This window comes from Artemia sp. Qi Xiang Cuo, chromosome 1 (assembly GCF_049724085.1).
Source record: "Artemia sp. Qi Xiang Cuo chromosome 1, ASM4972408v1, whole genome shotgun sequence".
NCBI lineage: Eukaryota > Metazoa > Arthropoda > Branchiopoda > Anostraca > Artemiidae > Artemia > Artemia sp. Qi Xiang Cuo.
In genome coordinates this window covers 33737683-33809771 of record NC_142794.1, presented here as the reverse complement: position 1 = coordinate 33809771, position 72089 = coordinate 33737683, and the positions used below count along the sequence as shown (strand labels likewise).

The 72089-nt window shown below is 35.3% G+C and overlaps 3 protein-coding genes across 3 annotated transcripts in view; 2 read left to right on the top strand and 1 right to left on the bottom strand.

Moving 5' to 3' along the window:
- The window catches only part of LOC148956222 (uncharacterized), a 49156-nt gene extending 37918 nt beyond the window's left edge, over nucleotides 1-11238 (top strand). Inside the window, exons 3-4 of the mRNA XM_089099500.1 lie at nucleotides 1930-2095; nucleotides 7490-11238. Coding sequence (XP_088955626.1) covers nucleotides 1930-2095; nucleotides 7490-11163 — 3840 coding nt within the window. The 3' untranslated portion in view covers nucleotides 11164-11238. The remainder of the gene's footprint in view (nucleotides 1-1929; nucleotides 2096-7489) is intronic.
- A 2123-nt stretch (nucleotides 11239-13361) lies between these two features.
- On the top strand, nucleotides 13362-29405 carry LOC148956221 (uncharacterized). Its single transcript, XM_089094543.1, has 2 exons — nucleotides 13362-13506; nucleotides 28628-29405. Exons 1-2 carry the CDS (start codon nucleotides 13501-13503, stop codon nucleotides 29321-29323), a joined length of 702 nt encoding a protein of 233 aa, XP_088950669.1. The 5' UTR covers nucleotides 13362-13500; the 3' UTR covers nucleotides 29324-29405.
- Nucleotides 29406-37295: 7890 nt separating this feature from the next.
- LOC148956220 (uncharacterized) lies at nucleotides 37296-65740 on the bottom strand. Its single transcript, XM_089094532.1, has 6 exons — nucleotides 65645-65740; nucleotides 61559-61646; nucleotides 58835-58986; nucleotides 49791-49927; nucleotides 40824-40938; nucleotides 37296-38013 (listed from the first exon to the last, which is right to left on the bottom strand). The coding sequence occupies exons 1-6, from the start codon at nucleotides 65715-65717 to the stop codon at nucleotides 37451-37453; spliced, it is 1128 nt and encodes a 375-aa protein (XP_088950658.1). The 5' UTR covers nucleotides 65718-65740; the 3' UTR covers nucleotides 37296-37450.
- Nucleotides 65741-72089: the final 6349 nt, after the last annotated feature.

Genomic DNA, 72089 nt, shown 5'->3' with positions numbered 1-72089 from the left:
ATATCGTTAGAGAGCTCATTGGAATGGATATTAAAAGTTCTAGTTTTCCATTCAAGTGACCGAAAAATTTGAGAGCCAGTTGGCCTCCTCCCACGCTATTTTTTTCCCAAAGTCACCCAATCAAAATTTTGAGATAGCCATTTTGTTCAGCATGGTCGAAAATATGATAAATATGTCTTTTAGGATGACTTAGTCCCCCGAAGTTCCCAGAGGGAGGGCTAAAAGTTATGAACTTTACCCAATGTTAACATATAGTATTGGTTTTTGGGAAGTATACAGAAGTTTTCTGGTGTTTTTTTTTGGGTTTGGGGGGGGTAAGGGTGGGTGGGGGGTTATGTTGGAGGATCTGTTCATGAAGGAAGTTTTCATGGGGGAAGGGAAATCGCCATGAAGGGGGCGCCGGACTTGCCAGCATTATTTATTGGTTATTGGGAAGTATACAACCATTTTCAGGACGGATTTTTTCTGGAGGGGGGGCTCGAGGAGGGGTTACTCTGGAGAATAGTTCCGTGGAGGATGTTTCTTTGGGGTAAGGGACAGTTCTATGAAGGGGGCGCCGGATTTCCAAGCATTATTTAAGAAACGATCAGAAATTAAATAAAAAAAAACAAGTTTTTTCAACTGAAATGTAAGAAGGAATATTAGAACTTAAAACGAACAGAAATTATAACGTATGTGAGGGGATTCTCCCCCAAGTCAGTACCTCGCTCTTTACGCTACAGTTTTTTTTTAGTGCTTTCAAAAGAGCTATCTATTCTAATTAAACGGCCTTTGTGATTCAGGGGTTTTTGAATAAAATTTTTTTTTAACTTTTAACGTAAAGAGCGTGGTATTGACTAAGGGGAGAACCCCCTCATATAAGTAATAACATATACGTAATAAAAAAAACAATAAAAAAACAAGCGATACGGCTCAATAGTAATCGAAACTTTTAAAAACGAAATTTTGATGTCAATAAATGTATCAAAAGAATGTGTTTATAATGCTGATCCTAAATATATAAATTTTATTAAGTTTAGTATTACTCATCAAAGGCTACGAGCCTGAGAAAATTTTCTCGATTTTTTAAAGAGGGGGGAAACATCCCCTGCAAGTTAAAGAATTTTAATGAAAATCACAATGTCATATTTAGAGTCTAATAAAAAACTAGAACATATTTTTAAATATCATATCTTCAAATATATGCAACTTTTTATTTTTTGCCAGAAGAAAAATATACGAATATAGAAGTTAGTTACGTGAGTTAATTTGTAAAGACATCCATTTAGCAAAAGAAAAGTAAAATTTTTATACAAATAAAAGCTGCATTAACTAAAAAACGATCAGAAATTAAATAAAAAAAACAAGTTTTTTCAACTGAAAGTAAGGAGCGACATTAAAACTTAAAACGAACAGAAATTATTCCGTATATGAAAGGGGCTGTCCCCTCCCCAACGCCTCGCTTTTAACGCTAAAGTTTGACTCTGTCTCACAACTTTATTTTTTAAAACAATAAAAAACTTTAGCGTAAAGAGCGAGGCGTTGAGGAGGGGACAGCCCCTTTCATATACGGAATAATTTCTGTTCGTTTTAAGTTTTAATGTCGCTCCTTACTTTCAGTTTAAAAAACTTGTTTTTTTTATTTAATAAAAGAAAGAAACAGAACTAATTAAATGACGAGAGGAAAAATTTTGAGTAAGTGGAAACCTAAAAATTCGTCAAATACTTCGGCCGAGACTTTCACACAGCCGTCCTTATTGCAAAAAGAAAGAAGTATAAATGGAATAAAACTTACGACACGGAGAAAAAATAACAAAGAAAGACAGCACACAAATAAACATTTCTTTTTTATTTTGTCCTGTCAGATTTGCTTTATTTGGTAATAGGAAATTCGTTTGGATGTATTTGTATTAGTTTCAACAAAAATGTACAGATATGTTTTAATTTCAGAATGGCATCTGTGAGTTTCCTGACGTAGCTGAGCGGCCAGATTGTTCGCCAGAAGAGATTCTGAGATTTAGGTGTCCAACAGCCGTCACAGAAAAGCTTCTTCCCAAAGAGGATGACTGCCGCTTCTTTTTCCGCTGTCTCCCCAACGGTCATCCACGTCTTGCAGGTAATATATTGATAAGAGCTGTGTATTTAAATAGAGGAGGAGACACTGATGATGTGTATATTTTGGATGGATTATTCTGGGCCAGTTAAGTTAAGTTTTTGAGGAGGGTTTAGTTGCAGCTGAATATGATTATAAATATTGTAATTTTGTTGGGTGCTGTTTGGAGGTTTGGTAGTTTTCGGGTCCGGTATGTTCAACTTTAATTATGATTTTTTTTTACTCTCTTTTTTATCTTGTTTTTTTTTTGGTTTATTGATTTATTAGGAGGGTTTTCTTCCGCACAAGCTTGCTTCAGGGAATCGATTATGTATACTTTATTTTTTAAATAAACCCAGTGTTACTGATAAACGGAAAATAGAAGTTTTTTTTTCTATTTCTATTGCAATTTCTTTGGCTTCTCCTTTAATCCCCGTTTTTTTCTGTATTTGCCTCCTCCCCCTCCCGAAATAAATTTCTGAATATCTGCTCGTTGGTTTGTCAGGGAGGCACAATCAAGCATACAAACTTTATGTACTACAAACTCAATTACCAACCTTCCCCCTTCTCTTATCTGCGGGTGTCTATGAATACTGTAAATCATATTGACGGTGTATAGGAGGCTTTTAAAATTATGTGTCCCATTTGTGACTTTTCACCATCCGTAAACATGGCCGTCTGGATTGATTCATCAATCCTTTGCTTTAATAGGAGAAATCTTTATTATGCAAATAAGCTAATTCTACTTTTGAAACAAAATGTCATATTCAGAAACAATAAATGTAGTAAGCCATTCTAAGTGCGTATCTATAAAAAATCTAAGCTCTCCAGACTAAACACTTAAGCCAAATAACAAAACTATGGATTGTAAATTTACAGTTAGAATACATAAACACCTAGAATGTGTGGAGCTTTACCATATATTAAATAAAAAAAACAAGTTTTTTTTAACTGAAAGTAAGGACCGACGTTAAAACTTAAATTAAACAGAAATTATTTCGTATATGAAAGGTGCTGTCCCCTCCTCAACGCCTCGCTCTTTAGGCTAAAGTTTTTTATTTTAAAAAAATTAGAGTTGTGAGAAGGTCAAACTTTAGCGTAAAGAGCAAGGCTTTGAGGAGGGGACAGCCCTTTCATATACGGAATAATTTCTGTTCGTTTTAAGTTTTAACGTCGCTCCTTATTTTCAGTTAAAAATACTTGTTTTTTTATTTAACTTTTGAACGTTTTTGAATTAATGCAGCTTTTGATTTTGGCTCATCATACATAAATAATTAAAATAAAATTTTCATATTAATTTTACTTTTACTTGGTTAAATGGCTTTCTCGAAAGTTGTTTAATTTTATTTACGAACGTTTTAATTAGTAATAAATATACGTAACTTACGAATTAACTTACGTAACGAACTTCTATATTAATGTATTTTTAATACGTATAATAGGGGGTTCGCCCCCTAATCAATACCTTGCTCTTTACGCGAAAGTTCAAATTTTGTTCCAATTCTTTAAAAATGACCCCTTAATCACACAGGCCGTTAAGTAGAATAAATAGCTCTTATGAAAGTGCTAAAAAATCTTTGCTTAAAGAACGAGGTATTGACTAGGGGGTGAACCCTGTCATTTATGTAATATTTTCTGTTCGTTTTAAGTTTTGATGTTGCTCCTTATTTTCAGTTGAAAAACTTGTTGTTTTTTTTTATATTTAATTTCTGATCTTTTTTTTTAAATAATGCTGGGAAATCCGACGCCCCCTTCATAGCAATGTCCCTTCATGGAAATATCCTCCCACATAACCCCCGGCCCACGCCCCCCACTACCATAAAAAAATACCCCCTGAAAACGACTGTATACTTCCCAATAACCAATACTATATGTTAACATTGGGTAAAGTTCATAACTTTCAGCCCTCTCCCCGGGGACTTCGGGGGATTAAGTCATCCTAAAGGACATAGTTATCATATTTTCGACCATGCTGAACAAAATGGCTCTCTCAAAATTTTGATCGGGTGACTTCGGAAAAAAATGAGCGTGGGAGGGGCCTAGTTGCCCTCCATTTTTTTGGTCACTTAAAAAAGGCACTAGAACTTTTAATTTCCGTTCTAATGAGCCCTCTCACGATATTTTAGGACCACTGGGTCGATACGGTCACCCCTGGGGAAAAAAACAAAAGAAACAAATAAACACTTATCCGTGATCTTTCTTCTGGCAAAAAAAAAAAAATGCAAAATTCCACATTTTTGTAGACAGAAGCTTGAAACCTCTATATTAGGGTTCTCTGATGCGCTGAATCTGATGGTGTGATTTTCATTAATGTTCTATTAGTTTTAGGGGGTCTTTCCCCCTTTCTTCGAAAATCAGCCAAATTTTCTTAGGCGCGTAACTTTTGATGGGTAGAACTAGACTTGATGAAAGTTATATATTTGAAATCAACATTAAAATCTGATTCCTTTGATGTATCTACTGGTATCGAAATCCCGTTTTCTAGAGTTTCAGTTTCTATTGAGCCGGGTCGCTCCTTACTTACAGTTTGTTACCACGAACCGGCGCCCCCTTCATAAGAATGTCCCTTCCTCCACAGATACATCCTCCATGGAAAGATCCTCCCCCATAACCCTCTGCTCCGACCCCCCCCCCCCACCAGAAAAAAATCCCTCCTGAAACGTCTGTATACTTTCCATTTACCAATACTATACATAAACAATGGGCAAAGTTCATAACTTACAGCCCTTCCCCCAGGAACTCTGGGGGATCAAGTCATCCTCTAAGACATTTTATTAGATTTTCGACAATGCTGAACAAAATGGCTATCTCAAAATTTTGATTGGATGACTTCAGGAAAAAAATTAGCGTGGGAGGGGGCCAAGTTGCCCTCCAATATTTTTGGTCAATTGAAAAGGGCACTAGAACTTTTACTTTCCGTTCAGATGAATCCTCTCACGATATTCTAGGACTAAGGGATCGATACGATCACCCATGGGAAAAAAAAAAAAAAAAAAAAAAAAATAAACACGCATCCGTGATATTTATTGTGGAAAAAAATAAAAAATTCCACATTTTTGTAGAAAGCTATGAGCTTGAAACTTATATAGTATAGTTTTTTGATACTCTGAATCTGATGATGTAAATTTTATTGAAGTTCCACTGATTATAGAAATTATTTTCGCCTTTTTTCGAACACATGGCAACTTTTTTCAGGTGCGAAACTTTTGGCAAGCAAAACAAAACTTGAAAATACGTATATACTTGAAATCAAAATAAAAATCCGATTCTTTTGTAGCATCTAATAGCATCAAAATTACGGTTTTTAGAGTTTTGGTTACTATTGAGCCGGGTCGCTCCTTACTTACAGTTCGTTACCGCGAACTGTTTGATTAAATAAAAAAATTCTTTTCAACTGAAAGTAATGAGCAACATTAAAACTTAAAACAAACAAAAATTATTATGTAGCCTATATGAGGGGGTTGCCCTCCCCTCAATACCTCGCACTTTACGATAAAGTTATATTTTTTGTTCCAGTTATTGAAGTCCTTACTCCTGAATCATAAAGGCCGTTTAATTAGAATAGTAAACTCTTCTAAAAGTTCTAAAAAAAGTTTAGAGAAAAGAGTTAGGTATTGATCGCTCGTATAATACGTATACGAGCAACCCCCTCGTATACGTATTAATTTCAGTTCGTTTTGAGTTTTAATATTGCTCCTTACTTTCAGTTGAAACATTTTTTTTTTAAATTTAATTTCTGGTAGTTTTTTAAATATTGCCGGTAAATCCAGCTCCCCCTCCATGGAAAGTTCTCTTCCCCCGTGAAAATTCCTCCATGGCGAGATCCTGCCGCGAAATCCCTCCCCTACACCAGAAAAATCTCCCTTGAAAAACTTCTGTATACTTCCTAATAACCAATATTATATATAAGCAATGGACAAACTTCATTGTTTGCAGCCCTTCCCCCGTGGAGTATGGAGGTTCAAGTCATCTACAAATACATAGTTATTACATTTTTCGACTATGCTGAAAAAAAAGGCTATCTGAAAATTTGAATCGGGTGAATTTGGGGAAAAATGAGCATGAGAGGGGGCTAACTGCCCTCCAATATTTTTGTCACTTAAAAAGGGCACTAGAACTTTTGGTTTTCGATCAAATGAGCTCTCTCCTGATCTCCTACAATCACTAGTTCAATACAATCACCCCTGAAAAAAAATAAAATAAAGTAAACACGCATCCGTGATCTTTCTTCCGGCAAAACATTTTCTAAACGAACAACATCAAGTTAGATTGTGGAAACGTTAACGCCTTTCCGGAAGAATATAGTCTATTTTTCAATATCAATCTCTTTGCTTGAAAAATCTCTCTTTGCTCTCTACTGCTCCTCCCTTGGTCCTTATTTTAGGGTGGTCATAGGAGGTCTAATGGCACAACACAAATTTTGGATATTTCAAAAGCTAGTATCTATTAAATTTGTATACCAGATTTTGTATCAAAGGCTAATGTTTTCATTTTTAGAAGGTGTAATCAGAGCCAAAAATCTATAAAAATTACTATCCTTCTGAGTGGCTTATCATGTGGCTTATTTCTTAATGGAAAGTGAGTCTAGATCCACAGCGACTAATTTGTTTCAATTTTAGAATAATTTGTTTGAGTTGAAAAGTACTGAAAGATTCCAATTACGAATATCTAATTGCAACAAAGAAAAAGGCTTATCCTAAAGCAGCTTAATTATGAATGGAAAGGCAGTGTTGTCTAGGAAATTATTTAGAAATTGTCAAATTATAAGAAATCGGTGAAATTCTATGTTTATCGGGCAGTGTGTTTGTTATTTTTAAAACGTCAACAAAAAACGCAATACTGAATATCACAATACTAATCGAGTTCACAAGAACGAAAATAAACATTCCCCAATTAATACTAACCTACAGTACAATGTCTTCTGACATGTTGCAAATGATGGTGTGATTTTGATCAAAATTATACCCCTTATTGTTGGTAGTAGGAGGGGTCTTTGTTCTTTCTAGGTTATGTAAATTTTCTTAGGTAAATTATTCTAGGTACGTTACCCCAAAGATAGGCATTTCTAATCACCATAAATTGAAGATCTTTTTGTTCCGTTTTTTTTTTACTCCAGCATTTTTAGTTTGGTTATTATGGATGAAGTGAAACCCCCACCTATCCTCCCTCTCCCTATTTGCAGGTACGGATTCAAATTGCCCAAAAATTACAAAATATTGAAAAGGAATATTGTTTGATTCCATTGCCTGGAAGCAAGAATTCTTTGGAAATAAGTTACTCCAAGTATTTTCCTATGATATTTTAAACAGTTATCTTCCACTGTTTTCAAATACTCATCTCAACCTATAAAGCAGATGACCTATTCTAATGTGTATTTTTAGTATTTATTTAAGAATCTTAGTGAACCTTCTTTTTCAGGTTGTGAACAGGGTCTTGTTTTTAACAGAGAATCACTCCGCTGTGACCTGCCTAAATTTGTTAAGGGCTGTGAAAACTACTACACTCCACTGCGGATATCTCAACAGGAACATAGTTACCTATTACATAGTTCTGAAGCCAACTCGTCCCAGAAAAAACTCGATGAAAGGACAAGCAAAGGTACTGATAATCCAATACAAGCAATTATTCCCCTGAAAACGGGCAACACAGCAAAACAGAACGCATCAAACATTGCCAATACAACAAAAATTCCAGCTCATATCAGACATGAGGATTTTTCTCGACCAGAAAAACCTAAAACAAACAATGAGCCTTTGTATAAAGATACTAATGAAGGTAAGGAAATCGAGTTGGGAACATTGAATTTACTGACCAAGAAGAAGAAATTTCATTTGACAGATTTAAAACATGGTTCTAAAGAGCACAATTTTGAACCCATTAAAACGCTTAATAGTAAGGTCTACGACGAACAACACTACGTTACGTATCAGAACGTGTCAACAGTCAATAGCCAAGAAAAGTTTGCTACAAAAACTACTTCAGACACTATATATCCCTTTACTGATCTAGACACCATTTCGTTAAAGATGAAAGCCCTTACAAATAGTAACCAGTCAAAGTCAGAATCCATCGAACTTGAAGAAGCCGTTACGAGTGAACTACTAACTGATAATCCCTCTGATTCACTTGACTCTACCCCAACCTTAGATAGTCGTCCTGGAAATCATTTTAGCTCCAGAACACCACCTGCAGCACTTCCCCTCTTAAACATATTTGGAAAGCTAGAAGAAGTTGTTACGAGCAAAATTGTAACTGATAATCCCCGTGATTTATTTGACTCTGCCCCAACATCAGATAGTCATTCTGGAAATAGTTTTAGCTCCAGAACACCACCTGCAGCACTTCAAAATTTAAATTTATTTAGAAAACGTCCCCCAACACAGCATCAGGAAAGAACTACAGGAGGATCATCAACGAGCAGTCATAGAAGTATTGGTGGAATTTCAGGCCCTATAGAAACTGAGAAACGGGGAGAACAAAAGGTCAACAACGAACTAATAAGTATGAAAAACAAACCAGACCATAGAGATGGAGTTAAAGGAGATGGTTTATCTGGACTTCTTGGCGATATAACTTTAGGGTCAATTGAAGTGGGAAAATATAATGACATGAAGGAAATTGTAAAGTTGAAGAATGGAGAAAGTGATTTCAGTGATGAGCTTCCTGCTATCACGAAACAAGAGTTTTTAGTAAAAGGTAGCATTGATAATACTCCTTCTATATTAAATGGTGGTCAAACAATCCCAAAAGATGATATTCCCAAAAGACTGACTAAGCCAGTTAAAAAGAGCAATTCAGTCAATTTTGAACAACTACAGAATGAAAAAAATGATTTAAAAGATAAATTGTCTGTCTCTATTCCAGAAGATGGACCTATCAATGATAACAAGGATCTTACCGATACTCAACCAATCATTCTGAAATTATTTACCAAAACTAATGAAGCCTTTGAGACTGATGATGTAAAAGCCGAAGTTATGGATACTTCACCTGCTACTGATAGTAAGATAATGAGCGACGCAAAGAATGAAGTGCATATAACTGATGATGCAAAAGTCAAAGTTATATATACTCCATTTACTACTGGTAGTAAGATGATGTATGATGCAAAGAATGAAGAGCATATAACAGATGATGTTGAAGATCTGACTGATGTAAAAGCCGAAGTTATAGATACTTCAGTGGTGATTGACAGTAAGATAATGAGTGATGCAAAAAATGAAGAGCATATAACAGATGATGTTGAAGATCTGACTGATGATGTAAAAGCCGAAGTTATGGATACTTCATCTGCAATGGGTAGTAAGATAGTGAGTGATGCAAAGAATGAAGAGCATATAACGGATGATGATGAAGATCTTTCTCTGACGGAGAAAATTGACGGTAATAAAAAAAGAATTAATGATGAAGGTGAAACAAATACAGTAGAAAAAGAAATCTCCGTTAATAAGAGTATATTAATGAATGTATTTGGGGCTAAAGATGATGATCAAAAGGAAATGCTTTTTATGGTAGAAGAAAAAGGAATGAAAGCTGATTCTGAAGTCACTAAATCAGAAGTTAAAGTTTTAATAGAAGATAGCCAAAGCAAGGAAAATGTTAAAAAAGATAACCTGACATCAACTTACAATGAAACAGATGAAACTGTTCAGGAGGAAGAACTTATTAAGAAGTTTCATGTGCCATCTTTGCCAGAAATGGCTATTAAGAGTGACACAATTCTGATCAAGAATATTGACGAAATAGAAGGCAGGATAGCTCCCATTGAAAGTGTCGTTAGTAATAAAGCAGAAAATTTTAGTGAAAATAGTCTTGAAGAATTTTCTTTGAGAGAACAAATTGAAAAAGATTCGATAAGCGATAAAAATCAAGAAATTTTGGTCGAAAATTTGGAGACCGATCCAAATAAAAACACAGAAAACGTCCCTGCTAATTTCGGAGCTAGGGACAATGCGCTGAATTCAGAACAAGGAATTGGTCTTTCAGAGGTTGAAAAAGCAAATAGGAAACATAATGACAATTCATCTAACATTTGGAATGAAACTACTAACGTGTCAATACCAGATATACTTCCCGATAAAAGAAATAGTAATGAAACGGCAGTAGCTGAAGAAAATTTTAATACGAAAACTGTTGAGAGTACTCCTTTGGAAATCGAATCTTCGGATATTTTTGAAAAAAGTGACAAGCCGAGCATCAGGAAATTTAAGCCAAAAATTGATCTAAAAGCGTTTATTTCTTCAAGAAGAGGAGGTTTATCACAAGACACAAAATTAGATCAAACAAAAAGTTTTGCCATGCCTGCACGTATTTCTGGAGGCCTAGAAGTGCATCACCCTTCAGCTGTGTCAGCGTTGAATGGTAGGAATAAATCAACAGCTCATAACGAAAAAAGTACTGAAGAGGGATCCTCACCTTCAGATGAAGCACTTGTCATGGCAGAACAAATCGACAATGAGAAAGACATGGGAAATGATAGAAAGGCTGAAATTTCATCTGAAAATTTGAAAAGTAACCCCTTAGAAAGCTCAGATGACAAACTCACTATAATTGAGACTAATAGCGATATATTGACTGAAAAAGAAACTACTGCTATTCCAGTCATTTTGTCGGGAGACAAAAATAATAACGAACCCTCGGTCGATGAAGAAAATATAGAAGATTTACCTTTGCAACCCGGATCCAAAAATAATGACTTCAAAGAGATTGACAAACCAGGGTTGCATAAATTCCAGCCAAAAACTGACATTGAAGCCTTTATAGCCTCAAGGAGAGGAGGTTTCTTGCAAAATAAAGATTCGAATCAGCCGGGACAATTTCCATCACGCAACTCTGACAGCTCAGGCGACCGTCGATCCTCAATTGCTATTACTTTGAATACTCGAAATAAGTTGAAACTTAATAATGAGAAGAGTATAGGACATATTTCATCAGTCTTAGAAGAAGAACCTATAATCGCTGGAAAGTTGCCACAGACAGTGGAAACCCTTCCATCTACAAACAAGTTTGATGGCCTCAGATTCTCTCTTGAAAATAGACGCCGTCCCTTTTCATCGTTTAAAATGCCATCGAGGCGAGTTACTGCAAATTAATCCCGGAGAAGAATTTTAATTTATCCGAATTTGTATAGAGATTAGTTTTTGTAAATTAAAAATGTTACACAGCTGTATTTTTCCAAAATAATAATATCCTAGAGAAACCTAACCCTAGCGCCATGGTTATGATAATATAAACAAACTAAAAAATAAGCAATATTAAACGGTGTAAACGAAATTAGCATCGAATTCGAAAAGACACGAAAAATAATCAGGAAAAATCGGAAATATAGCATTGAAATGATCGATTGAAAATGTTGGCATTAAAGAAAAAACAAGATTATTTCTTGTTCTACGGAAAGACTATCTGCATGTAAGAGTTTTATCCATTTGAACAAACTCTATTAGAAGGTAAATGTTCTAAACAGAATAAAAACTTCTTCGTTTAAGTTGCTATGGCTTCCAGAACAGTAATGGGTTGTATTAGTACAGATCAAGGACCAAGGCCATATTAAGGGAGGGGTTACGAGTTTTGACTTCCTCCCCCCCCCTGATATCCCTGTCCGCCTCGTAAAAAAGTAACAAAATTGCATATGACCAAATTTTTTGATGTGTTTTGTATTTTTTTTATTTGTAAAACCTCTCCCGAAAAAAATAACCGAAAAAAATAACAATCCCCCCCCCCTGAAAAAATCCTGGTTATGCCTTTGTCAGGGACTAATAACTTCTTCTCGCTTAAGCCCGTTTAGAACGGGACAATAAGGATATACCGGGACCTCCAGTTCGATGGAGGTTTTTCGCATGCCTCGACCCATATTGGTTACTAAATGGTTTTCTGCACTTAGCGATGCTCTTCTATCAACGAGAGTTGACGTCCTGCACATGCAATTTCAAGTCTATTACCTCCGACTCATTACAGTTTTATACCGGAAAATATTATGCAACAATCCCCATAAAAACAATATAGCTACGAAGAGGTTATTCATTCCAAAATAAGCGCTCAAAGCCCAAGAAAATTATCTATTAATCAAAATCCAGCGCAAGGGTATGCCGTTTATTAAGATTTAATTTCCTCACGGGGCGCCACTTCTAAAGGTTCATAGGGAAATACTAAAATTTAGAAATTTGGACAAGCACGGCCTTAGACTCCCCTTACACGTTTGAGCCTGCATTATCTATAGAAGATAAGGGTAAAAAATCACAAGGGCAGACATCAGAAAAAAGGACAGGTAGGGGCAAAAGATTATGGGATGGGACTTCTTCCTATAACTCTGTTTATTTCGACCTACCGTTATGTTAATACCATGTCTATGTTTGCTCTTTAATAGATAATGTCATGCGGTTTTGTTATATTCAAGTAGTACAATCAATTTTTACCATAAATCTATTTAAAATCACATTTAAAAAGTAATTATTAGGCCTCACGGTTAATTAAATATTTTGAAGATTATAAAACCGTATAATGGATGCTGGGTGATGCCAATTTTTTCAAATTTGAGGTAATTTTTTTAGTGTGATTTAGGCAGTGCGTTGGATCACGGAATTAGGGGGAGATATGTTTTTTTCAAATCAATGGGGGGGGGGAGTAAATTGTCCATGAAAATGCAAAAAAAACTTTTTCAATGAAAATACTAAAACTGGTTATTCTCAGAATGTAGGAAGAGGGGGGGGGGGTTAAATTAATCATTTAAGGTGTAATTTTTAATATGACAAAATTTCAGATTTATCTGAAAAGCACAAAAATAAGCCAATTTTATGTCTTACGAAATTATGAAGTAGTAGGGAATTGTACGCATGGAAACCATATTGCTTTCGTACGAAATTTTCTGAATTTCTTGTTAAAATTTTCCTCTCTTATAGACTCTGCATAACATAATCCCCATTTCATGGCACCCTCCTTGACGTCGTATTTGTAATCTAGGCTAAATAATCGTGTTGTCGCCGACAAGTATAAAAAATAATTACATTTTTACTTGAGCAAAAGAGCAACATAACCCACACTTCAAGTCTATCAGGAAATTACAGAAGCAAGACAATATCATGTCCTACAAAAACTTAGTGGAGTTGCCCCCCCCCCTAAAAAAAAGAATCTGTATGAAATTGGGCTTTTGACGTCAAGTGTTACAAACGGTTTAGTTTTTACCGGAGTAAAAGAACAAAAAATCCGTATATATTCATCCCTTTAACTGTGCTTTCTATTATCAGTCATATCTATAATCTTTTTATTTCTTTTCTTTTACTTGAATGGTAGGTTATGCCTTACATGAATAATTTCACAGTCGCTGTCATGAGTTTCATTTCAGTTCAGTTCAACTTCTTTCCTCGCCAAAAATTGAATTAGATTGACTCATTCAAAACAGTTTGATTTTGGTCGGCTATAAGTTAAGGTCAAAAATGAAAGTAAGTCCTAAGCTATTTTTGATTTTATTATTTTTTTTATTTCTTATTTGAGGTCGTATAGTTGTTTTCCAGTTGCAATTGCTAAGCTAGTTTACTATTGGGAACGGAAAGAAGGATGTTGCTTGTTTTTAGTGGATCACAAATACACTCTTTGGCGAGAACCGGGATCATGGGTGGGGATCACAATGATTTATAATTGAATAACACCCCCCCCCTCCCAAGCCATGAGGTATCTCTTTCAGAAGCCTGGAAAGGCCTTCGTTTCTAATTGGTACTAGCAATAAAATATACCACCTACCCTCAGTGTTAATAAAAGCCAAAGAGCCTCCTACAAACTAGGCAGACCTGCTAACCAGGGAAGTAAGATAGATGGGGTATTTTCCCCTATACTCCCCCTCCCGTTGATTTTTAGAAAACCTTTTTAGGGAGCTTTCATTGGAAATGCCTTTTTCGATATTTTCATTGGGAAAACTGAAACAAAAACAGCAAAATTGCCCCTCCCATAGGTTTTGAAGAATAGATTTCCCTCTTCCTCACTACTTTTTTGTGCATTGATGCCACTGGTCCTAATCTCCTAGAATTTGGGCCATCATTAAGTCAAACGTTTTATGTCGGTCAAACAAAAATGGGGTAAATTATAGAAGAAATAGATGATTAGCCTACATCTAATTTTAATGTACAAATGCCGCAATAGAAAAAAACGGTCTGAAATTTCAGAATATTTTTAAGCTCGAGTTATGGAAGATATTCTTAATTGTATATTAGAACGTAATCAATTAAATTAGTATTTGTTAGGGTGGGAAGACGAATTTCCTTTTTCTTTTTTTTTCTTTGTTTTTTTTTTTAACGGGGGAACTTTCCAAGAGGAGGGAAGTTTTCACTGCGTGAACTTGTCAAAGGAAATTATACACTAGAGTATTTGCCAGAATTCCTAAACAATTTTTTTTTATATTTCTTGCTTTCTCTTTTCCGTCTCCATCTTACGCGTGGAATTGTTAAGAGTAATTTGCCTGGGTAAATTTTCACCGGGATTGAATTGCCTAGAGGATATATCCGTGGGGGAGGGTATTTCTTTGTGGAAGTAGGGCCAGATTTCCTTGGATTATTTTAAAAAGAATCAGAAATTAAATTTAAAAAAGCAAGTTTTTTCAACTAAAAGTAAGGAGCAACATTAATACTTAAAACGAACAGAAATTATTACGTATATGAAGGAGGTTGCCTCCTCCCCAACACTTCGCTCTTTAAGCTAAAGCTTGAATTTTGTCTCAATTCTTTAAGAACTACTTCTGAAACACTATGTTCGTTTAATTGGAACAATAAGAAGCTTTTTTTCAAACGTACTAAAAAACTTTAGCGTAAAGAGCGAGGCGTTGAGGCAACCCCCTTCATATACGTAATAATTTCTGTTTGTTTTAATTTGAAATGTTGCGCCTTACTTTCAGTTGAAAATTGTTTTTTTTTATTTAATCAAACAGTTCGTGGTAACGAACTGTAAGTAAGGAGCGACCCTGCTCAATAGTAACCGAAACTCTAAGAAACAGAATTTTGATACCCATAGATACATCAATAGAATTAGATTTTTATGCTGATTTTAAATATATAAGTTTCATTAAGTTTGGTTTTATCCATCAAAAGTTATGAGCCTGAGAAAATTTGCCATATTTTCGAAAAAAAGAGGAACACCCCGAAAAAGTCATAGAACCTTAGTGAAAATCGCACCATCGGATTCAGCGTATCAGAGAACCCTACTGCGGAAGTTTCAAGCTCCTGTCTGCAAAACTGTGGAATTTTGTATTTTTTGTCAGAAGAAAGATCACGGATGCGTGTTTATTATTTATTTTTTTTTTTTTATTTCCCCAGGGGTGATCGTATCGATCCAGTTGTCCTAGAATATCGTAAGAGGTCTCATTTGAACGGAAATTAAAGGTTCTAGTGCCCCTTTTAAGTGACCAAAAAAGTTGGAGGACAACTTGGCCGCCTCCCACGCTCATTTTTTCCCCAAAGTCACCCGATAAAAATTTTGAGATAGCCATTTTGTTCAGCATATTCAAAAATCTAATAAATATGTCTTTGAAGATGACTTAATCTCCCGCAATCCCCTATGGAAGGTCTGCAAGTTATGAACTTTGCCCATTGTTTACATATAGTATTAGTTATTGGGAAGTATAAAGACGTTTCAGGAGGCATTTTTTTTCTAATGGGGGAGGGGGGGGGGGTGTCGGAGGAGGGGGTTACGGGGGAGGATGTTTGAATGGAGGATGTTTCCTTGGGGGAAGGGACATTTCTATGAAGGAGGCGCCGGATTTGCCAGCATTATTTTAAAAACGATCAGAAATTAAATAAAAAAAACTAGTTTTTTCAACTGAAAGTAAAGAGCAACATTAAAACTTAAAACAAACAGAAATTATTACGTATATGAGGGGTTCGCATCCTAGTCAATACCTCGCCCTTTTCGCTAAAGTTTATTTTAGTAGTTTCAAAAGAGCTATCTATTTTAATTAACCGGCCTTTGTGATTCAGGGGTCTGTGATTCGAACTTGAGCGTAAAAAGCAAGGTATCGACTAGGGTGCAAACTCCCCAATACACGTAATAAAATATACAAATATTGAAGTTCGTTACGTAAGTTAATTCGTAAGTTACGTCAGAACAAAATTTCGAGAAAGCAATTTAGCTAAAAAAGTAAAATTAATATGCAAATTTCGTTTTAATTATTCATGTACGGTGAGCCAAAATCAAAGCTACATTAATTCAAAAACGTTTAGAAATTGAACTTTTTAGGAAATAGAGAAAAATATTTGTAGAACTTTGCTTTTTAAATGGTGCATAAATGTTGTTAAATCATCATTGTTAATAATTTGTATTAATACTATTATTCAATCGTGGCTAAATATAATCTTAATACGCCCATCCTAAGAATAAAAGGAGAATCCCAAGAAACCCTGGTTTGTGGTCACGAGCTTTATAAAAATTCATATACAATCAGAGATACCTTTCTTTTGGTCATTAACATTGTTTTGATGTTTATCTTGATACTTCTTCTAAGACGCTTCTCATTTTATTTTAACTTTTCGATTATTGTCAAAATGGGATGTTTTTATTAAAGATTGAGCTTGAATTAGTATTTGTCTTCCTACATTAGCGCAAAAGCCGTATCTCAAGAAAAAGCAAGCAAGCTGAGGACGGGGGCAGGGGTCTGATATTTTTTCCCCCCAAACCCTAAAATTGTTTTTATATTTTCCTCATAAATTTTTATATTCTTAATATAATTCGCTTAACTTTGGTATTTTTTGAAGTTATCCCTCCCGTTATTTTGCCCCATCCCCTAAACTAAATCCCTGCGTGTATTAAAACAAAAAACACATCACCATTTTAATATCATTTTGCCGAGGCAAATATTGCATTTTCTTGAGATTAAATAAAAAATAAAAGTTTTTTTTTCTTACCGAAAGTAAGGAGCGACATTAAAACTTAAAACGAACAGAAATTATTCCGTGTATGAAAGGGGCTGCCGCCTGATCAACGGCCCACTCTTTATGCTAAAGTTTGACTCTTTCTCACAACTCTGCTTTATAAAACAATAAAAAAAAACTTTAACATAAAGAGTGGGGCGTTGAGCAGGGGACAGCCCCTTTCACATACGGAATAATTTCTGTTGGATTTAAGTTTTAATGTCACTTTTTACTTTCAGTTAAAAAAAAAAAACTTGTTTTTGTTTGTTTAATTTCCGAACGTTTTTGAATTAATTCAAGTTGTGGATTTGGCTCACCGTACGTGAATAATTAAACGAGATTTGCATATTAATTTTACTTTTTTTAAAACTAATAATAACCTTATAATACCCTAAGTTTAATTTCTGTTACAGTTGTTTAAGAATGACTCCTGAATCTCAAAGGCTGTTTAATTAGAATAATAACCTCTTTTAAAAGTTAAAAAAGAAACTTTAGCGTAAGAGCGAGCTATTGAGGAGAGGCAACTCATCTCATATACGAAATTCTTTCTTTTCCTGTTAAGTTTTGATGTTGCTTCTTCCTTTCAGTTGTAAAAAGCTCGTTTTTTATTTAATTACTGATCGATTTTTAAATAATGTACGAAAATGCAGCTCTCACTCCATGGAAATTTCCCTTCCCCCACGAGACATTATCTCCATTGAAAGATTCTCCCATGTAACTTAAATTAGAGACATTTGCAGGACTAACTTTGTAAGGCATAGTAACAAATTGGCCAAAGACGTCGAAACTATTTTATGAAAATGAAAGTCACAAGTTGAGCAATTCTCAAATCATTGAAATCAATGTAAGAAAATATCTTTAAAATATATACGTAATAATTTATGTTCGTTCTAAGTCTTAATGTTATTCCTTACTTTCAGTTGGAAAAAAAAACTTGTTTTTTTCTTTAATAACAACCACAAGCCGAACACATACAATATCTTTGGTTTATTATCACATAAAAACCATAGTTATGAAGCTTCTTAAGGTAAAATTAAATGCTAAGATTGGCCGGAAAATAACACAAAAAAATTATTACTTATATCGGCCATTATTTAAAAAAATTCAAACTTTAGCGTAAAGAGCGAGGTATTGAAGAGAGGGCGAACTTCCTTATAAAGATAATATGAGGGGGTTCGCGCCCTCGTCAATACCTCGCTCTGAACGGTAAAGTTAAAATTTTTTTCCAATTCTTTAAGAATGACCCTGAATCACAAAGGCCGTTTAATAAGAATATTTAGCTCTTTTTAAATTGCTAAAAATACTTTAGCGTAAAAAGCGAAGTATTGAAGAGGTAACGAAGCCCCTCATATACGTAATAATTTCTGTTCGTTTTAAGTTTTGATGTTAAAATGGAAATTTATGAAAAGTTCGTCCATGGCAAGATCTTCCCACATAACCAAACCCCGAACCCCCCCCCACCCACCAGAAAAAAAATCCCCTGAAAACGTCTGTATACTTACCAATAACCAATACTATATATAAATAATGGGCAAAGTTCATAACTTGCAGCCTTCCCCTGGGGACTGTGGGAGAGTAAGTCTTCCTCAAAGACATAGTTACATATTAGATGCTTAGACTACGCTGGACAAAATAGCTATCTCAAAATTTTGATCCGGTGACTTTGGAAAAAATTGAGCGTGGGAGGGGCCTCTTTGCCCTCTATTTTTTTTGGTTATTTAAAAAGGGCACTAGAACTTTTAATTTCCGTTCGAATGAGCCCTCTCACGAAATTCTAGGACCACTGGGTAGATACGATGACCCCTGAGGGAAAAAAAACAATGAACACATCCGTGATCTTTCTTCTTGCGAAAAATACAAAATTCCACATTTCTGCAGATGGGAGCTTAAAACCTCTACAGTAGGATTCTCTGATACGCTGAATCTGATGGTGTGATTTTCATTAAGGTTATATGACTTTTAGGGGATGTTTCCCCCTTTTTTAAAAATAAGACAAATTTTCTCAGGCTCGTAACTTTTGATGGGTGGGACTAAACTTAATGAAACTTATATATTTGAAATCAGCATAAAAATTCAATTCTTTTGATGTATCAAAGAATTGTACCAGTTTTGCCAGTTCCAGAAAACGTACCAGTTCCCATCTAAGATAAAAAAAAGCACAGGAAAACAGAGATAAAATGAGATACCTCTTATTTGCTTAGAAGGGTAGGATAAACGGGTAATCTTCTCAGAAAAATGATGTAAACTGCGGTTTAGCCTGTTTTAGTAAGAATTCAGTTTTTGGTAAGAAGGCAAAAATGCTTGTTTTATTTTTATACATTTTTTTCGTAATGGAGGAAACCTGGTTTATCAAACAGTTCGTGGTAATGAACTTTAAGTAAGGAGCTACCCGGCTCAATAGTAACCGAAACTCTAGAAAATAGAATTTGATACCAATAGATACATCAAAAGAATAGAGTTTTTGTGCTGATTTTAAATATACAAGTTTCATCAGATCAAAAGTTACGAGCCTGAAAAAATTTGCCTTATTTTCTAGAAAAGAGGAAAACAGCCCCTAAAAGTGATAGAATTTCAATGAAAATCCCACAATCAGATTCAGCTTATTAGAAAACCCTACTGTAGAGGTTTCAGGCTCCTATCTGCAAAAATGTGGAATTTTGTATTTTTTTGCCAGAAGAAAGATCACGGATGCGTGTTTATTTGTTTTTTTTCCCCAGGGGTGATCGTATCGATCCAGTGGTCTTAGAATATCGCGAGAGGGCTCATTCGAACGGAAATTAAAAGTTCTAGTGCCCTTTTAGAGTGACCATAAAAATTGGAGGGCAACAAGGCCCCCCACGTTTATTTTTTTCCCAAAGTTACCCGATCAAAATTTTGAGATAGCTATTTTATTCAGCATAGTCGGAAATGTAATAAATATGTCTCTGAAGATGACTTAATCCCCCACAGTCCTCGGGGGAAGGGCTACAAGCTAAGAACTTTGCCCACTGCTTATATATAGCATTGATTATAGGAAAGTATACAGACGTTTTCAGGAGGGATTTTTTATGGTGAGGGAGGGGGGGGGGGTTGGGGAGAGGTGGTTACATGGGAGGATTTTTCCATGGAGGGTGTTTACATGGATGAAGGTACATTTCTATGAAGGGGGTGCCAGATTTCCCAGCATTATTTAAAAAACGATCAGAAAGTAAATAGAAAAACAATTTTTTTCAACTGAAAGTAAGGAGCAATATGAAACCTTAAAACGAAGAAAAATTATTACGTATATGAGGTGGTTTTCCCCCTTAGCAATACCTCGCTCTTTACGCTAAAGTTTTTTTTAGTACTTTCAAAAGAGGTATCTATTCTAATTAAACGGCCTTTGTGATTCAGGGGTCATTCTTAAAGAATTGGAACAAACTTCGAACTTTAGCGTAAAGAGTGAGGTATTGACTAGGGACCAAACCCCCTCATATACGTAATAATTTCTGTTCGTTTTAAGTTTTAATGTTGCTCCTTACTTTCAGTCGAAAAAACTTGTTTTTCTATTTAATAAAATAATCAATGCATCAAAAGGTCAAATTTTCTTCCGAAGTTGTCGTTGTCGTGAAATTCTTTATTTAAATCAATAATACAACATATTAAGTGACCGACCCAAAAACCAGTGCTCGCCACTGCTCTAAAAAAAACTGAATTAACATAGCTTGAAAAAAGAAAAGAAAAAAGACATACGTCCTTACTGCAGTCCAGGCCCGAAACGTAGCCATAAATGTATCAGAATATCAAACTAATTAACCCCCATGGAACCTTATGTATCTAAAATCCATAATTTGAGCGAAGTATTTCCCTAACACTGTCATTAATTTGGAAACCCTAGAGTATATATCATTTCTCTACATGAAGACCCACACAAATAAATAAATAAAATAATAATCATGCCCCCTCCCCCCTAAAAGAAATGTGCTACTCTTCTTTATTTACCACTTCATTAGCATATTTGTCAACCTGCAGAATTGTCTTTTTTTTTTAAATTCGTCTGCAGGATCCCCGGGAACTCAAAGGTGTCACCTTAACAAATCTAGGGGTCGAATCATGCCTCCCAACTGGTGACAGCGGGGGGAGTTTTCGGACCCAAAGCCCTTGGGGCGAATGAAATATATTGATGCCTCGTGGGTGGAAGTAGGTTAATATATCATCATCTTGAGCAGCAGGGTGTGAAAAAAACTACACGATTTGCAACATCAAAAAAAAACAACTTAACCATTAGCGCTATATTTTGGACAATTTGACAGATACGTAAAAAACTAAAAGAAATTTTATTTCTTTCAAACTTTCAGAGTCATCTTCTAATCATAACTTTTTCTAAAACAAAAGACTAATTTTTTAGTGTTATTTGAAATTGCTATGGTAAGAAATAGGCTTTTTAGTCTCTTAGTATTTTGAATCTTTAGCTCCGAGTAAGCTATTGCTATTTTATCCTTTTCTCTAAACCGATACTAATCAAATAGTTCGTGGCAACAAACTGTAAGTAAGGAGCGACTCGGCTCAATAGTTACCAAAACTCTAAAAAACGGAATTTTGATACCTATAGACATATCAAAAGAATCGGATTTTTATGTTGATTTCAAATATATAAATTCCATTAAGTTTAGTCTTACTTATCAAAGGTTATGAGCCTAAGAAAAGTTTCCTGATTTTCAAAAAAAGAGGGAAACAGCCCCTAAAAGTACAGTGATGTCAATGAAAATTACACCATCAGATTCAGCGTATCACAGAACCCAACTGTAGACCATCAGAACCCTACTTGAAACCATCAGATTTCAAGCTCCTATCTGCAAAAATGTGGAAATCTATATTTTTTTGCCAGAAGAAAGCTCACGGATGCGTGTTAATTTGTTTGTTATTATTTTCTTTTATCCTAGGGGGGATCGTATCGACCCAGTGGTCCTAGATTATCAGGAGAGGGCTCATTCGAACGGACATTACAAGTTCTAGTGCCCTTTTTAAGTGACCAAAAAATTGGAGGGCAACTAGGCCCCCTCTTCTGCCCCTTCCCCCTCCCCCCAAAAAAATTCCTCTGATCAAAATTTGGAGGTTGAAAGGCTCCAATAACTATGCCTTTGGATATAATATGACCACCTCCCCCCAAATCCCCAGGGGAAAGGTCTAAGTTATAAAATGTGCTCATTGTTTGCGCATAGTATTTGTTATTGGGAGTTAGGAATACATTTTTGGGTTGGGGGGGGGCAAATTTTCTGCTGGGGGTTTTTCCAAGGAAAAATTTCCATGGGGAGGGAAGTTTTAAGGGAGTGAACCTGTCAGGGGAAATTATACATTGAGGGAATTTGCCAGAATTCTTATTCAAAATTCTTTTTATATGTCTTGCTTTCTCTTTTCCGTCTCAGTTTTACGCGCAGAGTGGTTAATAGTAATTGTCCAGGGTAAATTTTCACCGGGATTTAATTGTCTAGAGGATATTTCCGCGGGGAGGCGGTTTCTCCGTGGAGGTGGGGCTAGATTTCCTGGCATTATTTAAAAAACGAGTAGAAATTAATTAAAAAAACAAGTTTTTTCAACTGAAAGTAATGAGCAATATTAAAACTTAACGATAAGGAATTATTACGTATATAAAGGGGGTCCCCCCTCCTCAACACCTTGGTCTTTACGCTAAATTTTGAATTTTGTTCCAATTCCTTGGCTTTTTTAAAAGTGCTAAAACACTTTAGCGTAAAGAGCGAGGTGTTGAGGAAGGGGCAACCCCCTTTATATACGTAATAATTTCTGTTCGTTTTAATTTTTAATGTTACTCCTTACTTTCAATTGACAAAACTTGTTTTTTATTTAATTTTATTTAGCGCTTAAATATTTATGGATTAAAATTGGAGGCTAATAGGATAGAATACTTGTTTAATTTTAGAAACTTTATGGATTTACAGATTAAATATTGTTTGTAATGGTGAAAGAGAATAAATTGTAAAATGATACTGCTTTGGAACTTTTATTATAGAAGTACATAAATACCGTACTTTGAACTCCTTCTTGCGCTACACAGTAACGGCCAAATGAAAAGCACTAGAAACCAGCATTGCTAACTATTTGAAATAAATTGTACCAGTTTCCCGACTAAAATTGTACCATAAGAGATTAATCTCTTTTTGAATGGACTGAAATTTTTGATGAATTCAACATTTTTATTTATCAAGAGCTAGGAACAAGCTAATTCTCCTGTTTGTTAAGAATGAAAGATTGAGACTAAGTATAACATATCAACTTCCTCTGATTGCGAATAAAGACAAGTTAACTGAATTAGTAACCAAATCACTATTCATATTTAAAAAGAATTTAAACAAGATGGTTCTTTCGGCTTACTATATTAGACTACTCTAATATTTTGTAAATTAATTATTGACTGTCGTCCCTGTCTCTAGTTACTTTTTTTTCTCCGGTTACACCTTTTTTTTCTCTCTTGTTTTGTGAAGTGTGCATCTTTTTATAATTTCTTTCTTGCGATAAAGGAGATGCGTCGAGCTTTACCTCTCTGTCTGTCTTGTTATAAGTTGATATGTACTAGTTACATTATGTTAAATTAAATAAAACATGCAGCGCTGTAGCGCCAATAATAGATCATGTTGGTAAGTTTTTGAACTAAACAATATTCAACCTTCTAGAGGTATAATTGATCGGTTGAAGTGAAAATTTTAGGCGAAATTTTTGAAATTAGATAAACCTCTTTTCTAAGTTCTTCTCTGTTTCTAATTTTTAATCTTTAGAAGATTATGAAACATTTTTGGTAAGTAAGGAGCGACCCGGCTCAATGGTAACCGAAACTCTAAAAAACGGAATTTTGATACCAATACATACATCAAAGGAATCAGATTTTAATGCTGATTTCAAATATATAAGCCTCATCAAGTCTAGTCCTACCCACCAAAAGTTACGCGCCTGAGAAAATTTGCCTTATTTTCGAAAATGGGGGAAACACCACCTAAAAGTTATAGAACCTTAATGAAAATCACACCATAAGATTCAGCGTATCAGAGAACCCTACTGTAGAGGTTTCAAGCTTCTGTCTGCAAAAATGTGGAATTTTCCATTTTTTGCCAGAAGAAAGATCACGGATGCGTGTTTATTTGTTTTTTTTTTTTTTTTTTTTGTTTTTACCAGGGGTAATAGTATTGACCCAGTGGTGCGAGAAAATATTGTGATGGCTCATTTGAAAGGAAAATAAAAGTTATAGTGCCGTTTTTAATTGACACAAAAAATGGAGGTCAACTAGCCCCCCTCCCACGCTCATTTTTTCTCAAAGTCACCCAATTGAAATTTTGAGATAGCTATTTTATTCAGCATAGTCAAAATCTAATAAATATGTCTTTTAGGATGACTTAGTCCCACACAGTTCCCAGGAAAAGGGCTGCTAGTTATGAACTTTGCCCAATGCTTACATATTGTATTGGTTATTGGGAAGTATACAGACATTTTCAGGAAGGATTTATTTTCTAGTGGGGGGGGGGGGGCTGGATGAGGGGGTTACTCGGGAGAATCGTTTCGTGGAGGATGTTTCTTTGGGGTAAGGGACATTTCTATGAAGGGGGCGCCGGATTTCCAATCATTATTTAAAAAACGATCAGAAATTAAATTAAAAAAAACAAGTTTTTTCAACTGAAAGTAAGAAGCAATATTAGAAATTAAAACAAACAGAAATTATTACGTATATGAGGGGGTTCTCCCCCAAGTCAATACCTCACTCTTTACGCTACAGTTTTTTTTTAGTGCTTTCAAAAGAGCTATCTATTCTAATTAAACGGCCTTTGTGATTCAGGGGTTTGTGAATTAATTTTTTTTTAACTTTTAACGTAAAGAGCGTGGTATTGACTAAAAGGAGAACCCTCTCATATACGTAATAACATATACGTAATAAACAAAACAAAAAGAAAAAAACAAGCGATACGGCTCAAGAGTAATCGAAACTTTTAAAAACAGAATTTTGATGTAAATAAATGTATCAAAAGAATGGGTTTATAATGCTGATTCTAAATATATAAATCTTATTAAGTTTAGTATTACGCATCAAAGGCTACGAGCCTGAGAAAATTTACCTGATTTTTTAAAGAGGGGGGAAACATCCCCTACAAGTGAAAGAATTTTAATGAAAATCACACCGTCAGATTCTGCTTATCAAAAAACCCAATTACATAGGTTTCAAGCTCATATCTGCAAAAATCTGCAACTTAGTATTTTTTTGCCAGAAGTAAAATATACGAATATAGAAGTTCGTTATGTAAGTTAATTTGTAAATTACGTCAGAACCAAATTTAGAGACAGCCATTTAGCAAAAGAAAAGTAAAATTTTTATGCAAATTTTGTCTACTTATTCAATGACGGCGAGCCAAAATAAAAGCTGCATTAACTAAAAAACGATCAGAAATTAAACAAAAAAAAAACAAGTTTTTTAAACTGAAAGTAAGGAGCGACATTAAAACTTAAAACGAACAGAAATTATTCCGTATATGAAAGGGGCTGTCCCTCCTCAACACCTCGCTCTTTACGCTAAAGTTTAACGCTGTCACGCAACTTTATTTTTTAAAACAATAGAAAACTTTAGCGGAAAGAGCGAAGCATTGCGGAGGGGACATCCCCTTTCATATATGGAATAATTTATGTTCGTTTTAAGTTTTAATGTCGCTCCTTACTTTCAGTTTAAAATACTTGTTTTTTTTACGTCTTGCATTTCATATCTTGGCAAAAAGGAATCGACGTAGGCTTTTATCTACAAGGAACAAAGGCTTAAGCACCAGCTCGAGCAAGCACCGAACCTAAGTTCCAACCATACAAGCTAGAGGCCTGAAAACCAGCCCAAGAGAAACGAGGCCACCTGCAAGAATCAGAGGCCTCAGCACTGGTCCGTTTCAAGGAAGGGGCAACTGGGCTTGAGCACCTTCCCTAGCAGGTGGAGGGAGGCAAAGCAAAAAGCTTGTGAGAGCTTTGGCTTGTGTATATGTTACCGTGAATGTCCGAAATCTGGTTAATGTCGACATTAACCGGTCAATTTCCGAAATTCCTTTTCTTCACCTTGGATTCATTCAGCTCTACAATCCTCATTTTTCATTTTCATTTAAGCTTGGATGGTAAAAGTTAAAGTTAGGTTAAATTATGTTAGTTCAGATTATATTAGGTTAAATTTGGTTCTAAATATCAGAAATGGATTAAAAACCTAACCCAACCTAACCTCACCTAACCAAACCTAATCTATTCTAACCTAAGCTGCATTCTAACCTAATTTGTCATCATCAAACCGTGCAGTAAGTTGAAAAAGTTGACTGTCAACACTGATTAAATCCAAGGAGAAAAATAGGTATTCGGACATTCACCGGTGAATGTCAACATTCACCAATTTGCGGAAGTTCACTATACATGGGAAAATATGACTGTTTTATTTATATATAAAACTGAAGAAAAGAACGAGAATTAGGAAACTGTAATACTCAAATGTGTTTGCGCTTTAAAATTTAATTGCTTCTACTTTGTCTGCTCTATTTCCATGAATTTCTTTTTGTAACCTTTAGTAAGACTGGAGCTACTCACCTGATATGAATTTACGTAGTAACAATTTTGGGGTTTTAGAAAATTTGAGATTGTTAAACTTTCAATCAAATTGTGTCTATTAAATTGTCACTTTGAAACCCCGTCTAGCAAATCATTAGTAATTCTTTATGTTTCTGACTATATCCGGGATCATTTAGAAAGTGGTGTTGATTTTTTTCTCCCTGCCATTGATGGATTATATCAAACCATTGGTTGGGGAAATGGGGAAAAAAAGAAAATTTTCTAACTTTAAGATCTAGGATTTTTTATTAGTAAAAGAGATAGAGTATCAATGGGTCCTTTTCGCCCCAATCTTTTACCACGATGCGACGCTGTTTGATAGTAAATGGCCGAATGCATATTCCGAAACAGGTGGTTAGACTGAAAGTATCAAAATACCAAATATTAGGGATGCCCAGCATTTGAGATTACCGATATATCGACACTGGTTAGTCTAATCAAGTAAGATAAGATAAGATTTATTGCTGAAAAACGGCTATCACAAGCCCAAAAGGGCCGAATTCGCACTTTAGCGTCAAATAAAGCGAAAAAAGTACAACAAAAACAAACAATAAAAAAACAACAGGAAATTATGAAAGGGTCAATGTCAAATACATGAAAATGTTAAAAACAAAAACAAAAAAAAACTCATAAAATTAGAAGGCCAATGTCAAGTCAGCAAAAATGCCAAAAAAAAACAAACACGAAAACTCAAGTAATTCTTAGCAGTTGTATTGCTAGGGGATAACGGGGTAAACTTTTCCCGGGGTACTGAATCTCTTGTGTCACCGCTCAGAACATTTTGTGAAAGATAGGTGCGGTTACATTGTTAAGGGGGAAGGAGAGGGAACAAAAAAAGACATTTCCCACGGCGCTGAAAACCTACCTACGCCTCAGATTTTTTGTGTCTCAGCTATATGGTGGCATCTTGGGCAGTAAGGTTTTTTACAATTATTTACTTTAAGTAGCCGAAATTTACCACAGCTTCACTGATTATTTCGTGGTAAATTCCTAGCAAGGCCACGTATTGTAAGGTTCTTCTGAGGCCACATCCTGTGACATAAGGGTTTTTGTCCCCCCTCCAAATAAAAAAAAACTTAAAAATTTCAAAAAATTGGCCGAATTTGGCCAACTCTTTTGCCGAAATGCTTTCATTTTGCTTGAATTACAGGTTCATTGGTGCAAAAGGTTTCACATCAAACCACCTTGTTTTTCCTTTTAGTTATGTGTGGCATTTCTTAGGATGGGTATTTTTAAAATTTTGAAAGTTATCTCCCTTCTCTAAAGTGGGTTTTGGTCCTCTGAAACTGATAAGTTTAGCTCTTGACTATGTAAAAGAAGCATAGAAGCTTATAAATTTTATATGAAGATTTTCAAAACCATTTATAATTTATTTTTGTGCACGTTTAAAAATAGTAACATTTTACAAGGGCTGCGATTTAAAATTTTAAGCTGTCCCCCTAGTAAAAGTCTTACTAAAAAGTATTTCTTTTATATTTTCTCCTGTGTCTAATAAACGCTTATCTCAAAAAGAATTCTATCAAACGCTTTGTCTATTTTATTAATTAGTACTGTCAAAGTAAGAAATCTATGTCCCAAGCTTTACTTATAAAGTATCTATTCGCGGAGATTGTTTCTGTAACTGCATGTTATTGTTGCTGTGGGACCATACGCGAACGGCTCATCCAACATCAATATCCTCCCTTAATGTTTCAGGGGAATATATTTAGTCGATAAGTCAGGGTAGTCGAAAAATACTTTTTATGGTTTTGTGCATGATTTTACTCCTGAGTTGACTCATTTGAAGACAACAAAAGGTATGGAGCCTAGATGGAACTTAATACAGAAAAGATACAGTTTTTGTGGTAGATAATAGATAAAAGGGATCTTTTACATTGTTTGACCCCTTTACAAAACTACCCAACTCCCTCCCGGGCCCCAAATCTTCGGTCTCTCTTACCACACGATCTGTTAAAATATGTAATCAAAACGTTTATTGATTTCGTTAAGACAAAGATTTAGTGTAGGATTTTGTCCAAATGACAAATAGGTTAAAATGAAAAATAATCATTCTTCACTATAACGCAATTAACTGCTTTCATTTTTACAGGGTATGAGAGGGAGTAGATTGGCAGCAGTAAGCATCGCATTCTGTCTCCTGCCATTTATAGGGGCTTTAGAGATGTATCCTGGCTATCAAAATGATCCTGTCCCCTTAGATAGTCCAATGGGAGCAGCCGCTTATGTTTTGCCAGATGCACACAGGGAAAGCCGCCAATTGAATGAAATTCTTCCTCTTGTAACATCTATGATGGGAAACAATGACAACGGCATTAAAATAGCTTTAGCTCCTTTAAACGCACCTCATCAAGCTTATGTAGCACCAAGCTTCGGCCCAGCTATATCATACGCCCCAGCTCCAGCATATGCTCCAGCCGCAGCATATGCTCCAGCTCCAACATATGCTCCAGCTCCAACATATGCTCCAGCATATAGCCCACCCCCAGTTTATGCACCGGCTACCCCTGTATATTCCTACGCATCACCCAAACCTACATATACATATGCACCTCCCGCTTATAAGCCTCGTCCAGCATATCAGCCCACTTATGCATCTCCAACTTATGTACCACATGTTTATGCTCCGCCTGTATATTCAGCACCGCCTGCCTACGCACATCCAACATATTCAGCTTCAAGCTACCCTACAGGTGCTCAAATAGTTCCAGTGTTAAGCACAGGTGGCGGTGGCAATGACATGCTCCCACTTCTGGCAGCTGCTGTTTTAGCCAATAGAGATACATAGATGGAACACTAAATGAAAACTGTATTTGTTACTGTTTTACATTTTTTTTTGTACTGAAATAACAATACACGCCAAATCTTCGAACAAATGGTTTTTACTTCTTTGTTTGACTAGTATATACTCTACCCTGCTAAAATTAAAAAAGAACGCCGGAAGTGCAATATGTCACAATTCTGTATATGCAACCATGATTGAAATAGCACAAATAACTCTAATTTCTGCATAGAAAGTGACACATTGTCTATCAAAAATCATAATTTCAAACCTCAAAATTTTCATTTAAATCAAGGTTTGCATATGACTAGAGTAAAATGAGTCCTAGGCAATGGTGGTTCTAGGCCTGGGCAGGGGGGCCGCTGCCCCCAAGTTTTTTTGACGTTTGACATTAAATACCATTTACTTTACATTTATCCACCCCTGTGGTACACCATGACCCCACCCCCCACCCTTATTATGAGGCTTAAAACTACTGCTGGTCCTAGGTAATTAGTACCTTTAGTTTCACGCAAGCTAAAGCTAAAAAAATGGAACTTAAACTTTTGAATACTTGTAGCTCTTTTCCTCGAATGTAGAAGATGCCAGAGTTTTACTTAGGGAGAGGTTGTAAGTCAAAGTTAGTGAATACAAATCTAATTTTGACTCTATATAATTTAATAAACCTAGCCAAAGGTGAGCAATGGTTCGATGTTGGATGCACAGTCCACTCTGCCAGGGAATCGTACCATCAGGCAGTGGTGTCAGGGAAATCCCATGTTTATGATACGGCATTCTTAATGGTAATAATCGAAGATGGGGGTATGCACAGACGCAAATGGGGGAATTTGATAAGACGGAGAATAGAATCTTGATAAAATGTTTTTCCTTTTTTTTATTGTTTGACCAATTCGTATTAATACAATTGCCAAACTTTTCCAAATACTTTGTATTTTCACTCTTCTTTATTAATTTTTCTGATGAGATTGAAGAGGAACTCTTCATAAAACAATACCTAGAATTTAAAATCTAAGGTTTAATAAGTTACTTATATTCTTTTTTACACCTTATATTATATCACTTTTTTCCGGGCTTTAGGTATAAGACTAAATGCCTGAGATATTTTTCATCTTGTCCATATTCAGTGTTTCATCCTGTTCATTGTTTTAAATCTGTTCATGCCTCAAAAATTTGTATCTCTTTTTTGTACTTTAAGAATGGTACTGAGAGCTTATACAATACACTAAATCCCCATCTTAGGTGTAAGCGAGCTCACAGAGGAGTCTAGGGGAATTTAAACCCACCTCCTGCCCTCCCCCTGGTAGAGGAAGAAGCATAAACGTTACAAAAATGTGTAACATTTGGGGAAATAGGATATATTTCTGACCAAAGAACTATATCAAATCTCTGCCCATCTCCGAGGGAAAACTAAGAGGATCGGCCCCCCCCCTCCCGGGAGAATTTTTCCAGAAACTATGTAGAAAAAAGATGGCGAGTCGATGGCATGGGTTGAAATGATCATCTGGTAGAAAAGACATCTTGAATTGTTTGCTTATATGTATCATTAGTTAGTGTTCCTAAGTGGATTTTAAAATCTACTGGAACAAGTTGACTTCTCAAATACTATTTAGTGATTGATGACCAAAAAAACTTCCATTCTTATAGGGAATATCCCTTCAACTGTATAAATTCAAGAGTAAATCAAGTTGTATACCACAGCAAGGTATACCACAGTATGTGTAAAAACCTAAAATAAATAATTTAATGTCAGAAAAAAGGGAGGGGGTAGCTCCCCCTCTGCCCAAGCCTAAAATCGCCACTGGATGTGACTGAAGGCAAATAAATGAATAAAAAATCACATAAAGTCTCTTCTAGGTGGCACTTGGATTGATTTTTATGTCTACAATCACTGGTTCCTCGACTTTCACTATGCCGAACTATTTCTTCCATCCGCAGTTCCCGTATGGTAATGGGTACAAGAAAAGTGAGGCGTCTAGTATCTACCTTATGCCGTCAATTTATGAATATTATCACCCGGCCTTTGCTCATGGAAAGCCTTACCACCCAGAAAAAGCTCACGGAAAACATTACCGCCAGGTAATTGGTCAGAGTAAAATAACAACTGATGAAGGGAATCCTTGGAATATACCAGGCGTTTTGAAGCCCCATGAAGCCTATCAGCTAGTTATGAAAGCCATTACAAATAGAACTGAATAATTTTTTTTATTTAATAAAAGTAATTGCACATCCATACATTTTTTAATGTTTTTATCTTATAAAAACAAATAGACTAGCCTCTCATGGCAGATTATGTTCTAGTATGTACTTCATCTCTCTCTAACTCCCCCTCTTCCACAACCAATCTCTCTCTATATCTCTCTTTCTCATGCTCTCTCTTTCTCTTGTGCTCTCTCTCTCTCTTCCTCTCCCTCACGCACTGTTACACTGTGGCGTAGCTAAATGACGAAAGATCCAGAATTTTTGCCCTAAATTTTGAAGATGGTGGCTAAATAGGGACGTCTCTCTCACCTGGATCATCCAACCTCGGAAGTAGAATGGATACCCCCAAATGAATTATTGCTGATTCTTCTTGTAGAGTACGAGAGTCAAATCAAATACAATTCTTATAGTGTCTTTTGTTTCATTTTTTTCTTCTATGTCAACTTCTTCCAATTCTTTTTTATTTATTAAAGCAAGTTTTGCGGTGCCATGATCTGATGATGTGCTACTAGTCCTAACAGTTATTTTTTTTATTTTTTAAATATTTATTAGAAGGTTTTTAAAGCAACTAAGAAAAGCTTCTTTTAGAAATATCTCTGCTGGTAGGGTACAGTTCCACATAGACACAGTAAGTCAAACAAAATTTTTGGGGGGGGATTCCTAGCAGGAAGTCCTCTGCTATAGGTAAGACAGGCAGCACTATGGTGCGTTTATTGCATCAGCTTAGCTCTGCCAAATATGACCTTCGATAGCTCCACTGATGCAGATTTCTCCGGGGAGGGGGTAAATATAGTATTTTCGTCAGAAAATTATTTTAGGATATTACATTATTGCTCAAATTATGTGTGTTATGATTATTTGCCAAGGAGCAATGAAACCCGAAGAGCTTTCTCTCTGGGGATGCAACCGAATATTAAAATCAGAAGAATTTGAAAAATAAACATTACCGTTAAATTAAGAATAAAACTGTTACGAGGCGTCTCTGAAGTTTAAAGAGACATTATTCAAAACTAAAAATAAATGCAATAATTGTTTGTAACTTTATGCCTAATTGTGAAAAAAGCTGTAATTATAGAGGTTTGTCGAATATTGTGTCTTTGTCTGGGTGCATCCAAAGGTGATAGTAAAGGTTAGAAAAAAATTAATTGTAAACAAACAAAAATAAATTAATAAGAAAATCAAACACACACCAAAAAAAATATAAATGTTTTTACTTTTATAACTTATATAAATCAAATACTATTAACATTTTGATTACTAAATATCAGTGTATGTATATTAAACTGACAATGCACTTTCATTTGTGTTTTTTCAGTAAAGTGAAAATTATGTTCTGGCCTTGGGAAGGCATAGGAGTTTTGAGCCCAACTTATGTTAATTTCTGCTCGTTTTGAGTTTGACTCGGTTGTTTATTCTGTTCGTTTTTGGGTTTCATTTATTTATCGATGCTGATTAGTGGTAGTTTCACGCTTGGTAGATTATTTGATTTTATTTTTTCTCATTTTTTGTTTAATGGAGATATTTACTTTTCTTTGAAACTTATTTTGTGGAAAAAGTTTTTTTAATTAATTTCTGTTCGTTTTATATTGACAGAGTCTTTTAAGGGAAAAAGAAGATAATATTTTAAATCTTTTCGTTTTTTAAGACTTTATAGTTTGGCCTGCTATTTGTATGCTGGAAAAAAAGTTTCAGCAATTCTTAACAACATACACCCTTTTAAAAATCTGTACACAAATAGTACCGTTTAATTTAGTTTCATACCTCCTCTAGTTGATCTGAAATAAAAAACTTGATACCGTTCGGAAAGACATCCGTTTACTTTACTTGTTAATTAGGGAACACTTAAGCTATTATGATTTTGTTAAATTTTAAAAGCCGGAGTAGCCCTAAAAGTTTGAACATAAAACCATCAGTCGTTCTTGGGATAATGCTCAGATGCATTATTGAGATTTAGCAATATCACAATACATTTTGATTTGATCTAAAGGCAACATTTAGTTTTTAAACATAATGGGAAAATGAGAGGGTGGGCGTGGGAGGGGAATTATTTGCCCTACAGTCACTTTTGACTATTAAAAGGGCATCGGCCCTTTCTACTTTCAATCGAATGCGCTCCTTTCAAAGTTCCTTCGACAACTCCTTCGATACGAAGTGCCCTGGTCTAAACAACAACAACACCAATAAAAAAATAATGCATTAAGCCCACATCGATCTTTACTATAAAAATGTCAAGCCTTTCAATCACTTTCGACTATTAAAAAGGCACTAGGCCTTTCGATTTCCAATCGAATGAGCCCTTTTTTGAGTTTTTACGACAATGCTTTCTATAAACCCCTTATCTGTGCCCCAGGGCATAAATTACAACCCTTACCCTAAGGGCTGTTAGGGTGGTTGTCATCCTCTAAGACCTAATTCCCAGAACTTTCAACTACGTTATACAAAATGGCTGTCTCAAAATTTTTATTGGATGTGTTTGGGGAAATGGTGAGTGTGAAAGGAGCGTTAGTCGTTCTCCAATCACTTTTAATTATTAAAATAGGCACCAGCTCTTTTAATTTCCAATCAAGTGAACCTTTTTGAAGTCTGTACGACAATGCTTTAAATCAAAACCTTCTATACCCCCAGACTATACCTTATAAACTTTGCCCATGGGGCTGGGGGGGCTGTCATATTCAAAGAACTAATTTCCAGAAATTTTTACTACGTTGAGCCAAATGGCTAGGCTCTCTGAAAATTTTGTTCGGAAGTGTTTGAGAGAATGGTGGGCGTGAGAGGGGTGTTTGTTACCCTCCAATCACTTTTGCCTGTTTGAAAGGGTACTAGTCTTCTCAATTTCTAATTGAATGAGCCTCTTTTGAAGTTTTTACGACAACTCTATCTATAAAAACTTTATATGCCCCCAGGGCATAACTTACAACCTTTGACCTGGGGGCTCTGGCAGGTTTGTCATCCTTAAATACATAATTTCCAAAACTTTCAACTACGTTGAACAAAATGGCTATCTCTAAAATTTGATTGAATGTTTTTGGGGAAAGGGTGGGAGTGAGAGGGGGGTTAATTACTCGCCACACACTTTCGACTATTAAAAAGGGCAATTTCAATTTCCAATAAAATTAGCCCTTTTTGAAATTTCTACAACAGCTTTCTATACAAACCTTATATGTCCCCAGGCCATAAATACAACCCTTACACTGAGGGCTCAGAGGGGGTTATCATCCTAAAAGACCTAATTTCCAGACCTTTCAACTACGTTGAACAAAATGGATATCTCAAAATTTTGATTGAATGTGTTTGGGAAAATGGTGGGCGGGAGAGGGGGGTTAGTTGTCCTTCAATCAATTTCGACTATTAATAAGGGCACTAGCCCTTTCAATTTCCAATCGAATGAGTCCTTTTTAAAGTTTCTACGACAACACTTTCTATAAAAAACCTTACATGCCCCCAGTGCATAACTTACAACCCTTGCCCTGAGGGCTGTTGGGAGGGGAGGGGTTGTCATCCTTAAAGACCTAATTTCCAGAACTTTCAACTACGTTGAACAAAATGACTATCTAAATAATTTGATTAGATATGTTTGGGGGAATGGTGGGCGTGAGAGGAGGGTTAGGTACCCTCCAATCACTTTCGACTATTAAAATGGGCATTAGCCCTCTCAATTTCCAATTGAATGAGCCCCTTTTGAAGTTTTTACGACAACACTATTTTATAAAAACCTTATATGCCTCCAGGGTATAACTTACAACCTTTGCCCTGAGGGCTCTGGGGTTTGTCATCCTTAAATACGTAATTTCGAGAACTTTCAACTACGTTGAACAAAATGGCAATCTCTAAACTTTGATTGAATGTTTTTGGGGAAATGGTGGGCGTGAGAGGGAGGTTAATTACTCTCCACACACTTTCGACTATTAAAAAGGGCAATTTCAATTTTCAATAAAATTAGCCCTTTTTGAAATTTCTACAACAACTTTCTATACAAACCTTACCTTGCACTGAGGGCTCTGAGGGGGTCATCTTCCTAAGGGACCTAATTTCCAGAACTTTCAAATACGTTGAACAAAATGGATATCTCAAAATTTTGATTGGATGTGTTTGGGAAAATGGTGGACGTGAAAGGGGGGTTAGTTGCCCTTCAATCACTTTTGACTATTAAAAAGGGCACTAGCCCTTTCAATTTACAATTGAATGAGCCCTTTTTGAAGTTTCTACAGCATCGCTTTCTATAAAAACCTTATATGCCCCCCGGGCAAAACTTACAACTCTTGCCCTGAGGGTTGGGGGGGGGGGGTTTTCATCCTTAAAGACCTAATTTCCAAAACTTTCAACTACGTTGAATAAAATGGTTATCTAAAAATTTTCATTGTATATGTTTGGGGAAAAAGTGGGTATTAGAGGGGGGTTAGTGGCCCTCAAATCACTTTTGACTATTAAAGAGGGCACTAGCCATTTGAATTTCCAGTCGAATGAGCCCTTTTTCAAGTTTCTACTACAAAATTTCAATAAAAACCTTATAAGCCCCCAGGGCATAACTTAGAACCCTTCCCCTGAAGACTGTGGGGGGAGTGTCCTGCTCAAAGGTATAATTTCCTGAACTTTAAACTCCGTAGAATAAAATGGCTATCCCAAAATTTTGATTGGATGTGTTTGGGGAAATGATGGGTCTGGAAGGGGTGTTAGTTGACTTCCAATCACTTTCGACTATTAAAAAGGGCACTACACATTTCAATTTCCAATCGAATGAGGCCTTTTTGAAGTTTCTACGACAACGCGTTCTATAAAAACCTTACATGCCCCCAGGGCATAACTTACAACCCTTGCCCTGAGGGCTGTGGGGGGTTGTCATCCTCAAAGACCTAATATCCAGAACTCAACTACGTTGGACAAAATGGCTATCTCAAAATTTTGATTGGATGTGTTAGGGGAAAAGGTGGGCGTGAGAGGGGGGTTAGTTGCCCTCCAATCACTTTTGACTATTAAAAAGGGCACTAGCCCTTTGAATTTCCAATCGAATTAGCCTTTTTTAAAGTTTCTATGACGACGCTTTCTATAAAAACCTTATATGCCCCCAGGGCATAACTTACAACCGTTGCCCTTAGGGCTGTGGGGGAGTGTCCTCCTCAAAAACATAATTTCCATCTGGTAATCAACTACGTTGAACAAAATGGCTATCTCAAAATTTTAATTGGATGTGTTTCGCAAAATGGTGGGCGTGGAAGGGGTGCTAGTTGCTTTGCAATCACTTTCGACTATTAAAAAGGGCACAAGCCACTCCAATTTCAATTGAATGAGCCCTTTTCGAAGTTTGTACGATAATTTCTTCGATACGAAGTGCCCTGCTCTAAAGGAAAAAATAATAAGTAATACATTGTGCCAACATCGTTCTTATATGCCCCCAGGGTATAACTTAAAACCCTTGCCCTGAGGGTTGTGGGGGAGTGTCCTTCTCAAAGACATATTTTCTATCGGAAAATCAACTACGCTGAACAAAATGGATATCTCAACATTTCTATTAAATGTGTTTGGGAAAATGATGGGCCTGGACGGGGTGGTAGTTGCCTTCCTATCACTTTGACTATTAAAAAGGGCACAAGCCACTCCAATTTCCAATCGAATGAGCCCTTTTTGAAGTTTCTACGACAAATCCTTCGATATCAAGTGCCCTGGTATAAAAAAAAAATACATTGTGCCAACATCGTTCTTTACTTAGGCAGCGCGATTGCGCTGCCTATGATAAGAAATAGCAGTAAATATTTTATACCTAAAGGATGTTGCTAAAAGCAAAGACTGAGTAAAGTTTTATTATTCACCACAACACATAAAAAACTAAAATATATCATCAATACAGTGATTTGTGAAAACACTTAAAACAAGAATTAAGTACTTAAAAGATAGGAACTGGGAGCCATAGGAACTAAAGCCATAAAATACAAGTAAAATTTACCCTGAACGAAATAAACGTGTCAAGAAGTCTAAAACTGAAGTTTCTGCCGGTCCATCACTTTGAACATCAGTCATAATATTCTTTGTTGGTTCGGTTTTCGGTCCAAGATAATCAATTTCTTCCAGCACAGACAGAGTTATAAATTGTGGATCTGGTGTTTTCAATGGCTTCGGAGTGGGATAGAACTTTCGATGAATCTCACGCAGTTGATCAAGAGCTACGTTTGCGAGGGGCTCATTGTTTAGCTTCTCACTGAGTTTAAGTAAAGGTAAATGAAAAGTTCCCGCTGATTCTTGTGTTTTTTCTGAATTATTTTGTACGGTAATGTTCAAGAATACGTTGTGTGTCTGTTTAGCTGAAGGATGTTCACAAGGGCGTGGGAAGAGAGATGAAACCATTGTTGTTTGACCGTCATCATTCACTGCTTCTAAAAATAAACCATGATTTGTCGTGCGAGTGCTACCCCACATCCAGTGGCGGGTTACTTTTGTGATGTCAAATATTAGCTCGATTTGTTCATTTGGGTAAAACCATCGAGAAGAAACTAGTTTCTTTCGTGCTGTAAGGAAAAATAACATTTTCAGAGTTAAGCTACTGTTAAAACACTTAGCTTACTCAAGCCGAAGTTTCAATTAATTTTTCTAAAAATAATTTTTTTCTAAAGATAATCAACTTTGGGACTCATCACTCCCAAAAGGTTTCTTAATGCCTTCTTACCACATTTACTTGAAAGGATTTAAGCCAAACATGTAGAACTTACAGCCTAGACACCACATTAAAATCCCATTGCGGCCCGTGAAGCCTTTTACAAATATTAAAAAAAAGAAAAATAATTATTTTTTTTTCAGATGGGATTAAACAAATAATAAATCTAAATTAGACTGAAACATTCAGTGACGAAGTAAAAGATACAAAAACAAGGTCTTAAACAATGGTCGGATGATAAGTATTTGACATGCCAACGATTTGGTGCCTACTGTAGTACTTTGACAATACTATCTTCAAAAAGTAACTTTTTGTATTTTAGCCACAAAATCTCGCCGATGTCTTTTGGCTTATTTTCCATCTGCTATTTTCTTTATATATATATATATATATATATATATATATATATATATATATATATATATATATATATATATATATATATATATATATATATATATATATATATATATATATATATATATATATATATATATATATATATATATATATATATACATATATATATATATATATATATATATATATATATATATATATATATATATATATATATATATATATATATATATATATATATATATATATATATATATATATATATATATATATATATATATATATATATATATATATATATATATATATATATATATATATATATATATATATATATATATATATATATATATATATATATATATATATATATATATATGATGATATATATATATATATATATATATATATATATATATATATATATATATATATATATATATATATATATATATATATATATATATATATATATATATATATATATATATATATATACAGGATTTTATTCGTAGGCTAAGATTCGTAGGCTAAGACTAATTATAAGGCCTTTTTCTATCAAACAGCTCGTGGTACCGAACTGTAAGGATCGACTCTGTTCAGTAGTAACCGAAACTCTAGAAGACAGAATTTTTACAACAATTCTGCATCAAAAGAATTGGCCTTTTGTACTGATTCCAAACATATTAAATTCATAAGTTTAATGTTATCTAACAAATGCTACGAGCCAGAGAAAATTTGCCAAGATTTTGAAAAAAAGGGGAAATATCCCAAAAAAGTAAAGGAATCTTGATAAAAAAAAATTCACCGTCCGATCCAGTATATCTGGAAACCATACTATAGAGGTTTCGAGTACCTATTTACAAAATTGTAGAATTTTATTTTTTGCCAGAAGAACGATAACGGTTTTTTTTTTTTTTTTTTTTTTTTTTTAAGGTGTGATTGTATCGAACCAATGATCCTAGGAGATCAGAAGGGGGTTCGTCCAAACTGAAATCCAAAGTTCTAGTGGCCTTTTTAACTGAAAAGATTGGAGGCCAACTAGCCCCTCCCCCCCTATAACGCTCCTTTTTTACCCAAAGACATCAGATCAAAATTTTGAGTAGCCATTTGATTCAGTATAGTTGAAGTGTCCAATAACTATGCCTTTGGGGATGACAAGACCCCACATAGCCCCTAGGAAAAGGACTGTAAGCTACGCAATTTGCCCATTGCTCACATATAGTATTTGTTATTGGGAAACGTGCAGAAATTTTTTTGAGGGAAATCCTCTGTGGGGGGGGGGAGTCCACGGGGAGGAATTTTTTCAGGGTAAATTTTACACAGTAGAGGGGGGAGTGGATTTCCTGACATGTTTTGAAAAACAATCATACATTATATAAAAAAACAAGTGTTTTCGACTGATAGTAAGGAGCAACTATGAAACTTAAAATAAACAGGAATTATTCCGTATAAGCGGGGGACTGCCCATTCTTCAAACCTCAATATTTACGCTAAACTTTGACTTCTTGTCGCAATTCTTTAAGAAAGACTGCTGAAACACAAGGCCATTGAACTTGAGTGAGAAGTGTTTTTAAATAGCATTAAGACTTTAGCGTAAAGAGCGAGGGGGTGAGGAGGGGGCAGTCCACCTGATATATAGAATAATTTCTGTTCGTTTAAAGTTTTAATGTTGCTCAAGCAAAAAAACTTGTATTTCTTTTTAATTTTATGATAGATTGGCGAAAATATTAGTAAAAACTGCACCAAATAACATTGCCCAACCTAAAATCCCGGCCGACCTATAATCTGGTGGCTTTTGCGATTATAACGGTTCGTATACTGTTTGTTTTAATCGAAGCTTAATAAAAAATATTGTCCCTCCCCCCCCAAAAAATCCTGTGCTAAAGTTTGATCGAGCATGTACCTCCTGGAATCTCAAAAATATCCCTATTTCCAATGATTTGCATCACTTTTTATTATATAATTATCGTTTTTCACATCCCACTCTTCCTGCAAGCCCCCTACCACATAACAGTCAAATTAAACGTTCAATGGTAACAATATTGACAAAATTTGATGGAAGGAGATGCAGCAAATTTGATCTAAAAATGGGTAGAATATTTGTTCTTGTTAATATTTTCATTTTTTCGTAGGCATATATATTAATTTTAATGTAAAGAGTTTGGGCTTAGGGAGTGGCAGCAGCCCTTACATATAGAATAATTTCTACTCGTTTAAATTTTAAACGTTGTTCTTTTATTTTATTTAAAAAAGAGTTTTTTTTTTGTTTTTTTTTTTAATAAATTAGAAAAGTACACATACATCTCGATTTCTTGAGTGGGCGGCTATAAGCATAAAGGCTAACTTTGATTCTTTGTCCAGTCTCATAAGAATCCATATCGAAGTCATGAGTGGCATCTGATTGAAGCTCAGGATTCTGCAAAAAACAACAACAATTATTATCTTGGCTTCTCTTCTTCTTCTTTTAGTGGTTACAATCTTCGGTATTTACTTGCTTGCTTCTCTTTGGTTCACGCCTTTGGTCGTCAAAATAATTTTAAGAAAATTACGGTATATATAAATGACGAATTTGAAACTGCGTGCACTCAAAAGGTTTATAGTCCAGTAAAAGTACGAAGAAAAGTGGGTCGACCCGGACAAAATTGCAACAAAAGTTTTTTTTACACCAAATGTTCAAAAAAAATCGCTGAAGAACATATCCAAAATCCGCTAAAATTACCCGCCAGGAAAACCTTCTGGGGCTGCTTAATGGGGATGGAAAGGGGCGAAAAAATAGGTTTTTCAGTTTTGACATTTAGGAAGTTCTTTTTTTACACTAAAATGTTCAGGAAAAATCACTGAACAACATATCCAAAATCCGCGACAATCACCCTCCGGGAAAACCTTCTGAGGCTGCTTAAAGGGGGTGAAAGGGGTGAAAAATCCTTTTTTCGATTTTGTTATTTCGGTATGTTTAGAGACTCGATTCTGGTGCAAATCAACTTGCTGAAACCGAAAAGGATTTCCCATTTATTGTAATACTTCTCTAACTTACATTAAACTACAAAAAAAAATAAGATTTTAATAACCACATTGCCAAAATAAAGGAAGTAGCTTTTCTTCCGAAGTTTTACAGAAAGATCAGATCAACGGACGCCTGAAATACTTCGAACAGCCTGCGCAAAGCAATACAGGAAAATCTCGACCTTAAAGGAGCAGAGAGGTACCTCACTCTTTTTTGCTTCGCTAGTCGTCGGGAACCTGGTTATCTGATGAGAATCAAACTTGTGAAAACTAGACTTTAGAAAAAGAGAGACTATGCACAGACGCATAGAAACTTGAATATTCTAGTCTATACGGCCCATTAAAGACCAGGTAGAGTTGGGTTTCGAAAACGCAGGCTGCACAGCGCACACAACAGGATCGCCATCTATCTTCAAAAGTACCTGACAGTTATATCAGCTAGTTTGGCAGACACATTATTATGAGTAAGTAGACTTGATAGACTTGATATATTGCATCATCCGTAAGAAGCTAAGCCATAGCATAGGTCAATCAATATTGAAACAGAAGTTATTGTTTGAGGGAGGTGGGGATTGAGACATCGTCTGTTCTTGGCCAAGCTCGCTTCCTCTTCCGCATTTGTTTGCCCTGATCGGATGCCTCCCACACCCTCAGCTGAGAAGTTCCATTCTTTTCGTGTGTATTTGCAGGTAATGGAATGGAAAAGCGAGGCTACTGCGATGAAACCGGAGAACTGGGGACGGCGACTCTCTGCTGATAGTTACATCCCAGTAATGACGGAGAATAAACCAGTTCCCCAAAGTGTTCTTCAAATTATCCGCTGCAAATGCAAATCAGGTTGCAATACGGCCAGATGCACTTGCTGTAAGAATGGTATGCACTGCACACTTGCTTGCGGAGAGTGCATGGGAACAAGCTGTAATAACTCTGAACCAACATCTCTAGAAGAAGAAGAAGTTTAGTGTTTTGCAATAACGGTGGTTGTGCTCTTTTGTAATGCTCATTAATGAAATGAGGATTCTCAATATTATGTGATCTAAAAATGATGATTATCAAAACTGTGATTTGTATGTAGACGTGTTAATGTTTTTGTTTTCCAACTGTAAAAGAAGCCGATAATAAGAATGATTTTTCAAGTTTCTATTCGTCTATGCCTCTAGTTTCTTTTTTTCTGCAGTCTGGTTGATTCTCATCGGATAACCAAATTTCCAACGATTAGCGAGGCAACAAAGAGTGGGGTACTTCTCTACTCCTTTAAATTGCCGTTCGAGATTTTCCTGTGTTGCTGTTTGAAGTATTTCCAGCTTCCATTGATCTGATCTTTCTAACACTTCGGAAGAAAAGCTATTTCCTTTATTTTTAAAGGAAATCGCGATCGACTTATTAAAATCTTATTTAAAGTTTAATATAAGTTACAGACGTGTTACAATAAAAGTAACATCATTGTCGGTTTCAGCGAGTTGATTTATACCAGAATCGAGTCCCCGAACGTACAGAAATAACAAAAATCAAAAAAATAATTTCACCCGTTTCACCACCTTTAAGCAGCCCCAGAAGATTTTCCCGGAGGGCGATTTTCACGGATTTTGGACATGTTGTTCAGCGATTTTTTTATCAACATTTTTAGTGTAAAAAAAGCTTCCTAATTGTCAAAAAAGGAAAAAAACCAATTTTTTGTCCCTTCAACCCCCTTTAAGCAGCCGTAGAAGATTTTTCCCACGGGATTTCGAATATGTTGTTCAGTGATATTTTTTGAATATTTTAGTGTAAGAAAAGCTTCCTAAATGTCAAAAATGGAAAAACCTAATTTTTGCCCCCTTCCACCCTCTTTAAGCAGCCCCAGAAGGTTTTCCCGGCGGGCAATTTTAGCGGATTTTGGATATGTTGTTTAGCGATATTTTTTTTAACATTTTGGTGTAAAAAAAAAAATCTTTTGTTGCTATTTTGTCCCGGTCAAACCGTACTTTTACTGGACTATTATGCCAAATTCCATACATAGTTTCATAAATATACCCTGTTTTGTTTCACGGCTGGTGAATCAAGTTAATAATTTTTGAAGTGTGTGGGTGAAGGGGTCCCAATTGTGAAGGGATTGGGCATTTTTCAACACTCTAGATTTCGGAAAATACTTTTTTGGTGTATTTTCATTTAAAAATGCTCTTTTTTGCATGTTATTGACATAATTGAAAAAATAACAAAATTGCCCCATAGATTTGGAAAAATAAATTTTGCCCTCCCTTAAATTTTAATGAATGGGGACGAAACCACCAAAGAGATAACACTTAGAATTTAGCATCTGGTGGGAGGGGGCAATTTTGTTTCCGGCCATCACAAAAGAATATATGCTCCGAATCTTTTTTTCTTTTTTATGCTTGTTGTCTAGCCTTTTACAATAATGCTGGTATTTATATACGGCAAGGATTCAAATTGTTATAGCTGCAACAATTGTTAATCATCTCTCTGAAGAGATGCTGGCATTGCTTGAGAATTGCCAAATATCCCTAGAGAATTCAGATCCACCTCCCCAGGTGTGTGCAGAAATCTATTCCGGGGTAAGGTGGCAACATTTGGGAGGAAGGGGACGAAAAAAAAACAACTCAGAAATTGTGCGAATTATATGACGGTTATACTATGGAGAAAAATTAGGAAAACCTTGCGATTTCAAAGGGCAAAGGTCTTGACACAAAAGCCCTCGCACTGCATATATACATGCTCCACTCCCAATTGATAAATTCATAGAATTTCTATATTATTCCCCAGAAATGAGGACCCCACAGCTTCAAGTAATTCCCTGTATGTTTGCTTACCCCATCCCGGTATGCTTTCTTACCCCCCCCCCCGTATACTTGCTTATTCCCTTCCCCTCCTTCAGATATAATTCTAATATTGAAATGTAAGCACATTTTGCTTCTCAAACTGCACAATAAGGGTTATCCGGCAGTAAAAATCTGTCAACTAGACAAAAATTTTTAAAATTTCAAAATAATGGTAATAACAATCCCCTATATGAACAGTTTACTTATGATGATTGCGATGATTACAATATTTTTATCGACTTTTTTGGTTAACCAAGTGTGAAAGGACTTGTTTGAGTATGAGAGTTATTCTTTGATCAATAAACAAATTACCTTTTAATTTTTCAAATGCATTTAAAATAAAGTTAGGAGGATTAACCTACCTAAATTAACCTCTAAATAATGGGTTAAATAATGATTATTATTCTTTTTTTTTTTGCTTAGATGGTAATGCTCTGCTTGGCGTTTGTTTTGATTGCTCGGATCTTTAACTGAACTACAGTTGACTTAATCAAATGTTTAGATCAGGTTTTGTCTCCATTTTAACCAAATATTTTGAGAGGAATATAAGAGGTCCAAGTGACTAATCGTGAACTATAGCAGACTTCACTGTAGTCAAGTCAAATACCATACCCTTCCAGCGAACAAAAGTAGTGAGAAAATTCTTAGTCCCACAAAATATTCTTCTTCTTCATCTACTGGACTTTCTCCTTTTTTCCTTTTCTCGTAAATTGATGTCCAATTTTTATATGAAATGAGTAGTTTTCTGGGACATTCCCAAAAAGTGAATAGCTGCTTGTTCGGCGAATGTACTGCATTGCTTTGAGCACATTAAGTTTCAGCACATTAATGAATATGAATAAATGCGAATGAGACAAGAGTTCTGCAAATGGGGTATTTTAAATCATGTGAATCAGAGAAAAATATCTTTTTGGGTTGTTTATCCCAGTTCACCGTTTATCGCAACAACGCAGAAGTGAAAATTTAAATTTTCTACTGTAGAACAGTGGCAGATCCAGCGGGGGGCGGGGGCGCGGGGGCACGCGCCCCCCCTAGCGTAGTCTAAAGTAGAGTAATTTACTTAATTAACTCAAGTTTGCGTTAATTAAACTTGCTCCTAACGCAAGTTTATCGGATCAACCTATTTTGTGCCCCCCCCCCCTAAAAAAAACCTGGATCTGCCCCTGCTGTAGAAAAATCACATCAATGGCTTGCAGAAATGTTCAATGATACAAGTGACATAACACTTAATTTTGATGCATTTGCAGTGTCGATCGAGGAGAAGTCAGAGTGCCTCAATAACTACACAGAATTTCATAAAGAATAATAAAGTTAATAAACCAATTTCTGTATTATGTCTTCAAAGAATAGTTCCCAGCGCATAAACAAAAATAAATCACAATCTACTCCCAGCTCTTTTTACAGCTACAAGGATTGTAGTTGTCAACAACAACACTTTTTACAACTACAAGAATATGCTACCTCAAAGCCTTAAGAAAAACAAAGAGGAGGATATGAAGATCCTCCTCGACAGGAAGACAACTCCTCGTGTGTGCAAATACAAGGATATACAGGCAGAAGTTCAACCATGTGATGAGAAACGTGCGCAGAAATTGAATTTGGAGCGGTCAAAAATTTTAAATAGAGTACAAATTGAAAAAAAGAACACAGACAACAAAAGACCATAGGGAAAATCTTGCGATTTTAAACGATTTTAGGTAAGAAATGGTATATCTTAATCTCTTGTAAGCATAGTGTTTAAATAAAAAAATTGCAGAATCATAGGTTCCATAACACCCTATAGAACAATAAAGGTTAAAAAACAAGCGACTGAATTGACACACAATGGACAGTATGCAAGTCTAAAAATATGCAAGTTAAAACAATAACATATTTACTTATGCTCTCTTCCTATGTAAAAAATAGGACTATTTTCCACACTAGAAACATCAGGGAATAAATTTATCTAGTTGAGTAGTAAGAAGGCCATTCTCACCCAAATGAATGTTGAATTTGGATGAAGGATGCAATTCTGACTATAAAGGTAAGTTTGAACTTTAACCCCCCCCCCCCGCCTAATGTGCAAATATATACCCTAAATTAGTATATAGGGGTGGGGTGAGTGAATTTGCGCCAAAAGCGATTATTATATTTGGAAAGAGCATAAACAGACATATAGTGGCATGTTCACTTTATTCATAGATCAATAATGTGAACTGCTCAATATTTATCCACTTTTCATTGTCATTTTCAGTTGGCTCCAAGTTTCTTGGCCCTGGATTTATTTCTGAGAGGGACATTCACCTAAATCAACTTCTTTCCAAGATAGAAAGAAGTGTCTAAACTACAACTTTAGGATACCCCATATTTTCCTAATGTACTCTTTTATGTCATTTTGATAGTATGAGCCTCCCAAAGCAAATTCTTGGACACCTGGCGGGTAAGATAAGATTTTTATTTCAGAAAAAATGGCTATCACAAGCAGAGATGGGCCATTCGCGTTTTAAAATGGTGCATAGGTCTAAAGTCTGCAGAATTTTTTTAGTTTGAGAATAGACTTTGAAAAGGTTTGTTTTGGTTGTTGCTTCTCCATCACCTGACTGAATGCTGCATACTCACTTCGTCATTTCGAAGAAGAATGGTTGTGTCTAACAGCTTTTAACTTCCTTTTATAAAATTTGGTGTTGAATCTACCATGTCTTCACTTGTTATTTATGTGTTCTCACTGAAGCAACTCTAATAGCTTCTTTTCCCTACGTGGATTAGTTGCGCCAATTGTATTTTATTGGTGGTGGTTTTATTTGTTTTTAGTTTTAGTTTGATTGTTTTTTTATCTTTTTCTTCTTGTGTTTCTCTTGTGCTGAAGACACCTTGTTTTGATACAGGTGAAATATCCGCGTTGTTTTACATTCTTCGTCTTTTCTCTCCACTGGCCGCAGTCTCGTTTGTCGTTTTTTTCATTGATTTTTTTTTCTCTGTTGGTTTTTTGTCATGGCTAGTTAGTTCGGCTTAAGGTCTTTCATTCCAAGTTCATCAAAGGTTAGTACCCTTTGAAGGCAAAGGGAATGGAGTTTAGAACCAAAAAGTGGAGGTTAGTACCAATCTTTGCTCTAGATCCATCACTGAAAGTTTCATTCCCCTAACTAGACTACTTTCGAAGATAGAAATGAAAAATGAAAAATCATCTAGATTTATTTCAACTATATATCCGAGGTCTGCAAAAAAAGAAAAAACCTTTCAAAGCTGGTATGCTATTAGAGAAATATCTATTATATTGCGACCATTGAAAACAATATGGCAACATAGCTCCTTACTCATAGACAATACACGTGCTATTGTATACCCCAAAAACCAAGTGGCAATCCCCTTAATGATACCGAATTTCCAGACTGACTTGCAATTAGCGAAGAAATAGTTTGTTTTCCCACGAGTAAATCCTCTTTTGATCCTAGACACCTCGTTGTGACACCTTTAATCACTTCTAAATATCCTGTCTAGACAAGAAGTTTTGGAAAAAAAATCATATGATTGGAATTCTAGAAAACTAAATTTCCTCTCTCCTCTCAAACCGTTTCTTCGCGTTCATTTTAAAAACCGGAAGCTTGGGAAAAAACATGAAAAGATTCTTTCTAGTAGCTTTTTGTAAAGATTTTGACGATAAAATGGTCTTCGCTTTAAAATTTATTTTTCTAATACAAGTTTGCAAAAGGCGTCATTTTCAAGATGTTCAACTTAAAATTCAAATTCAAACACTTTATTAGCCTCCAAATTAGAGAGTATAAAGAAAAATAAAATCAACAAACTGGCCATATAAATTTCAGATAACATTCAAATATAAATACTGGCCAATATATATATAAATACTAATGATACATAATTTCTTGACAAACATAATAATTTGTAACGTAAACATGCAAAAAAAAAAAAAATCAAAACGCGGGAAACATCAAAATTATAAAATTATAATGCATGACTAAAAAAATAATATAACTTTAATAGTTTTTAAACTCCAGAATACAAGTTATGGAAATTGACGACCATAGAGAATTAATTTTTTTTGGTTCTTATTCATTCTCGTAATGGGATCTTTCATAGCCTATTGCTTTATGATTGAAGCAAACTTTTAATCAGACAGTTTTTACGGAGCATACTTTGATGAATTTGAATAACGATTTTAAGGCCTTTTCGTAGTTAATTTCCTCCCTTTAAAAAGTTATCCTACATAAGCATATTTACGTATGAGAGGAGAGGGCAGGGTTATATCGTTATTCTTGCCCTGTGAGTAGTCAAATGCCAGTGTACAAACGTCAACACTGACTGGGTATCTGCATTAAGACCGTCTTTAAAGAACATATCATTTTCTTTATTTGAAGTTTTGCGTGATTCGACATTAGCAGCACACTTCACCCACTCCAACAACACTTTGTTTGTGAAGCTGACCAAGGATTGTTACAACACTTCACGTTTCCCTGTTAACGTAAACCAAGTCTATATTTTGTAACATCAAATTCAGGGTTATCCTAACTGTGAGTAGAGCTGCAACCGGCTTCAACCCCCTGCTCTTTACACTGAAGTTCAGCCTTAGGAAGGTAGATCCCTCGAGAATAAAAGGGATCAGTTAAGTACATTTGCTTCACACAATATAACATGATTTCTCTAATTGTGAGGGAGGCTGCCACACTCAATAGTCACCTCTTTAATTTAAAGCTTAAATTTTTATTACAATGCTTCGAAATATGAAAAATGCCTTTTCCGTCAAAACTACCGTTTCCGAAATGATAGGGTAGATATCACTTTCCCAGCCCCCATATTGTAGACTTAGCCCAAATTTGGAGGTAACGGAAGAATGCGGAATGATCCTGCCTCCATATTGATCTGAAGGATCTGTTATGGAGAGTTTGAAAGATTAGGCTTAAAAAGCACATTTTGAGTCTTTAGCCCCCTTCTTATCATAGATAAGATATAATCATCCCTGCACAATAATTGGCCCACAACTATGCATTACGGTATTGCGATATCCACCGCCTTCCAGCAGCCCTGAGAAATAGGGATTAAAGGTTCTAGACCATAGTATCCCAACGATGTCCCAACCTTGGCTGCTTCGTCTACCATTTCATTACGCTATTCCAGAGTGTCCTGGGACACTTATCAGGGTAATTTGGTTCCCTTTGGATACCAAGCCATTCCGGGCTTCATTACATTACAGCTCTCTCTTTGATCGGCTCGTTATATTCTGATTAGACTTTATGTATCCCACCCTAGCCCGCTCTTAAAGTTCCTCTAGATACTAGGTTGTTCTTTTTTTTTTTTTTTTTTTTTTTTTTTTTAATACAACAATGTACTTATAATCCCTTATTAAAGGGGAGGCTTGTTGTAGCGTCAATAAAAGAAGCAGCTCTTTCCTTTGCTGAATTCTTCTATTAAATTTTCTAAATCGAATTTCGGACAAAATTTTGAAAAGTAGACTCACCTTCTGCAAAACAAACTTCGCATTAAAAATTTCTCCAGGATTAACCAGTTTCTTCGATAAATTTTGTAAGTCGAAAAACACATTGAAGAAAATTGGGAGGGACCAAAGGGTTTCGTCTGCATTGCGAGGACTTTGACCTTTAAAAATACATTCTAAATTGAAAACTAATGTCTTTGCACTACTATTAGGTTAAACCAACCGATATCATAGCAAAAACAGTAAAATTCAAATCTTAGGTAAAAATTCAAAATCTTACTAATAATTCGATAACCTAATAAGCCGCGAATGAGTTATTAACAAGAAGCGTTCCTAGATTAAACGGCGGCTCAAAGGTAAAAACGCGAATATGCATGAAAAGTCACTTTCCGAGTTAGATATACCACTGAATTCAGCTCAAACAGGTGAATCGGAGGGTGTATGCAAGAATGTCCTAATAAAGTTCCCTGCAAACATATTTCTGGCAAAAATACGTATCTGCAGCATTTTGCCCTGTTTGCCAAAGTTGAAAAATCAACATTTAGCAGTGTCAGCGAACTTTGATGTATTTTAATTGCATAATTGGAAAGAAAACTGTCTAAAACCAATCCTAACAGCTTTTTACTTCAATCCTGTGTCAAGTGTAGCGCAATGGGTGGGAAAAGTGCCGCAAAACTTGGAAACTTTGAAGACGATTTTTTTGGAATAATAAAAAGTGTATATACGCGTTTTTACATTTTGGCGGTCGTAAATTTTGGTATGTTTAACATGTGTATTTTCTTTGTGAATTTGCATGCTTGTTGCGTTAATTTTTTGCTTTGCCAAATTATGTCTCGTTAAATAGTTGATATTTGAAACTTAGAATCTTTGAAGACGATTTTCTCGGAATAATAAAAAGTGTATATACGCGTTTTTACATTTTGGCGGTCGTAAATTTTGGTATATTTAACATGTGTATTTTCTTAGTGAATTTGCATGCTTGTTGCGTTCATTTTTTGTTTTGCCAAATTATGCTTTGTTAAATAGTTGAATAAATTGCACCTGTAAGATATTCATATCATTAGTTGATGGCTTATTACTTACTGAAAAAGGGTTGAAAAACTACAGATTGAAACTAAGGCATATAATAAACTAGACTCTCTTTTTAAACCAAGCTTTCCAAAAAAAAATATTGACAGAAAGGATGATAAGGTTCTATTCTAGATGGAAAGCTGAGGCTTGTTATTTGATTTCAAACGGCTAATGAAAAGTCGTTCGTTTTTCACTTGGGCATAGCTCAATTTCGGTTGTTACAATCTGTAAGAGAATATATTTCTAATAGTTATCTAGCTCTTTTGGGGACTTTTAACGACCCGTTAATATCGTCTATTGTGGTCACTGTTTACTTGAGTAGCAGAACTATTTATTACAAAACTAAATTCAACACCTGTTTCTGTTTTGAGCGAACACCTAAAAAGAAAATCTATAGATTTTGGTTCAAGTTCAATCATTTTATTATTAACAAATACATGTATATAATTGACATAGGCCCATGGGGAGACAAGCTCGAAAAACTAGGCCTAGACAAAGATACAATACAAATTACACTACAATACAAAGATAATTACGACGGCAAAGACACAATAATACAACAGTAATATGAAAGTAGCAGCTAGCCCAGGATCCATGTATAAATAAAAAAAGATCAGTATTATTAAATTACTAAAATTATTATTATTATTATTAGTACTAAAAGATAGCCGAGAGGCCCACATTCACCCAGAACAACAAACCAAACAAATAACTTTGTCGTTTTTAATATGTTTTTAACATATTAAAAACAAGCCAAATAACTTTGGTGTGACTCTGGAATGGCCTTGTTTTAAATTAAATAAAAAAAACAAGTTTTTTTGACTGAAAGTAAGGAGCGACATTAAAACTTATAATGAACAGAAATTATTCCATATATTAAAGGGGCTGTTCCCTCATCAATGCCTGGCTCTTTACGTTAAAGTTTTTTATTGTTTAAAAAAAAAAGAGTTGTGAGAAAGTCAAACTTTGCGTAAAGAGCAAGACGTTGAGGAGGGGACAGCCCCTTTAATATACGGAATAATTTCTGTTCGTTTTAAGTTTTAATGTCGCTCCTTACTTTCAGTTAAAAAACTTGTTTTTTTTTATTTAATTTTTGAACTTTTTTGAATAAATGCAGGTTTTTATATTTGCTCACAATACATTAATAATTAAAAAGCAATATTCATATTAATTTATTTTTATTTGGTTAAATGGCTTTCTCGAAACTTTTTTCATTTTTATTTACGAACGTTTTTATTAGTAATAAATGTACGTAACTTACGAATTAATTTACGTAACGAACTTCTATAATCATATATTTTTAATACGTATATTAGGGGGTTCTCCCCCTAGTCAATACCTTGCTTTTTAAGCAAAAGTTCGAATTTTGTTCCAATTCTTTAAAACTGACCGCTTAATCACAAAGGCCGTTAATTAGAATAAATAGCTCTTATGAAAGTACTAAAAAATCTCTGACTTAAAGAGTGAGGTATTGACTAGGGGGTGAACCCAATCATATATGTAATATTTACTGTTCGTTTAAAGTTTTGATGTTGCTGCTGTTGCAGTTGAAAAACTTGTTTTTTTATATTTAATTTCTGATCTTTTTTTCATAATGCTGGGAAGTCCGGCGTCCCCTTCATAGCAATGTCCCTTCCCCCATGAAAACTTCCTTCATGGAAAGATCCTCCCACATACACCACCCCCCCCCCCACTACCAGGAAAAATCTCCCCTGAAAACGTCAGTACTGTATACTTCCCAATAACCTATACTATACGTTAATATTGGGTAAAGTTCATAACTTTCAGCCCTCCTCCCGGGAACTTCGGGGGATTAAGTCATCCTAAAAGACATACTTATAATATTTTCGAGCATGCTGAACAAAATGGCTATCTCAAAATTTTGATCAGGTGACTTTGGGAAAAAAATGAGCGTGGGAGGGGGCCTAGTTGTCCTCCATTTTTTTGGTCATTTAAAAGGGGCACTAGAACTTTTAATTTGCATTCCAATGAGCCCTACCAAGATATTCTAGGACAACTGGGTCGATACGATCACCCCTGGGAAAACAAAAACAACAAATAAACACGCACCCGTGATCTTTCTTCTGGCAAAAAATGCAAAATTCCACATTTTTGTAGATAGAAGCTTGAAACCTCTACAGTAGGGTTCTCCAATATGCGGAATATGATGGTGTGATTTTCATTAAGGTTCTATAGCTTTTAGGGGGTCTTTACCCCTTTTTTCGAAAATCAGCCAAATTTTCTCAGGCGCGTAACTTTTGATGAGTAGAATTAAACTTGATGAAACTTATATATTTAAAATCAGCATTCAAATTTGATTCTTTTGATGTATCTATTTGTATCAAAATACCGTTTTCTAGAGTTTCGGTTACCATTGAGCCAGGTCCCAATAACCAATACTATATGTTAACATTGGTTAAAGTTCATAACTTTCAGCCCTCCCCCTGGGGGCTTCGAGGGATTAAGTCATCCTAAAAGACATATTTTTAAATTTTCGACCATGCTGAACAAAATGGCTATCTCAAAATTTTGATCGGGTGACTTTGGGAAAAAAATGAGCGTGGGAAAAAAATGAGCCTAGTTACCCTCCATTTTTTTGGTCAATTAAAAAGGCCACTATAACTTTTAATTTCCGCTCAAAAGAGCCCCCTAAATATATTATAGGACCACGGGTTGTTTACGATAACCCCTGGGAAAAAAAAAAAAAAACAAAAAAAAAGAAAAAAAAAATAAACATGCATCCGTGATCTTTCTTCTGGCAAAAAATGGAAAATTCCACATTTTTGTAGAGAGGTGCTTAAAACCGCTACAGAAGGGTTCTCTGACACGCTGAATATGATGGTGTGATTTTCATTCAGGTTCTATAACTTTTAATTGGTCTTTCCCCCATTTCTCGAAAATCAGCCAAATTTTCTCAGGCGCGTAACTCTTGATGGGTTTAATTAAACTTGGTGAAACTTGTACATTTGAAATCAGCATTAAAATTTGATTCTTTTGATGTATCTATTGGTATCAAAATTCCGTTTTTTAGAGTTTCGGTTACCATTGAGCCGGGTCGCTCCTTACTTACAGTTCGTTACCACGAACTGTTTGATATGCATTCAGTACTTCAATATCGTTATGAAGAGGTAAATGTGTCAGTTCTCTTCTACTGAATGTTTGATGGCGCTTTCTTTAGGGAGACAAGAAAACCATAACTGCTATGGCGGGGATGACGCGTCACTGCTACACTTGCACTTATATGGGCAGCTTCTGTGTTTATTAATGTCAATCTTTAGTTATAGACAGGGGTGAAGCTACGGTTTTGAGTTTGAAGGGGGGATATAAAGAATCTGCCGACAAAATCATCCAGTGTGCTGACAAACACGGACACAAAAGCTAAATTAAGGCGTCAAAGACGCCCGAAGTTCCAAGGCACCGGCACTGAGTGCCTGGACCTTAGAAATTTGGGGGGGGAATGCCCTTCCCCCTCCCCTCCCTTAGCTACAAGATTGGTTATAGAGCAGGATTTGATAACTTTATAAAGAGACTATGTTTATTCTTTTGTTAATTCTGGGTATAGTTTAACTAATGGACTTATTGCAGTAAATTGGAGTTCAGTTATTTATTTTAATCATATATTTTGTTACTTATGTGTCAGGACCACTCAGAGGATGAAGTACGGGGTGAAAAACCTGGGCCTGGGGACTGGGATGAGTTATTGTAGGAGTTTTTTTTAGCTGGACAGATTCATATACTATGATTGATTTTGAAGACCAGCTTAATCATCTAGACTATTGAAAATATACGTAAGAACTGCACTAAAATCTATATCGAAAATTGCTTCTTGAAGTGCAATTAGCTAGGGAGGCCTTTGGACACATTTCCCTTCCCCACCCTCCCTGAAATGCCATGGTTTTATGCACTTTTATTATTGCAGCTTATATTTTTCCCATAGCTCCCGTACTGCTTTTTTGTATTGGAAGCTATTATCCCCCCCTCCCCCTAAGAAAATTTCACCCCTTTTCAAAAAGCTTCCTTGGTTATAGATTCGACCATATGCGCCCGTTGCACATCTCTGTGAAACACATATTAAACAGCATTGACAAAACTTGATGCAACAAATATAATCTAAAAAGGAGTAAAATACGATTTAATTTCTTGTTTGATATTAAAGACCCTCCAGGGTTTGAGACTAAGAAACCTCCAAACTGTAATATTTTTGCATTAAGCGACGATTCTCATTTTTACGTTATATAGAATTATGTATAACCGAGTGCTATAGAGTATTTCCGAACTATATGTTACTCCTTACCCATGCAGACAGGCAGTTCCGCATTCAACGGGCTTGGGAATTCTCGCAGAATCTGTAATTTTTTAATATTTCCAACATAATTCACATTTTTACCCCCCCCCCCCTCCCCCTCCCCAGAACCCAAAACCAATCTTTAAATATGTAACTACAATGGAAGTAACTGAGCTTCCAGGTGGCTCGTTAATATTCTTCGTAATTAACTGATTCTTATTACAAAACCTTGTGACTTCAAACTTATCCTTCCCTAGAAAAGGATTAAATAAAAAAAAAAACAAGTTTTTTAAACTGAAAGTAAGGAGCGACATTAAAACTTAAAACGAACAGAAATTATTCCGTATATGAAAGGGGCTGTCCCCTCCCCAACGCCTCGCTCTTTACGCTAAAGTTTTTTTTTGTTTAAAAAATAAAGTTGTGAGACAGAGTTAAACTTTAGCGTAAAGAGCGAGGGGTTGGGGATGGGACAGTCCCTTTCATTTACGGAATAATTTCTGTTCGTTTTAAGTTTTAATGTCGCTCCTTACTTTCAGTTTAAAAAACTTTTTTTTTTTTATTTAATTTCTGATCGTTTTTTAGTTAATGCAGCTTTTATTTTGGCTCACCGTTATTGAATAAGTAAACAAAATTTGCATAAAAAGTTACTCTTCTTTTGCTAAATGGCTGTCTCTAAATTTGGTTCTGACGTAATTTACAAATTAACTTACGTAACGAACTTCTATATTCGTATATTTTTCTTCTGGCAAAAAATACGTTGCAGAAGTAGTTGCAGATTTTTGCAGATATGAGCTTGAAACCCATGTAATAAGGGTTTTCTGATAAATCGAATCTGATGGTGGGATTTTCATTAAAATTCTTTAACTTCTAGGGGATGTTTCCTTCCTCTGTAAAAAATCAGGTAAATTTTCTCAGGCTCGTAGCCTTTGATGAGTAATACTAAACTTAATAAAATTTATATATTTGGAATCAGCATTATAAGCCCATTTTTTGATACATTTATTGACATTAAAATTCCGTTTTTAAAAGTTTCGATTAGTATTGAGCCGTATCGCTTGTTTTTTTTTTTTTTTTTTTTTTTTTTTTTTTTTTTTTTTATTACGTATATGTTATTACGTATATGAGGGGGTTCTCCCCTTAGACAATACCACGCTCTTTACGTTAAAAGTTAAAAAAAAAAATTAATTCACAAACCCCTGAATCACAAAGGCCGCTTAATTAGAATAGATAGCTCTTTTGAAAGCACTAAAAAAAAAAAACTGTAGCGCAAAGAGCGAGGTATTGACTTGGGGGAGAGCCCCCTCATATACGTAATAATTTCTGTTTGTTTTAAGTTCTAATGTTGCTTCTTACTTTCAGTTGAAAAAACTTGTTTTTTTTTAAATTTAATTTCTGATCGTTTTTTAAATAATTCTTGGAAATCCGGCGCACCCTTCATAGAAATGTCCCTTACCCCAAAGAAACATCCTCCACGGAAAGATTCTCCCGAGTAACCCCCCCCCCTCCAGCCCCCCCCTCCCACCAGAAAAAAATCCTTCCTGAAAATGTCTGTATACTTCCCAATAACCAATACAATATGTAAGCAATGGGCAAAGTTCATATCTTGCTGCCTTTCCCCTGTGAACTGTGGGGGATTAAGTCATCCTAAAAGACATATTTATTAGATTTTCGACTATGCTGAACAAAATGGCTAACTCAAAATTTTATTTGGGTGACTTTGAGAAAAAAATGAGCGAAAAAAATACGTATTTAATACGTATATTAGGGGGTTCGCCCCCTAGTCAGTACCTTGCTCTTTACGCTAAAGTTCGAATTTTGTACTAATTCTTTAAAAATGACCGCTTAATCACAAAGGCCATTAATTAGAATAAATGGCTTTTATGAAAATACTAAAAAATCTTTGGCTTGAAGAGTGAGGCATTGACTAGAAGATAAACCCAATCATATAGCTAATATTCTTTTGTTCGTTTTAAGTTTTGATGTTGCTCCTTACTTTCAGTTGAAAAACTTGTTTTTTTATATTTAATTTCTGATTAAAAAAAAAAAATAATGATGGGAAATCCGGCGCCCCCTTCTTAGCAATATCCCTTCCCCCATGAAAAATTCCTTCATGGAAAGATCCTCCCATATAACCCCCGACCCACCCCACCCCCCACTACCAGAAAAAATCCCCCCTGAAAACGTCTGTATACTTCCCAATAACTAATACTATATGTTAACATTGGGTAAAGATCATAACTTTCAGCCCTCCCTCCGGGGGCTTCGAGGGATTAAGTCATCCTAAAAGACATAGTTATAATATTTTCGACCATGCTGAACAAAATGGCTATCTCAAAATTTTGATCAGGTGACATTGAGAAAAAAATGAGCGTGGGAGGGGGCCTAGTTGCCCTCCATTATTTTGGTCACTTAAAAAGGACACTAGAACGTTTAATTTTCGGTCCAATGAGCCCTCCCAAGATATTCTAGTACCATTGGGTTGATACGATCAACCCTGTGGAAAAGAAAAAAAAACAAATAAACATAAATCCGTGATCTTTCTTGTGGCAAAATATTAAAAAGTCAACATTTTTACAGATAGGACCTTGAAACCTCTACAGTAGGGTTTTCTGATACGCTGAATATGATGGTGCGATTTTTATTAAGGTTCTATAAGTTTTAGGGGGTCTTTCCGTCTTTTTTCGAAAATCAGCCAAATTTTTTCAGGCGCGTAACTTTTGATAGGTATGATTAAACTTGATGAAACTTATATATTTGAAATCAGAATTAAATCTGATTCTTTTGGTGTATCTATTGGTATCAAAATTCCGTTTTTTAGAGTTTCGGTTACCATTGAGCCGGGTCGCTCCTTACTTACAGTTCGTTACCACGAACTGTTTGATAAGATTACATTAGGTATTGTCAATTGTAGCTTATTGCTATTTTTTTTCGTAATTCTTGGGGCTCCCATTTTTTTTTTTTTTTTTTTTTTTTTGCACTTGTTTCTCGTAAAGAATTGGTTCACATAATGCAAAATAATGCAAATTTAAACAAAAATCAGTCAATAGAGCTTTTTTTTGGGGGGGTGTTTCCCCCCTGTTTCTGGAAAATTTGGGAATTGGCAGATTATTTCTGGCTCATGGCTTCTGACGGTTAACTTTAAACCTAATGAATTCATATATTCAGAGCCAGCAAAAAATTCCATTCTTTGGCGTATAAACTGTTATTAAAATTTCTTTTTTAGTGTTTCGGTTACTTTTAGCGGCAGAAACTCCTTATCTATATTCGTTACCACGAGTAGTTTGACAACGAAAATGAATATTAGTCAAGCGTTTTTTTCAATTTTTCTCGATTTAAGGATGCTGAAGAGGGAGGGGGAAAAGTGTTTTGTTCCTGGCTCTGTCCTGGCTCTCTGTGGCTCTGGTTGTATAGACCATTGGCGACCATTTTGTACGTGGCTTAAAAGCTTTCAAATATTTTAATATTATTGTGTTCACAAGGAAACTTCTAAGTAATAACTGATTAGAAATCTTTCTTACGTGATCAGTCAACCTGTGGGATAAATCTTCCAGCCAGGGTCATGCCTAGAAAGACATCGCTAAGCTCCATTAAGGGGAAGATTTTAAGTCTTATACAGGAAACATAACATTCACCAAGAGCAGCAGTAAGAGACCACAAGTTGGTCATACCAAGGTTAAGGACATGGAAAAAAAAGAAGGAAAAATACACTTACATGATGGTAAAATTTGAATCATCTTCCAAGCCATTTGTGGAGTATTCATCTCCCATTTTAGCTGGCTGAAATTGAATACAGGGATTGTTCGATTTGGCCCAAATACACCCATCATTTGATTCTTGATATCATCAAGACGGGATTGTCGAATGCTAAAATGTTTGTTGTTTTATAACTATATTATAAAGAACTCAAATTCTGAAATGGAAAGATTAATGAAATGCAAAGATGAATAAATTTCAAAAATTTTTGTTTCTGAAACAAAAATTTGACACACGCGGTCGGAAGAAAAGCGGTGGCGTGTAAAAAAACGAAAATGAAGATAAAAGACTAACGCGCTTAGAAGACACGTGAGACCGAGCACGTGAGCGAGTCAAAAATGAAAATGAAAAACAAAGACATACGCGGTTAGAAGACATGCGACACCGATCATGCGAGCGAGTCAATGAAAATCAACCTGGGCAGCAAGAATCAAAACGAGTCAAAATTGAAAATGATAGCGATGATGATTGGGTTTGGGATTCTGACATGGATAAGGTCATCAATGCCTACCATACCTTTGTTAAAAAAAAAAACAATGGCTCGGCGATATGTATTCCATAGTGACGAAAGACAAGCCGAGGTAAAACCAACCAAACAAACTGAAAATGATAGTGATGATGATTGGGTTTTGGATTTTGACGGATAATGTCATCAATGCCTACCGTACCTTTGAAAATCAAAAACCTCGACTAGATAAATCTTTGGAAGACAAAGTGGGGGTAGGTGAGTTCCTATCCCACCACATGAACAATTAAAAGAAACAAAGGTTCGGTGATATGCCTTTCATGGTGGCAAGAGACAAGCCGAGGCAAAAAAATTTTCTTGTGTGTTGATTGAGATGATTGTCGGTATATGAAAGGAAGCATGATGAATCATAGAGTATGAGTGTGGGGTTCCTTTAAGTTCCCTGTAAAAAGAAAAATTATTATTCTTAGAATGTTGATTAATTGTTTAGTAGGGTGGGGGAGGGGAGGAGGAGTCAGAGAGTTTTATTTCCCCGAGGAAGTGTATAAGTGCATAAGTAGTTGAAGTGTTCCTTTTTTTTGGGTCATCCTAAATACGCTAATATGCGTCGGGACCTATTTTGATACTGTTGGTATTATATGCAGTTTTGTTAGCATTATATGGAGATTTGTATGTTGTTTTTTTTTGTGACCCATTTGTTAATAAAAAAAAAAAAGAAAGAAGAAGTTTTCGTCCCACCACTTGAACAATTAAAAGAAACAAAGGTAGTCATCAATGCCGACCATACCTTTGAAAATCCAAAACCCAAACTAGATAAATCGTCAGAAGAAAAACAAGATTTTGTCCCACCACCTGAACAATTGAAAGAAACAATGGTGATATGTCTTTCATAATGACAAAAGACAAGCCAAGACAAAAGTTAAAGGTCCAATAAAAAAACCTAATTTTACTAAGGCACTACTTCTAATATAAGGTCCATTCGGACGGCATGACATCAAGTAAAGGTGCAAATTGTCTGCGTTTAGAAGACAAGCGTCGAAGCCACCGTGCTCCCGGTACTATATATATATATATATATATATATATATATAATATATATATATATATATATATATATATATATATATATATATATATATATATATATATATATATACGTATATATATACGTATATATATATATACGTATATATATATATATATATATATATATATATATATATATATATATATATATATATATATATATATATATATATATATATATATATATATATATATATATATATATATATATATATATATATATATATATATATATATATATATATATATGTGCGTGTGTTTGTGTATATGCATATATAAAATTAGTGTATTTTGGAAAGTCAATGATTTTTATTTGGTAAGATTTGATACACAGAAAGCTGATTTTGTCGACAAAGTTGATTTTGTCGACGTTTAGACGCCGGAAGTGAATTGTCTGTTGTTTATGAAAATAGGTGAATGCTTGTCTGTCTCTTTGAAAGACAGACAAGCAAAATTGTAAATTGTAAAACAGACAAGAAAAAACTGTAAATTGTCATATATTTACGATAATTTTTTCCCCTCAATTCATGGAAAATAAAAAAAGTTTTGTTTACTATAAATCATGACTTTTTACTAGCTTTTACTAGATTTCGGGAAATTTACTAGATCCTCTAAATTTACTAGATTTTTTTTTTACTAGATCTAGTAAAATCCTACTGACGGTGGCAACCCTGTATGTAGCCACTGGTAGTAGCGGGCGCTAAATTAAAAAAAAGAACGTGGATGAAAAACTGTTAAAAAAAATAAGCTAAAAACATATTGCACAAAACAGCTTAAGAAAGTATAGCTTTTCTTTAAATTATTCTTGGTTTGAAATAGACAATTTCTTTGGCAATTAAAAGATCGTTAGTGTTTGAGTTTTTTTTTAGATCGTTGAAAAGAGTTCCCTAATTTAATTAAAAAGCTTCGCATATTTATTTTCGCTGCTCAACGTGGCAACACTGACAAAGATGTGTTACTGGCTTATGCACTTAATAGTTTTGATTAAACACGATTTTTTGAAAATCTTGATTTTTAGATACAGACCTAAGACTGGCCCAGGGCAAAAAAAAATTTTATATGTTGATGTTCTTGGGGCTTCCAAAAATTGGAATCAAATATATAAGGAAATAATTACTTAAATACACTTACTTTTCTCTAATATTTTGCGGATCTTTTTCATAGTTTCCATTTGGTGACCCATCGTATTTGGGCATAGGTTTCCCATTGAAGGGGCGAACTAGAAAGAAGCAGAATATGACAAGCACAAAACGCATCAGCATAGCTCATTACACTGGGAATTCAACTTCAAGTAACTCTTCTAGAACCTAGAAAATGTGCGCACACAGAGCTCCAGCGAAAGACAGCCCTAATTCGGAATTTGACACTGCGTTGTCTCTGACACTGGAACCGCCGGACAGGCAGGCGGTGAGGTGCTCTTGTCTAAACGATTGGCACTTGATGAGTCGCAAATACGTATTAAGAGCTTTAGAGCTAATCATCAAAGCTCCATCGTCTATTATTACATATTGTTCCACAAGACATGTTTTTTTCCTGAAAAATTATTCATTCCTCTGTCCAAAGTAAAACATAAGCAAGTAGAATGCCCCCTTTTCTTATCTATTCTTATTTGATTTGGCCTATCCAGACCACTGATGCAGGGGCTATTCTTTTGAGTAGTAGAACTTAACAGATATCTTAGAGAGATTTCTTCTTAAGGCGTCTAAAAAATGGCTTTTCTGGGCTAATTTCTTACCTACTTTTAAGATTGTTAGGCAGAAGAAAGATTATAATACACGGGAAAGGGATTTAGGAGAAAAACGAAAATACTCAGAAAAAAGGAATTAAATACATAGACTAGCTTGCCAGGTATTTATGTATTATTAAATAAAAAAAAAAGTTTTTTTTTAACTGAAAGTAAGGAGAGACATTAAAACTTAAAACGAACAGAAATTATTCCGTATATGAAAGGGGCTGTCCCCTCCTCAGCGCCTCGCTCTTTACGCTAAAGTTTTTTATTGCTAAAAAAACTAGTGCTGTGAAAAAGTCAAACTTTAGCGTAAAGAGCGAGGCGCTGAAGAGGCGACAGCTCCTTTCATGGACAGTATAATTTCTGTTCGTTTTAAGTTTTAATGTCGCTCCTTACTTACAGTTAAAAAAAACTTGTTTTTTTTATTTAATTTTTGAACATTTTTGAATTAATGCAGATTTTGATTTTGGCTCACCGTACAAGAATAATTAAAACAAAATTTGTATATTAATTTTACTTTTATTTGGTTAAATGGCTTTCTTGAAACTTGTTGAATTTTATTTACGAACGTTTTTATTAGTAATAAATATACGTAACTTACGAACTAACTTACATATCGAACTTCTATATTCATATATTTTTAATACGTATATTAGGGGGTTTCCCCCTAGTCAATACCTTGCTCTTTAAGCTAAAGTTCGAATTTTGTTCCAATTCTTTAAAAATAACCCCTTAATCGCAAAGGTTAATTAGAATAAATAGCTCTTATGAAAGTACTAAAAAATGTTTGGCCTAAAGAGCGAGGTATTGACTAGGGGGTGAACCCAATCATATAGCTAATATTTTCTGTTCGTTTTAAGTTTTGATGTTGTTCCTTACTTTCAGCTGAAAAACTTGTTTTTTTATATTTAATTTCTGATTTTTTTTTTTAATAATGCTGGGGAGTCCGGCGCCCCCTTCATAGCAATGTCCCTTCCCCCATTAAAACTCCCTTCATGGAAAGATCCTCCCACATAACCTCCGACCCACCCCCCACTACCAGAAAAAGTTCCCCCTGAAAACGTCTGTATACTTCCCAATAACCAATGCAATATGTTAACATTGGGTAAAGTTCATAACTTTCAGCCCTCCCCCCGGGGGCCTCGGGGGATTAAGTCATCCTAAAAGACATAGTTATCACATTTTCGACCATACTAAACAAAATGGCTATCTCAAAATTTTGATCGGGTGACTTTGGGAAAAAAATGAGCGTGGGAGGGGGCCTAGTTGCCCTCCATTTTTTTTGGTCACTTAAAAGGGGCACTAGAAATTTTAATTTCCGTTACAATGAGCCATCCTACGATATTATAGGACCACTGGGTCGATACGATTACCCATGGGAAAAAGAAAAGAAAAAAACAAAAAAAAAGAAATAAACACGCATCCGTGATCCTTCTTCTGGCAAAAAATGGAAAATTCCACATTTTTGTAGATGGGAGCTTCAAACCTCCACAGTAGGGTTCTCTGATACGCTGAATATGATGGTGTGATTTTCATTAAGGCTCTATAATTTTTAGGGGGTCTTTTCCCCTTTTTTCGAAAATAAGCCAAATTTTCTCAGGCGCTTCACTTTTGATGGGTAAGATTAAACTTGATGAAACTTATATATTTGAAATCACAGTTAAAATCTGATTCTTTTGATGTATCTATTGGTATCGAAATTCCGTTTTTTAGACTTCCGGTTACCATTGAGCCGGGCCGCTCCTTACTTACAGTTCGTTACCACGAACTGTTTGATACCGCCAACACTCAAGTTTATGCTGTGTAGAAGTCGAAAACAAACCGGTTTTATCTATCTGTACTAAGAAACAATTAGCTTCTTCTCAGTGGAAAACAAGTGGCGGGTGACAGAATATATTGGAATTAAATAATTTGGGCTACATATTTGCACAATAGGGGGGTGGGATGGGGTTAAGTTACCCCCCCCCTAATGTGCAAATATAAAGTCCAAATTTGTTTCTAAAGTATTTCGTTTTCATCACTTTTTAGTATTTTTCATTAGGATTAACCTAACTTCACTTCTTAAGTGTTGGCGGCAAAATACATAAATAAAGCTTACCACATCTGATGATCACTCTTAGTATTCAGAAAATTGAAGCAATTACAAAAACGAAAAAAAAACTAAATCAGCGCACTGTTTTAATCAGCCAACTATATGGACAATCTGAAACGCAGAAAACATTTTTTTTTCTTAATGAACACCCACTGTTTGTTGATCCTACTTGGGCCTACATTGTTATTTTACGGTGCAAAATCACAAAATTACTGAATTTTTAGAGTACCAAGGACAGTGAAAAGGATATCCAATCGTTTGAATTGGTAGACTATTTAAAGTACAAAGGACATCAAAATAAATAACAGTGTGCTCACTGGACCCATTTTAGGACCCATGACGGCACTATTTTAAGCCAGTTAAAAAGAACAATACTACTTTTAATTTCCGTTCAAATGACCCTCTACCGATACTATATAGCTTTTTCTGTGCTACTATTCCCGTGGATTTTTTTTTTTTTGCATTTCTGTGGATAAGAGCTTAAAATATTCACTCTAGGTACATCATTTTGTTGAAGAATTAACCACCTTCTGTGTAGCCCCCCTCCCTTTTGAGATCATGTATTTTGTTATTGAAATTCCTATTTTTTCGAATACATTTTTATCGAAATTCCCTCATACAGAGATTTGGATTCTGTTGAAAAGGGCCGTGTTTCCTTTACTGCTCATCACCGTGAAGGGTTTTATTCAGAATAAATAGGACGACAGAGAATAGGGCTAAAAATCAGCCATAACTCACTCGAGAACGAGAAAATCACAAAACAAATACAACTCACTCGAGAACGAGAAAACCACAAAATCACGAAAAATTATTTAAATTTGCCAAAAACTTTCGAAATAACAATAATCTTAAAGAAATTTGACAAACCGTCCTACTCAAAATTTAGGAAATACGCCCATACAATCTCCCCCCCCCCCAAAAAAAAAACAGTCAAAATCATCTATAGGCATAGAGGGAACGTATACTTATAAACCACAATTATACACAACAAATTCTAAAAACGTAACTATAAAGTAGATTCCGTCCATCTTAAGAAAGAAACTACTTTTTCTTACGAGGTATATTTGTTGTTATCGTCAACCAAAAGGCCCAGGAAAACCCATTAAAGATAGAAAGAACGCTAACTTACTGGCTTCGAGAGGAAAAGAACAGTGGGACTACTCAAGGATCTGAGCTCTGGGGAGATTGTACGAAAACGGTAACCCATACATACATGAACGAATTTTCAAAACTAAAGCCCCCGTAGACGGAAGATCGTAGCCAAATCGAGCGGGTGTCCTTTCCCCTTCATGGCACTGTCTACAAGTTAAATCTTTTGCATGCCTCAGAAGTCAGATCTATGCTTTAATAAATTACAGGGAAAATAAAACCAAATAAAGAAAACAATAAAGCTTACCAACAATAGGATTGCTAAATCTTATTTCACAGTTTATTAACGAAAACAATAAAGGTAGAAATACAACAGACATGTTGAATCAAATTCAAACTCGAGTAGAATGCGCGAATTTTAATTATAAGAGAGCTTAATAATCCCTGAGTTTTGCGTCACAGACGTAAGAAAGACCTCTTGGATGACCTTTTGCTTTCCGGTTTGTACCCTATAATAAGTCACGTTGTCATTTCAAATACGGAGCTAGTTGTCTTCTTCCTTTTTTAAGAAATTATCCTCCAAGTCTCTATTTTTATATCTTATCCCTTTCTGGTTTGTACCCTATAATCTGTCATGGTGTCTTTTCAACTATTTCACGTCGTCATTTCAACTACGGAGCTAGTTGCCTTCTTCCTTTTTAAAATAAATATATTCCAGATAATCTACGTTTTCTTCTTTTTCTTCTAAGTGAAACATTCAGATCCCTATTTTTCACCTTGTCCATTGAGTAGTAGAAAATCAGTCTATTTTTAATCTTGACTGAAAAAAGGGAAAAAGATAACTTTCAAAAATTAGGGTAGGAGTTTTAGGTAAATATATGGTGGTTCTTCTCTTCGAAATAAAACATGCTAAACAAATAAAAGTAGTACAGTATATTCCTTATTTTATACTTTTTCCAAATATCATGGAAACTTTTCTGAAAATGCACCCCCTTCCCCTTGATTGTCGCAGATAAAGCCCTAAGAATATATAAAAACTAAAATAAAACACTAAATTAATGAAATTCTTCCCTCAACTATTGCTACAACTGCTAACAACTCACTACGGTACGAACCCGCTTAAAGCCAACACAACTACGTGAGCCCGTTCTTCATCCCAATCTATAAAAAGCCTCGCTCTTTACATCCTCCCAATAATTTACAATTTTCCTTTAATCTATCCTTACGACGTCCTCCAGTCCCATTTGGGGATGACCTGCTTTTCGTTCGGCCCTAGATGGTTGTCCGACAAGCACGATCTTCGGCAATACGTTATCCTTCATCCGAAAAACTTGTCTTAGCCATCTCAGCCTATTTTTTGATTATAGTCGTAGAAAGCGAGATTGAACCACATTTTTCGTGAACTATACTGTTTGAACTACGGTCAGTCAGACGGATACCCGAAACAATCTGAAGACTAGTTCTCTGGAATACACCTAGCAAATGCTTCTCCGTCTTTCGGGGTGCCCATGCTTCAGAACCATACATGACCGGTGTCATCACTGTAGCTTCCAGTATTTTAATCTTGATTCGTAGACTTATCTTCTTATTCTTTGAAACTGTTTCCAAATGTGGAAAAATACCCTGGATCCTACACTGCACCCACCGTCTTGCTAGTAACACTACCGAAGTAAGTGAAGCCGGCCACTTGATCGATTTTTCCGTTACCCAACGTCACCTCTTCACCTTTACTTATTCCCAGTCTTAGCGACTTAGTCTCTTTAATATTAATTTTCGAACCTATTCTCACACGCTGAACTCGTAATGCCTCTAAAAACTCATTCATTTTGCCAACAAATTTACATCTAGCATGTTCAAATCGTCAGCGTAATCTAAGTATAGGCGAATTTTACTTCCCCATTTGATTCTGTGCTCTAACATAGGTTTTGCTAACCTCATTTTCCACTTTAACTGCAGCAATTTTATTCTCTTACATAGCACCAATCACTTTAATGTGTTTATCTGGTATACTACACAAGAATATAACCTTTGCTAAAGCACTTCTGTCGGCTAAATCATGTGCTTGCTCATAATCTATAAAACTGAGGACTAAAGGCGTGTGATTACTCAGGAACTTCTCAATATATTAAAAAAAAAAAAATCATTTATCGAACTATCACCACCTGGGGCCACACATAATTTGTTTAATCCTTTAACCACTACCATTGATCTAAGTGTAAAGATTAAGTAAAGTCCAAGTCCACACAACTATACCAGTAAAGTGTAAAGTCCACACTATTCATCTCTTAAAATTATATCTAAAACATCTCTAAAAAGTATCCTCATACTAAGTAATTTGCTTCCTACAGAGTCCAAGCTAATGCCTTCATAATTACTATGCTCACTCTTATCACCTTTCTTAAAGAGGGGCTAATTGAACTTTTCTTAAAATCGTTAAAATTTTCCACTTCTGAAAAAGTGGAAAATTTTTCAAAAACCCTATTCATAATCTTCAGTAATTTATCCTTAATTTGACAACCGCTATATTTAAAAAAAACTCATTTATCACACTGTTAGCACCTGGGGCCTTATAATTTTTTTTTAAAATCCTTTAAGTACTGCCACTGATTCTTCCTCACAAAATAAGTCTTCCTTCGCATCCAAGGTGTAACAAACTTTTTCATTCTTTTCTATATCTTTTCCTGTAATTTTATCAAGATTTAGCACGTTTCCAAAATGTTCTGCCCATCTATCTTTAGCTCCTCCTATATACTAATTAAACCCCCATCCTATCTTTAATTGGAACAAGTCCAGGTTGGCTCTTCCCTCTCAATTATTTAGCATACACGTACGATATTTCAATATTATGCCGTCTGGCTACAGCTTCCAGATCTTCAGAAATTTTGTCCGTGGCCTCCATTTCACACCTCCTTAATTTGTACTTTAATACTTTCTCCAATTTCATTGCATTCCTCTTATTTTCATATAATATATTGCTTAAATATTTCTTGTTCAAACTCCTCTTATTCTCTGTTAAACTTAAAGCATCTTCACTATAATTCCTAGCTGCATTCTCAACTTTACTTTCAAAGACTATCTGCGATCTCACAAACTATTTTTCTAAAATAATTCCATCCATCTTCAACAATGCCAAATTTTAGACTCTCCTTTTTAGCATTCAACTGTTCTGGAATTTTTTTTCTCAAATTTTCACCCTGGAGTCTATCAACGTCTTAATTTCCTGAAAGGAAGTTACCCTTCCTAAATTTCAGATTTAAATCCACTCTAGATATTACTAGATGGTGATTTTTGCTTTTATCATCCATAACAGCAGTCCTATATACTCTAGTATATTGTATCGAACCTGCCAGTCTTCGGTTTACAATAACATAATCAATTAGGTTGGCTGTATTACCACCGTGTGAATACCATGGGCTATTTTCTTACCATCTACTGTGTTGGTTATAGCTAGATTGTTATACCTATAAAATTACAGCAGTCTATAACCATTTACGATTTTCTTTTCCTACACCAAACTTGCGAAGGCTAGGATACCATCTATCTGTATTTCTACTGCCTGAGCATTAAAATATCCAAATAAAGATGTCATGTTATTATTCAGGATCATGTCTATTTATTTGTGTAGCTGTAAGTAAAATACTTAGTCACTACTGTGGAGTCACTACAATCTCCATCAGTCGGTTCTACAGGGTATATACTACCATGACTGATACCGTGCACTTCTCAGTCATAAAATGAGCAACCAGAATTCTATTATTAATTCCTTTCCAGCCTAAACAAGATTTAACAGATTTCTTATTCATCACAATCCCCACTCCCTGTCTATGCACCACCAGAGGTGGTGGCGTTCGGCTGACTTTGAATTAATTTTGCGGCAATTCTTTATTGAGTCAACCGCAAAGTCGGAGCTTTTCTTTTCTCGTGTGGTTAAGTATTTCAATTTTCCTGATTAGAAATCAAGCAGGGCTTGTACTATCCCCAAGTTTTCGGGGATTTCCCCAAAAAATCTTTTTGTCACCTCGAAAAAAAATTGGGTTCACCGAATCCCCGAAAATCATCCAATCACGATGCCATCCATAGTGATTTATGAGTAGTGACTATTCCTGTTAGTTAATTTTTGTCTCTTTAGTTACTTTGCATTGTTACCCACATCCTCATCAGGGCATTCGTCAAGTTCTTGCTTTATAATATACAGGATGTTTCTTTAATAAGATTAGCATGTTATCTTCCACTGTTACCCACATTTTTGAATTATGTAAAATAATATTTTATCCACATTCCCATTTAATTTATTCAGACGAAAACTAGATTTTATCAAATTAAGACTGTAGAAACAAATTTGAAGAAATTCCATGCCTATCTACTTATTCCATGCATATCTACCTTAGTTCTGCCCTAGGATGCATGATAGACTATCTATCAACAAGTGAAATGACATAATTTTTTACACATTTTTGAAAAAGGCTTATGCCAGCTTTGCCTCTCACTCAGACTATCAGTCTTGGCTCTTTTTTCAATTAGCCATGGCTCTCAGCTTTTTCGTGACTGTCTACCAGCTTGCTTTTAATTCAAATGCCCTAAAATAACCTATGACGCACCACAAGATTAAATTAATAGAGAAATATATCATTAGTGCTGTATCTCGAACCATCAGGGGGGTGGGGTGTATTGTCAGAAAAGTGACCATGATATTTGGAAATCTAATTTCACTAACTTTATTTGTTTCTGAAGTACCCAACCACTATTACTTACCGAGTTTCATTCTTTCAGTTAGACCTTGGCACCGCGCCGATAAGGAAAGGCCAGCGGTGGCGGGGCCAAAAATAGCAGCTGCCACCGAAATGTTTTTCGCCGCCGTCGATGAGCTGTCGGCGGTGTACCGCCGGCACGATCATTGTTGACCACCGAAATTTATGTTTTTATCATTCTTTTTCAAAACCCAGCTTTACTCCACATCAGATTTAAAGGAAATGGGAACTTCTTGGGAGGTTATAAAGGGGGAGGCTTTGAATAGATTGAGACGAAGGAAGAGCGTGCGTAGCTGTGTTGGCCTCAGGTGGCTTGGTGCTGCAGTGAGTTGTTAGCAGTAATATTAGTAGTAAACTTGTACAAGTAAGCCTTTGGAACAGTGGCATAATTTCGTCAAAATCTGGGGTGGGGGGGACAAAGTTGGAGCCAATTTTCCCAAATCAAGTGAAAATGACAGTGAAAGCTGAAAAATGAGTAATATATCACCATAAAGGCTAACTAAAGAAAACTGACATGTTTCTCTGGATACTTGAATTATGCAGGCTTTTCTTAATTTTGACACGATTTTTTGCAGAAACTGCCGTAACACCGTGCTTGGAATAGCAAGTCTTATCTTCATAGGTCGATCAAAGGTCCTATCCTTATAAATTACATCAAAGTTTTAGTAAAGCATTTGCATGCTTCTCCTGATGCTAAGAAGCTACTCATACCAGATAAGTATGATGCTCAGCGTCATCCAAATATCATAAACTATTCCAAGGAGCATGGGGTCATATTGCTGACAATACTATCCCATTGCAGTCATTGGTTGTAACCATTAGATAGGCCTACTCCTGTCTCTGACCCACCTATGTGTCAGTACAACCAGTAAATGGATATGCAGATGGTCAACAATCTTGGAAGAACTGTCACAATTTGCATCACAACTGGGATGGTAGGAAGATCTTTCTAACAATCAAACATACAGAAGGGTTTTGGAAGGTATATGCTCTTTCAATCCAGATTGTTTTAATAATGAAGATCTGTGAGCTTAAATATAGACCGACCAAATGTTTTTCTAGCCCAGGAGGCTGGTGAAAAAATTGCAAAGCTCATCAGAGGTTCTAACTCCAGCCCATCCCTGTCTGCACTGCCAACCTCTCACCCAATGCTTTTAGTAAGCTCTGTAATTTGCAGCCATTGTGAAATAGGGTAGTAACACCTGAACAAGTACAACCACATCCAGCACCACCAAGAAAACAAAATGCTTCAAGGAAGAAAGAAGGGCAGAACAAAATTGCTGACTGATACATCAGTGAAGTCCGAGATTGAAGCTGCCTTTTCTACAAGGGTGACAAAGAAGAGGTGGAAAAGAAAAAATGAAGCAACAAAAGCAAGCAAAACAAAGAAGCAGGTTGTGAAGAGATTTGGTGTGAAGACAGCACTGAGAGTGAATATTAAACTGAAAAGGTTAAGACTGTGATTGCTTATGATAAATCAGACAAATCTCTTGGGTAAGATAGTGAAAAGGAATGTGAGCTTAGTTTTGATTTGGGTTGCGGTTGGCAACTTTGTAAAAGTCAATTATGAGGGCCATTAGGTAGAAGGTAGAACCTACTGCAGAGGTCAGTGTGATAACTATGAATGGTGGGAGACAGAATATGCGAAATTTGAACCCCGATACTTGGATAGTGTGTGATCTTGGACAAATGTTTTGACTAAAATTTATCTTCCCTAAAGAAGAACAGCAGGTTCTTAATCTGGGGCCTGATGCCGATAGTTTGGATTGACTGACTACAATCTTATAGACAAACCTATTTAAGTATTGTTACTCCTTTTCACAATACATGTCAGTGATTGAATCTTTCCATTATTGAGATATTTCAATTTTAAGATCCTTTTCCCAAGATTGGGCAGCAGCCTATTTTTCCAAGATTAGACTCAAGCTCAAAATTTGCAATTACAATTACGCCTCTATTATTAGCTATCTGTGCATTTAAAAGAGTTACCAATGCATACGGGTG

Bases quoted from the DNA above. Each gene is read 5' to 3' on its own strand.
- LOC148956220 (XM_089094532.1), bottom strand. From the start codon at position 65,717: ATGTCTGTTGTATTTCTACCTTTATTGTTTTCGTTAATAAACTGTGAA. The intron at 58,987-61,558 runs GTAAGTGTATTT...CAAACATTTTAG, and splicing joins CCGCAAAATATTAGAGAAAA to CATTCGACAATCCCGTCTTG. The intron at 40,939-49,790 runs GTGAGTCTACTT...TGTTTTTTGCAG, and splicing joins CGAAGTTTGTTTTGCAGAAG to AATCCTGAGCTTCAATCAGA.